Source organism: Alosa alosa, chromosome 1, assembly GCF_017589495.1.
Source record: "Alosa alosa isolate M-15738 ecotype Scorff River chromosome 1, AALO_Geno_1.1, whole genome shotgun sequence".
NCBI classification, from domain to species: domain Eukaryota; kingdom Metazoa; phylum Chordata; class Actinopteri; order Clupeiformes; family Clupeidae; genus Alosa; species Alosa alosa.
In genome coordinates, this window is record NC_063189.1 from 46,214,884 (window position 1) to 46,279,231 (window position 64,348).

The window sequence follows — 64,348 nt, forward strand, 5'->3', positions numbered from 1 at the left end:
TTACAATCCTTTATCACCGTTTTCAATGTCTAACAAATAGAAGTGGTATTGGAGGAAAAAGAGATAGGTGAGAAATGGCTGGTTGTAAGCTGGCTGTGTAGTGTGTTATGATTCCATTTGAATACTGTAGGTCAGGACTCAGTGTGGCATTGCTGTGACGGTAATGCTATCAGTTGTGTTCAGAAAGGACCTTACACCTGTAGTACCACAAAGAGAGAATATGTCTATCTGTGTGTGTGTCTCTCTCTCTCTCTCTCTCTCTCTCGCTCTCTCTGTGTGTATGTGCTTGGGGTGTTGGAACATACACCCACTGTTCAGCTAACATGGTAAAGCTAACATTACATCTGTTCAAAGATTTTACAAGGATTTAGTTATAGCATAACATATCATCCTCCATCCTGCACCAAATTATGGCATCAGCTAGTCAGCAGAGTCTGTGGGGGTGAATGAGACCACTTACCCCTTTTAGTCTTGGTCTCCTGATCTGTTTGAATGTTCTAGATTAAAATTTCAGACCACTTCTTTTGTGTGAGGATGTCTCTATGGGATCTGCTGCCTTAGGGGGTAGAGTGAAAGCCTTAATGTTTTGGGAAAGGGAGAAATGGAGCAAAGCCAAAACCAGGCACAATGCTGCACAGCTCCGCTGAGACGCTGGCGCTGCCGACACTTGACAGCAGCTGTTAAAAAAAAAAGATGCCGTCAATAATGCAAACTCAGAATCCACTAGTAAAAATCATTCTTAATTCACTTCACTATGCATAGTAGTGTGTCAGTATCAGTATGACTGAATAGCATTAAATATCTGAAAGCAAAGAAGAAAAAGTTCCCATCAGCACACAAAAGTTCCCTGAGATGAGGCGAACCCAGTGAGCGTCACCTGCAAGCTGGCGTGACTGACTCATAGCTCCAGTCACAGTCACTGGACTCCTGAAGCCATGAAACTCAAAAGGGTTCAATATTCACGTGGCTTTTGAATACCTTTGTGGGACTCATAATCAAAACACATCAGATGGGGACAGATGATTGATATGGGATGGGGGAGGGAGTCATTTGCCTACAATAGCGGACATTTTTCTGAGAGTAGGTGGTCCCCCTCCCACCTCTGACCTCTTGGAACCCTCTGTCATAGAGGAGGGCAACCAACCAATCTGCTCAGTATTGATCTTTTGTTAAGCCTAATTTGAATGCTTGGCCATGAAATCAGCATAGTCATATTACACAGTGGTAAAAACGTTTCTGTTAATGTTTGGCTTATACTGTGCCTGCTAGGTGTCTCAAAGTAAACAGAAGACATTGTTCAATTTTCAGGATATATCAGTCCTTTGTTTTCATTGATGGCCATTGGCCACTAACATTTGTTATTTTAATGGTCTTAACATTCGTTTTACCTGAGGATGAAAAAAAACAACATTGCTGAACTGAGTAAAATTTTCTAGATTTGCTCAGAGCTCAGTGTTTTTAGATATAGGTCTATTTTCTCATGTAACATATGACTCAGAGCAATACCTAGCCTGCATTGTTGAAGGAATATGTATGGTTATAGTATATAAACACTGATGCTCTTTTAAAATTATAATATTACATTGTCCGGCATACTGCAATATACAGAACAGCAAGGTTGCCTGGTTGCGAGTAAAATTTAATTTAAGAGAGACTATGTTCATGTGCCCAAAATAAAACATAACTTTCTCCTTTACTCCTCTTTTCCTGGTCCATATTTAATGCCTATGGCATGGGATAGGAGCAGCAGAGATTATGAAGTCTCTCTAGTGTAATATTCATGATAATGACATCAAAGTTGCGTTGTGAGAGCTGTGCAGACGTGATTGGTCTAAAGTGAGGCGCAAACATTTGAAGAATGAGCTATGCTGAAGTTTTTCATTATTAAGTGGCTCACCACTAAAATATTCATAGGTGTGGAATATGATGACACAGACGTTCAATGATATTCCACATCATGAAACAATTTTGGAATATATTGTACACTTTTCCATCTGTGTTTCTATTGTCCTGTCCCAACTTGCTGTCATATTTTCCAAAAGTAGTGCCATACCAGTGATATTCTATAGGTGCAATGACTAATTCTCTACATTCAGGTGAATTATTTTTTAAATGTTATTAAAGATAATAAATATTTATCATAAAGTGTTCAGTGCTCCTCAGAGCACGCTGCACATGGTGTGGGATGAAATTAAACCAGTATCTTTAACTGCACACAAAGGCAATCGCACCTCTGAGTTCTTTTGAGGTTCTGGTATCCTACTGTATCATTTGGAGATACACTAAGTGGCCACTTTAGGCATCACACCTCCTCCGCCCAGTTGCCTCTCCGCCACCACAGAGGGGGATGGGGCTGAGGGACACTCTGTGGACGTCCAAAATTACACAGCGCTAATTGAGACACCCTCGTCTCCTGTGCTACCATCAGGCCACGCATCACACGGCGCCCAGTAACAGGAGCTGGTCCTTGGGGAGGAGTCTTAAACTCGTCAGTCAAGATGATTTCCTCTTGCTCTGTTTGAGCCTCCTCCCTCCCCTTACTCCAGCTGCAGAGAGCCCAGGAGCATCATTTTCATGAATATTTCAGAAGGTTTTTCAGCAGTTAGAGCCCTTATGAAACTACCAAAATGGATGCCGCGAGGGGCACTGAGTCTTGTCGGAGCACTGAAAAAAAGGGTACATCAGAATACCTTCAATTAACTTGGTGTTTGGAGGTTTATCCGGACAAGGTGTACACATTAGATTTCTGCTGTGTGTGATTTCACTGGGCTTTGTTTGCTGTGTGTGTGTGTGTGTGTGTGTGAGCTCTATGTGAATGTGTCTGCTTGTCTGCCTGTATCATATACATATCAGATGAAGACAGAGCAGTGGCTTCGGCTTTGGTATGAGCAGAAAGTGGCTTTTTTTTTGACACTTTTTGTCCAGGTGTGTGCTCTTCTGGCAAGCGTGGGACGGCTCTCAAACCACTGTACAATGGCAGCTTTCCTGTTTGCTTTGAACATGATTCATCCCCCTCTTCTTTTCAAGTAGTGAGGTGTGTTTGGAGTAGCCAAAAGCAAAGCCAGACAGTTTTGCAGACTTTTATTGCAGTAAGGTGAAAGTACTGTAGGGCTGGTTTGCAGTAGACAGAAACAGTCTGTATGAACATAGGGACGTGGATGACCCCCTACATTGTTGCTGTCTGTGTAGTCAGCCCTTTTTATACAGACATTACATTAGACAACAGGCATCCACTGTGTGGATCAACGGGTACATGCCATGCCATTCTCCCAGCTACATGATAAGAAGAAATGTATTTCCAGTGCTTGCCATGTGTTGTTAGCAATAACATTCTGATTCTTATACTGTATAACGGTTGAACGTGAAAGTTCCTCTGTCAGCCATGCAGATGACATGATTAAAATTCTGAAGAAAATAAGGAATACAAAATCAGTCCACTGTGCATAGCCTGCTTAGGGCTTTTCACTGTACACAGACACACTCAAACAACGCTAAAGCAGCAGTAACCACACAGCATTAAAATTGATTATTGTACACTGAAACCCTTTGATTCCTATATTGTGAGAAACTTGCAACAGAATAGTAAAATGCACCCTATGGCTGTTCTAACCTTGTAAAGATCTGTGGTGTGGTGCCGAAATAAGAGCCAAAGGCTGTTGGTAGACCTGACGCTGGAGTTGAGGCAGTCAGCAGTCGCACACTTCGTTTGGCAGTCGGCAGCTGCTCGCTTGCGTTCAAAGGCAAGGGTTTTCCATTTGTAAATGGATGTGGTGGTATTACTCGGCGATTGAAGATGGTCATGGCCACAGTGCGTTTACTCATGTGCTATGTGCTTTTTAGTCTTTAAAGTGCAGATGCTTGCATTTCTGAGTCTTAGTAACAGTGTGAGAAAACTGGCTGAGAGAGAGAGAGAGAGAGAGTGTGTGTGTGTCTGTGTGTGTGAGTGTATTTGTGTGCATGTGTGTATGTCTATGTGTTTGTGCCTGTGTGTGTATGTGTGCATGTGGACTATGTATCTGTGTGTGGCTTATTTTTTGCTCACTAATGTGTGTAGATTCCCTTTTATAGACCATTCAAAGTGCAGTTATACGTCTGCAGGGAATGGCCATTGGCAGGCCCTCTAATGGGCTGTGCTCTCCATCTCCACCTGTTCCCTGGCTGTGGGAGGCAGCACCACGTGAAAGTGAGAAGCGGAGGATTGGAGTGGAGCACAGGGGATTGGGGGAGAAGCCAAGTGACAACACCTGATTTCCCTGCTATTTGCCTGAGACCCATTTCACACACAAAAAAGAAGAAGAAGAAGAAGAAGAAGAAAGAGGAAAAAGCATCTCGGAGCCAAATGAGGTGGAGGGATGACACAAGGCATCAGGGAGGAGAGCCCTGTGAAGACGTCTGACAGGCAAACTTGTTGTCATTTCCAGAGGATTCAGAATGTGTCAAATATCATTACTGGCCGACCAAAGAGGAGTGACAGAGTGGAAAATTCTCCCAGCTATTTCCTCCTGAATGGATATCTCTGTGAATAAGTAACCTATATTACATATAAACAGCGTTTGACAGGTAATTATTTTAGACAATAAAACAGGACAGTAGGAAAGTCGCCACGGTGCTGTAATTTTGCCATGACAAAGGCACGCACAGCTACCCAAGGTTAGCCTCCACCCCATTATGATGGACATTGTAATTTAAAACAAATTTCATCTCTATGCATTTAATCTTTATTTCAACGGGGAGACCTGCTTATCAGTGGAAATACATTTTCCATTTGCTGTGTGTTGATTGTGTGTATGCTCGTGCAGGCATCTGCTATAGTTGTTGTCATATGCTGTACACTGGGGCTCCTGCCCAGCACTATATGACCTTGCACCGTGGCATTTATGCGTGAATTAGCAGGCAAATCAAGCAGACTAGTGGGGTTTGTACATGTATTTGTCATGCAATTTATGGACATAGCCAGAGTCCTGTTCCCAGGATATTGAATAACGATTATTTGATCCATTTGAGCCCGGCTCTTCTCAGAGAACCCAGATGCTCAGATGTTATACTGTAACATTACATCACCACGCCATGTCATGTCATGTCACATCATGCCACGTCATGCCATGTCGTGTCATGTTGTGTCTGGTCTCATCTGACTTCGCTGAATTCATCATGTTTTAGTTTATAATATTTAGTCCTCTGACAAAATAATATTCCCTGTCCATTTGTTGTGGCCTGACAAGGTGGTTTGGTGTCCTGTGTGTGTGCGTGTGTGTGTACATGGAGTGTGTGTGCGTGTGTGTGTATGTGTGTGCAGGTACTCTCTGTGCAGCCTGTGTCCCAGCGGAGGTGGCGGGCTAACTGAGGTGTCTGCTCCCGGATCAGTGCGGCCGTGCTGCAGGTGGCTCCGGCTGGCCTCCCACTGCTCCCCTGGGCCACTAAACTGCCACACTCACTCACAGTGAGACGGGCTAACACTCGTGGTCACATCAGTACACACACACACACACACATGCGTGCACACACACACGCACACACACACACACACACACACACGTACATAACATACACACACACACATGCGTGCACACCCAAACACACAGTCTACTCGCTGTCTGTTCCAACTTTAGCTCATTGGCCGTATGCCAGTTACACAGCCTTTTATTTCACACAGGTTTGTTCAGTAAAGCATAAATACAATATGGGTATCCGCCATTTATGGTGACTAGACCCATGATGTGACTTCATCTCTTATTACCCAGCATGTAAAAATGAGTATTACTCTCTCTCAGGCCAAACTGTGAGTTGATCTCGTAAAGGGAACAATCCTCAGGGCACAGGTGCAGATCAGATTGCTCACAGCTATGATAGCTAACAGCTACATTCGTTTGCCTGTTTGTTTCCTGCCTCTTATTTTTAACAGCGAGATTTACTACTCAACAGACCCATAAAAAACACCCACATACTGTATACGGCCATTGTGTGAGGCCCTGACATGGTTCCAGCACTCGCATTCTTTTCTCACTCGATTATGCGTTGACTGGGAGAGGGGGGTTGATTGCGGTACACTCATGCCTAGAAAAACAGTTTAGTCTTTTGTGTTTGTGGCCTGCCCAATGCTGGAGCCAAGCCATCGTGGTCAAAGGATGTTTTAAAGAACACTCATGCCCTCTGGAGGGCTTCAGAAGGTACTGCAAGTTAATCTGGGGTGAGGACTCATTTGGAATTTCCCAGAGCAAGTGTTGGGTCATTGCAAGTCAGCTCTTTGACTTAATTGGGGTGAAACGTCCGGTTAGAATTATTTTCTTTAGAATCAATCAAATGGTCTTGCTTAATTATGAAAAAATACTGAGGTCATAAGTGGAAAATGAAAAAAAAAAGACAGTTGTCAAAGACCGAAACATAATATTAAAAAACAGATCAAATAGTGTGTAAATCCATATAACAGCAATAAAATCCGTTCTATTAATCAAACATGTCATAACTAATTAGATTAATTAGAGGGCTTGTATTTTGTGTTGTGCAGCTTTGCACCACTGTGGGGCTCTGTTAGCCTTAGCATGAGATCTGACTGGAAACCGACATGAGAAAGACAGGCCCTGGCCTTTGCCATATCATGTTCCAGGTGGGTATATTATAGCTTGTGTCCTTAGAGAAGCAACTGGGCTCTCACTGATAAAGAGATATTGCTTCTGGGAGGTTGAGGAAAGTCCTTAACCCCAGTATTCACCAGGGGCTGTCTGGCAGATTTATTTGTTTCTCCCCAACCTAGAACACACCATGGGCTACAACTTTTCACTGCACCTCACAGTTGCCAGTGCCATCCACAAATTGTCCGCTGGTCTAGCCTGGTTAAGGTATGGTCTAATATGCAGCTAAATCATAAATAGGACTACCCACACGTGTTATCTCACAAATGTGGTTATAGTCGACTCTCCACACAAGCTCATCTCTTTAAAGACGATTTATTAAAGACAAAGTATTCTCCTTTCATGCCGGTTTGTCAGTACCCATCACCTTGTGTGTAGTGTGTTACCTCAGAGCATGATCCCAGATGATCCCAGGCCCTGACACGGCTCACCTTTTGCCACATGCCGGTTGCAGCTGTGGAGATTCTAGCAGACAGGCTGGGTTATTCGATAGTGAGGCTGGCAGACATAGCCGCATGCCAGACCTCGTCTCGTCTGACCTAGCCCTGGACTGATGCTTCAGGCCTGGCTGGAAATCCACTGGGTGGTCTCGGCCTGTGTCTCCTCTGCACATCCCTCTCTCTCTCTCTTTCTCGTAGTTGACCATGCATTCATTTGTTGGCTAGTTTCTAAATGAACTGGAATTTTGACATGCTTGCCAGTAGCTGAGAGCAATTTAAAATACTCTTTGAATGACTAAGACAGTGCCCATTCCGGTGTTTTTCCACTGAATGCACCATCCTGGTAAATCCAGGACCGGTTAAAGTAACACCAAAGAGTTTTTCGTACCTTAAAATAATGTTTCCAAAATCGTTTCAGTGGTTCATCAACTCGTAACACGGTGAATGACACTTCGCGACCCTCTATCGGCTATAACTGCACTATGCAAGTTTGCCAGATCGGGTAGTGGATCTTTAGTTCGATGGAATGAGACATAAGAAACTACAAATTTGACTTGCTTCTGATATCTCAATACATCATACTTTCATAAAATCATGCAACATACTCTACCTTGTCTGTGGACAGCGTTATTTGCAAAGCCGGTGCTGGATAAACAAATAGCGTCCGTGCACAGAGGAAAAGTGCTTTGGTGTTGCTTTAAAGAAACACGCCAACATTTTAGAAAATTAGCTTATTCGCCTTCCCCAGAATTAGATAAGATGATAAATACCCTTCTCCAGTGTTTTCCCACTGAATGCACTGTCCTGGTAAATCCAGGACAGGTTAAAGGAACACACTAACATTTTGAGAAATTAGCTTATTCGCCATCTCCCCCAGCGTTAGATAAGATAATACATACCCTTCTCCTCTCTATGCGTGCAGTAACTCAGTCTGAAACACCCTCTGTTAGCCTAGCTTAGCATACTTCATTGTCAGACCCAACTAGCCTATAGCTCCCAAAAGTAATAAAAAAAATGAGACACAGCAATTTCCTATAAGCATATGCCATAAGCTAGATACTTAAAAGCACCTGAAAAGCTCCAGTTTTACTTCTGCAAATCCCAATGTGCCGAGCAGAGAGTGCTTGAAAATACCGGTGAAAATATGAACTCATCATGCCAGGCTCAATACTCTAACACCGACATGAATGACTATCACTTTAGGCTCAGAATGTAGATGTAATTGTGGATAGAAATAATTGGCCTACAAAATTGCAATTTTACTTTTTTGACAAGAGAAGTTTACCATAATTTCCCAACTATTATACATTGATTTTGCAAAATTTCTTCAGATTTTTTCGAACACTGTCCTGCGGCTTATACACAATGCGGCTAATACACAGGAAATTATAGATCTCTCCTTTACAAACCTCTCCTTCATAAGCTTCCCAAATCTATAATTGCTATATATAATATGTTGAATAAATTCCAGAATCAAATTTTCAAGCAACAATGTCAAATAATTGTTGATGGGTTTCGATTTCAATAACACGACTTCATGTATCCGCAGGGCTCAAAGAATCCTGAGAAGTTGCACTACTGGTGTAACTCACTCTGCCTGTCAGTGTCAGCAGGTCAAGTTACTACGTCTGCATGCAGATGTTTCCTCTCAAGTGCCTTGGAGATAGCCTGGCTCACACCAGACCGATTCTCAAGTCTCCACTGAGATTGTGAATGGGCCTGGTGAGCTTTCATTCACTTCTAATTTCCAAGGGGCATAACCAGCAGTGCAATTCAACTTAGATTGGTACAAAATCTTTTTGGATGTACAGCAAACACATATTTCTTGTAAATTAGTATTTTAAATGCAGTTGTGTACTCCATGTCGTTTAACACCGATGACATCAACACAGTCATTGCTTTTACTGAACAATGCTGCTAATGGTACACCATTTGTTATCACGTGTGATTGGTTCCTGGGTTTTTGGTGAGTTGTAAATTGCCTCCAGTGGTAAGGTCTCCAGACAAACCTGCAGAGCAAATAAAAGTTTTTTTTTTTCTTTTTGTTTTTAATTTCTTTCTCCATACCACAGAAGGAAAAAACTTGCAACATCTAGTGGCCTGCACCACTATGGGTCAACCTGAAGATCTGGTGCGGCAGTGAAACTCAGATGTCCTTCTCAGCAAATGTTTAAAAATGTGAGAACGGAAAAGTTTAGTCACCATCCATCAGATATATGTTCTCTGTCAAAAAATCAGATGTAAAATATGATTGGTGGTGAAGATGGCTCTCTGAACCAGAGAACAAACATCTCGGCTGGAAAATACACATGCTCAGTCGCTTTGCCTGTCTGTTTTGTCATCTGACACATGAGAGATATTTGGTGGCCCTTTGATCAAACCCTAATCATGACCGAATGAAGCGCCACTCCCAATACTATGGTATTCTTGTAGGGCTGTCATGTCAGGTTCTTTTGTACGCTAAGCAAAATAAATCAAGTTTTGCTAATTACATTTGCCTCCTTCAGAGTGACATTCTACACAAGATCTCAGCTTGTAACTTTGAAGCCTGAATAACGAAACACTTCATGCAGGTGACAACAGAATTATTTTGAGTGTTTCTTTTTTAACCTCAGACACAAACAACATTTTTGTGTTTTATTTTTCAGCTAATGTTCTTGCAGCATTGGATCTCCTGGTTATCTTCATTGCTGATGTTATCCTGCTGTTATTAATAGTGGTGATAATGTATGTGCTGTTATCCTGCTGTTATTATGACCGCCGCGCAGCGAAGCGGCGGTCATATAGGTTTAGTCAGATTTTTATTTTTTTTTTATTTTTTCTTTTTCGCATGCCCAAATTTCCGTCAATGATTCCCGGGACACTGAAAGACCGGGGTACACGAAACTTGGTGGACATGTAACCCCACATGGATAGCATGGAACCATCGTTTTTCGTTTTGATCTGTAGCCCCCCCGCTGAATTGGACCCCCGAAAGGAGGGTAGGGCAGACACAGTTTTCTGTGAATATCTCGAAAACCGTAGGGTTTAGGAGGACCATTTTTTTTGTATGTTGATCTCAAGGGGCCATGTCAACCTATTCCATAACCACTCATTTCATGTATAGCGCCACCTAGTTAAACACAAAAAAGTAAAAATGAGGTGGTGTAATTGAAGGTATCTGTGACCTAACATAGTCAAAACTGCACGAAATTGGAAGTGTAGGATCATTATGACACCCTCTGTATGCACGCCAAGTTTTGTGGAATTCCGTTCATGGGGGCCACACAATAAATTAATTTATGTTACTGTACACCAACTGGCCTGTAGGTGGCCGGAGACAGTTTTCTGTGAATATCTCGAGAACCGTAGGGCCTAGGAGTTCCACCTTTTTTTTGTATGTTGGTCTTAAGGGGGCATGTCAACTCATCCCATTACCACTTATTTCATGTATAGCGCCACCTAGTTAAAAATTAAAAAGCAAAAATTAGGTGTTTTCATCTCAATATCTCTGGCTGACAAGGTCAAAACTGCACGAAATTAAAAGTGTAGGATCATTATGACACCCTCTGAATGCATGCCAAGTTTTGTGTACTTTCGTTCATGGGGGCCTTACAATAAAATAATTTATGTGTACATTTAGTGACGCATACACCAACAAAAGGATTCCCTGACACTGAAAGACCGGGTACACAAAACTTGGTGAGCATGTACCCCCACATGGATAGCATGGAACCGTCATTTTTTCGTTTTCATCTGCAGCCCCCGCTGGACTGGACCCCCGAAAGGAGGGTAGGGCAGACACAGTTCTCTGTGAATCTTTTATGGTATGTTGGTCTCAAGGGCCCACATCAACCTGGCTCATAATCACTCATTTGTGATTTGCCCCGGTAAAAATGAAAATCAGTAGGATTGAAAGAAAGCCAAAATAAATATTCATCATCATCATCATGGCTGCATTTTCAGTATTGGCGAGAAGTAGTCGTTTGTCCACTAGATGGCGCATCGTTGCAGTGAGGCGTAATTTTGTTGGAAGTTAAAAGTGGGTTGGAAAAACAATGGGCGCTTCATACAAGGACTGTAATTTACCGCGTGAACATCTAATAAGGATAGGGCGATGTTCACATGAAGTGTAATTCCCATTTCTTCTTGAAGCGAAATAAATCTGAGGATGTTTATCGGACATGCTTGGTTTTACTGCAGGTAATGTTAATCTTGTAATATCAATAAGGACCTAGGTAATGTTACCGTTAGCGTTGGTTGAGTGATGGAGGCCCATTTGATTGATTGCATTTGTAGAAAACTATAAATGCGGTTATACCAAGCAAATTGATAGCAGCACTGTTTGTATCTTTCGACTGTTATTTATTGCACGTGCTACAAAATCATTCTGTGCAATGGAAGATTTACCAACGTTACACCGGTCTGATAGTTTTGCCTATACATGCGTGAGACTGAGACGCCTGTTTATTTTGTTTTAAGTGCGTGCAGGGTGTGAGAGGGGAATCGATGTGCTTTGATTCCAGCTTGGTAGTTGTAGTCTGTGAAATTAAAAAGCACGTGTGTGTGAAGTATCCAAACAATGACACCTTCATTTCATTATGGCTGCTTTTAGCAACATACCACCTACTAGCTACTGTGTAGTGGGTCCCATTTAGAAGTGGCTACTTCATTCGCGCTTTCCTTGACTCATGGAGCTGCGTGAATGTTATTAAAACTTTTCGCCACGATATGGCAGTTTAAGTCCGCTTGATACTGTAAGTCGTAAGCCATTGGTTTCCAAAGGAGATTTTATTTGTGTCGCCAGCATAGCCTATTGACAATTTATGTTGTAAATAGGCCTACCTTATAATCCTACCTGTAGCTTAGGGAAGCTAACAGCTTTCTATTAGGATCTAGTTTGTTAGTTACAGTTTTGTCATAACTCCCTAATGCATTTTTGCATTTAGAATAGCCAGAGCGTGTATATCTCAATCTGAAAATTAAACAATATCGGGTGCCTATGGACTAGGCTGGGTGAACCCAGCCTGATCGGCCCGCTATTTATTTTTTGATTTCTTAAAAGATTGAGCTTGGTCTGATGAAAGCCAGACTAGCCATGGACCTCAGTTAAACAATTCAAGGGAACATGAATCAGCCTATATTTGCACGAACAATAATGGACAAAAGCTCTTCAACTTTGGCCCGTTAAAATGTGTATGAACAGTCTAGCGACGCATTTCATCAAGGCCCATTTGGACATGTCAGTTATTTGCACCACTGGTTAGATGTAAAACAGCATTTCGTTTCAGACTAGGCTACTGTTACTTAATTTGTGCATTAACAATAACGTTTCAGACTACTGTTACTTAATTTGTGCATTGACAATAAAGTATTACATGAACTAAAGATGACACAAATCTTATGTAGAAGAAGAAACATTCACAAAAAATCCATTCATCCAAAAATGACCTTTGTTTTTGATAGCTGTTGAAAACGACATGGAACTGACAGAGATGTTTTTGTTTATAAATACATAAAAAATAAATAAATAACATTATGCTGATACCTTTTGCTTTTCCCAAATACAATGTAGCCTACAGGTGTAAGTGACCTTTCATCAATCCAGTTGCAATGGATGAACTGTGATGAACTGCCCTACTTAGAGATTTTAAAGGTTTTACAACAATGCTACATCTTCTTTGGCTATTCTACAATCTATTCACCTTTTCAGCACCAGTAGGCTACTTTCTGTGCAGCCGCACACACACACTCAGGCATGCCAAACAAGCATACACAAAAGTTTCAAGAGTGGGGGATGGAGTAAAATATGGAGACAAATTGAAGTGTGATTTATTTTCGCCGAACGGATGTACAGGACTGAGCGGCGGTCATATTTTGTACCGCTATGCGGTACATCTAGTTAATAGTGGTGATAATGTATGTGCTGTTATCCTGCTGTTATTAATAGTGGTGATAATGTATGTGCTGTTATCCTGCTGTTAGTGGTGATAATGTATGTGCTGTTATCCTGCTGTTATTAATAGTGGTGATAATGTATGTGCTGTTAACCTGCTGTTATTAATAGTGGTGATAATGTATGTGCTGTTATCCTGCTGTTATTAATAGTGGTGATAATGTATGGCCCATGTTCTGGTTCAAAAAAAATAAAATCATAAAAACTGCAGAGATTATAGTGGATAATTCTAAAAAAATTATGTGAATGGTTAGACAAACTTACTGGAGTAGAAGTTTTGTTCAGGGCAACATATTTCAGGGTTTCAGCAGTCAGTGCCACAATGACTCAATCAAGTGTCTTTGCCGTGGAGTGAAAGTGAGATAATCAAATCAGTGATTACAAAATGTTTCAAAAGCTTTCCCCTCTATTTTTTTTTTCACAAACCGCACCCTGATAATAATGGTCACCTATCAGAGATTACACAGCAGATATTTACCTCAGTGCAGTTAGCCACAAGAGGATAAATGTTTGTCTGCATCCCACGTCTCCCACTGGAATGCCGTTGCTTAGGAACGGTGAGGTACATGAAGTCACCTGCTGCGTCAGACACCTGGGCATATGTGGCACTGACAAATAATCATGGCGGGTCATAAAAGAAGACAGTGATAGGAAACAGTACAACTCAAGGCCTTGCGGTTTAAAACATGATACTGTTTGCTTGTTTGGAATCAGTGCAGTTAAAGCAGTATTCGCTGTCCAACAATAACAGGATGTTCTGATTGTGTTTGGCCTTTCTAGACATGTGGTAAGCCTGGTTCAACTTGTGCCTGGAGAACCGGAATGTCACCCAGACCACAATCTTTCTATGGTCATTAACTACTATGGTACTGAATTGTTTTATGGCTGTGTTTGCTGACTGACGGTGAAATGGACAGGAAAGAAGAATTGTTGTCATTGGTGACGATAATAGTTTTAGATGTCATTTCAGGTTAAAACAATATTCTGGAAGAAAACACTTCTCTTCATTCTCACACATTTGTTGCAATGCATATGCTGTATTATATTTTCATACCATACTATGACATCTGAAAGTATATACAAGACAGAGAATGTAGCTGAGGGTTTTCATGGTGCGCGGCATGCTTTGGTTTGTGCTGCTGATGAGGAGAGGCAGAGTGTGGAGTATGACTGAAAAGGATTAATGAAGCTTGGGAGGAATGTGCCCCCTCCGTAGTCTTTACAACACTAGGATCTTGTCAAGTTGTTTTTGCACTCTAATCCAATAATGTGTGTGTGTGTGTGTGTGTGTTTGGGGGTGGGGTGATGTTTTTTGTTAGTGTCTTCTGTCATCAATTTGTGTAGAGAATTTGTGGGAGCCACATTTTACAGCAATCTAGTCATTTGTGTTTGTATGTCTCTGTGCGTATGATTTTGTGTACTGTATATGTGTGTGTGTGTGTGTGTGTGTGCGTGCATGTTTGTGTGCGTGTTTGTGAGTGTGAGTGTGGTGTCTTCTCATTTGCCAGCACAATGACCAAAACTGACAATTAACGGTCTGTTTTCTTTTTTTTTTTTTCTGTCTCAGGGCCAATTATTGTGAGTGGGCCACAGATTCCTGTGAGTGGACAGTCCCATTTCCTTCATTTTCTTCAATAAGAATCAAGCTCGGGGCCTATCTTTCATGTGCCGTCCTTGATGGGGAGGCTGATGATTTGGCCTCACGTCAAGCGAATAGATTATACAACCCATTAGAGTCTGCTGCGTGCCGGCTGACGAGGGGAGAGCCTACCGTGAGTGGCTTAACGAGGGGGATAGCTCCGGCCCAGCCAAGCATGACCGTCACTCACTGCCGAGAAAAACATCTTTCCGATCACACCCGTCCCACCAAGCTCACTCCTGCCCCAAGGAGTCTCTCCTGACTGAGGGGAACCTTTGCTTCCCCCTCCTTTGGTTTGGTGCACCGAGTAATCTTTAGGAGTCTCTCCTGACTGAGGGGAACCTTTGCTTCCCCCTCCTTTGGTTTGGTGCAGAGTCATCTTTAGGGGTGTGAGCGGCCGGGAAGAATCCTAAAAAAAACCCACTGCCGTTGTTAATTCATGGATGCACATTATTTGCGCAATTTGAGCAATGAATAATAGAGGGGATCTTTATGCAAATTGAGTTTCCTTCAAAGGCCCCTAATGTGGTCTTAAAACTAAATGGCAAAGTCTTCAGGGTGCTTTTGAAATCAAACAAAGTCCTCACACTTTATCAACAAAGATTAGTTGATTCTACTGTAAAATACACAAATGCAAATAACTGAATTAATACAAGCTTTTAATTACTAAATGGAAGAAGTCTCTGATCTTTACTGAGCCCCGGGGTATAAGCTATATTTAACCCAGCAAGTAAACCTGATAATGACACTAATTAGTTAGTCTCATTTAACTAAGATTTTTATTCAGATCAGCTTTGAATCACAAGTAAGATTAACTTTGATGTCCCTCCAATCTTTGTAATTAAACAGAAGGAATGATCTCACATATTGAAACTAAACAGTAACTACAATACCATCCAGCCATTGCTATGGTCTCATTGATACAGATCATCATAATTTCTTCAAATATTTTAACAGAATGAAGTTCCAATGCAACATCAATGAATGTGCAGAAGCTGTCCAAATGAATCTCGTTCTGGGTTGAGATTCACATTAGTCTGCAGGCTCTCCACCAGTCTCTGGGTAGTCAGATGAAAGCCAAAGTCGGCTGATTTGAGAAAAGCGGTCAATAAAAACAAGGTCTTGGTGTATTTTTCCATGACACACTCCTGCATGTCAAACCAGCATACAAATGGAGTTTAATATCAACATGTTGGCTGTGGCAGTGCTGTTTTTTGTTTGCTAACTAACATAGATTAACACAAGTGCTTTCTCAAGGTTACCAGGACTATCACAGGTCAATGAATTGTTGGGAACATTTGAAATGATTACTGAACAAGTGTAATGACTTGATGTCTGTCACTTATCAGTACAGGCTGGTTGCACCTCTGGGTCACCGAGTAAAAATTGGACTGTACAACTGCAAGGATAATTGGGTAATTTTAACGAAATAACATGAACAAATCTAACAACATAGTGGAATGCGAAAGAAAAAACTGGAGGACAATTTTCTTTAAAAAAAATGGATAGCAATGGAAACACTCACAGCTTGAACATTTTTGATTGATTCTCGAAGAGTATGCTTCTTTACCAAGGGTGACGAAAGAGGCGTGGGGTGAAACATTGGAATAGCTCTTGATAGAGTCAGTGGAACAAACCAGCCAGTTGCAATTTCCCATTTGACCACCAATTTCTGGCTATACCTCTGTTTACCCTCAAATCAAATGCAATACAAAGGACAATGCTGATCATCATATCCACAAAAATATTAACACTGCCAAAAGTTGTGCCAGAAGAGTTATAAAATGCAACAGTGCATTTTGATTGTGCATTGTAGTCTTTCAAACTGTATCTACTGTTGATTATGAAATGTAGATGATGTGAAACCACATAATTAACAAGAATTTAAGTGGTCATATGAATGTGTAGTGGAAACTTGTCAGAGAAAGATATAAGTAGGTAAATATTAGCTATTTTGATAAGAACAGGGCAGGAAAGATGGAAAGTATAGAAGAAGGCATGACACAAGTCTCCCTTTCTCAATGTGACCCTCCTGGGGAGACGTGTTGTCTGAGTGCCTATGGGTCAGGTGGTGTGAGGCAGTGTGCTGAATAAATGAGTAACTCATTAATTGGTTTAAAGTTTACACATTAGATCCACCTCACTTATTTAAGTACATCTAAAATCAACAGAACTCACACTTCTGTGCTTGTACTATCAAGAGACTTAGATAGTAAGGAAAGGAATTCATGAATCTACATGAGATAGGAATCTACATGAGATAACGCATGTAGGTAAACACTGCAATGGATCCTGATGGGAATTATTTTTTTTGCCCCAGACTAGATGGAGGCTTAGCTCCATTTACATTGAAAGTGTATTCTGTCTTTCTTGCTTTGATCTAGTCAATGCAGATGTAGGTGTGAAATGCTCCCCACTGGGCACCTTTTGCTTATACCATCTGTTCCACAAGCTCCTTTGTTCTATCTTTGGGTAGACAAAGACCCATGGGTTAAAACATTAGCTGAATTATATGTTTGTGTTATTAACTGTAAATGTATTCATGTTTGGTATCATTTTTATAGTCTCAGTACAAGGAGTACAATGATTTAAGTGTAAGAATGTTTAGAACATCCTATATAACATTTCTACCTGAGGAGCCTGCCTAATATGTTAATGGAAAAATAGGTGTGTGTAGGTGTGTCTGGGTGTGTCTGACTGAACGGCGGGAAGAAAAAGCCAATCACAGGACGTTGTACCTATGACATCCTCTTGAACCACACCCTTGCAAATTGAGCATAAAAGGCCAGTCTCCTCCGGTAGTAGTTAGAATGGTAGTCGATGCTCCTGAGCTGAAGGCTCAAGGCTGTATTCTCCCTTGACGCGCGTTATTGTAAAGTAAAGCCTGAATCTTGGATATCTGGAATTCTGCCGAAGTCTGCTGTGTTTTTGTCAAGTAATTATATCCACCCACAATTACTTTCAATCCTTACTGTAGCTTAGCTATATACTTATCAGGGCTCTGAACCGGTTCAAGGAGCGGAAACGGAAACGAAAACGAAATGGTCTTCAACTGTTCCGGAACAGAAACGTTATTCTGAAATCCACAAAACCGGTTAATAACGTTTTTTTTTCGTTCTCTATATATTTTATAAAATTTCACAAAAGCATATCCTATGTCAGGGAGACTATTTCCGGTTGTGCGAAAAACAAGCCCGCATCTACACTGTTAATGTGAGCTAACAAGCCGCTATGTAGCCAACTACTGTAGGCGAACAGCCTAATAATTTGATTTCTGCAGTTTGAAAAAAAAAAAAAAACGAATAAATGGACCTTTGGTCCAAATGTGTATATTTTGTCTTGCTGTTGTAATATAACCTATCCGTCTGCCACTTCCGATCTTTGGCCATCTCGTAGCGTAGGCTACTGAAACTGATTTGGAAATTGTTTGTAGCCTATGCGTAATAGCCTATTTTGCCTGTCCACGCCTTGTCGCTTTTAAAGTCGGATTTGAAATGTTTGGCGCAATTATAGCCTATTCTATGTAGAAGAGTTAAACGGGAAATTTGAGATAAGCCTTGTCAGCAACAGACAGGTTCGTTTATAAACAGGGTTGGAATTATAGCGCAAGCCTTTGAAGATCTCCATATGGATAAAACTTAGGCTACAACCAGGTAAGGAGTTTAGCACGTATCCAGAAATATTTTTGATAAGAAATTATTTATAGGCATAGGTTAGGCCTACAGTAAGTCTGTAGGCTATGGGATGGATAGCCCATCTGAATGTTTTTGGATGCCACCTGTGATTTATTATTTTTGGGCATAGGCTAGTCTTCTTAGACTTGATAGGCCCGCCAAACACTGCCGGAACTTTAAGAACGAACGATATTTTTATGCGTTCGAACCGGTTCAGGACCGATATGTTGGTGGCGGAACGCATGCAAGAACGAAAACGTTAAACATAGGCCTACCTGAACCGTTCGGAACGGAACGTTTGAAAAATAATTTCGTTTTCAAGCCCTGATACTTATAGCCTAGAAATCTAGACGCGCCCCTAGCGCGTCTAGATTACATTACATTTGCTGCCAGGGCTAGTCTTGCAACTCTCCGTTGGCTTGTGAGCTCCAGAAATCGAAACTTAATCAGGTCATTGAAATCGTGTATAGTCGTTTGGTGGGCTTAACATAATGATTGATGGCAGAGTTGCAACGGTTTGGCTTGAATTCCCTGCTACTTGAAAACAAATATCCTATTGCGTCCTATTGCGTGCAGAGGGAATTTGAAAGGCAACTGATTATCCCGCCCCTCGGACTGAGCACTGCGAACGGTGAGTGCCCAGACCCTACATTTTAATGTGGGTCTTGCTCGCCAGGCTAATACTTAGCTATTTATTAGCTAATACTTAGCTATTTGAGCAAGTTTACATTTCCATCAATAACAATACATCAAATTATTCATCTTTTAACTAAATAACTGGTCTAAGTTTCAAATTTCAATGTATTGTTTTTGTTTGTACCAGATAGGCAATTTGTGCTGCAGCAGGCATGGAACATACACAAAACATACAACAGAGCACAGACCAGACACACAATACTGACATAGAGTAGACCAGAGAACAGGGTAGCTAAACCAATACCAGCTGTACCAGTGTTAAGAATAAATAGTTGGTTAGTGAATTTAAAATAAATGAAATAAAAAAATATTGATAGAGCTATGGAGATGGACATACAGTATCAAGCTACCTCCTTCTGCTGTCAGCTACCTCCTGCTGTTCATGGCTTAAATGGGGAGAGGGATGGAGGAGTTTGTATATCTACTCTTAAGGGCAATTCATACTTTGCACGTGACGTCACAACCACTGGCTGGCGGGCAAGAACGTCGTTCTCCAGCAACGAAATCCAGTAAATTATGATGCATTCAGAGCACCTCGGAATGACAAGGACCGCCCCCATGGCTACTTTGTTTTTCCGAAAGCAAGTGTTCATGTGCTTTGCCATCGGAATGTGTGACAAACACGGATGCCACAACAAAGGTTAAAACATACACTCACTAATCCTAAACAAACAACTGTATTTGCTTAAAATATAGTGTAAGATGCTCGTGAAAGAAAGATTTGCAGCTTTCAAGTGATAAAAAGGGCAAAATCCCAAGTTCACATTAAAACTGTTGGACATGAAAGGCCACGTGGACTACAAACGAACTACAACGTGACGACAAACGTGATGACGAGCCCCTAACTGGGCAACTCTGTTAGCAAAATCTAGCCCCAGTTTCCGACCTCTGACTCACACATTAAGTGACGTGAATGACGCGGAATGATGATGTTTTCACTCGGAGAAAGGTTTTTCCGAAGCCCATGAACGCTAGGTTAGTCTAGGATCTGGCCAGGACGTCGCAAGTTTTACTATACAAAAGTTGGTGTTTTGAGGTGTAAATAACATAGTGCGGCAGGTTAAGTCCATATTCCAGGACAATCGTTCACTTTGTGATACAAGCACCAAAATTGGCATGAATAATCACTAGTACCTACTTTTTGAGGAAAGCACATTAGCCACCTGAAAATCCAACATGGCGGCCATTTTTCAAGATGGCCGCCAAATCAAATGTAAGAAAAACATTTTTTGCTGTAGAACTTTAATGGCTGGGCGTATTTACATGATCTAGACATCAATTTGTATGTATTTTAACATGGCAAAATAAATGGTGCAAAGAAAGAAATCTATTTCAAGGCTAGTTTCCAAGATGGCGGCCAGAAATAGTTGGACTGCACTCGAAAATCGTTTATCGAAGCTCACTCTCGAATATCGTTGATCCTCTTTCTCACTTGAATATCATTTATTCTCTCTCTCGAATATCGATCAAGGCCATACTTCTTTAAGTTGGGAAGACTGGTGTGAGAAGAGGCAGAAGAGTCCACAGTTTCAATTCTGGGAGCTCAGGTCTTTCAGAGAAGCAAACTTCGCAGTGCATACACTGCTCAAAGCAGTGATGCACTGCTCAAAAAAATAAAGGGAACACCAAAACAACACAATGTAACTCCAAGTCAATCACACCTCTGTGAAATCAGCCTGTCTAGTTAGGAAGCAACACTGATTGTGAATCCATTTCACCTGCTGTTGTGCAAATGGAACAGGCAACAGGTGGAAATGAGAGGCAATTACCAAGACACCCCCTATTAAAGGAGTGGTTCTGCAGGTGGTGTCCACAGACCATTTCTCTGTCCTCATCCCTTCTGGCTGATGTTTTGGTCACATTCACATTTTGTCAGTGTCCCACCCCATGAGGCGGTGTCTATCACCTGCTGAAGTCGCTCAGGTAGTGCTGCTCATCCAAGATGACACATCAATGCAAGCTGTGGCAAGAAGGTTTGCTGTGTCTCCCAGCACAGTGTCCAGAGCATGGAGGAGATACCAGGAGACAGGCCAGTACACCAGGAGACGTGGAGGGGGCCGTAGGAGGGTAACAACCCAGCAGCAGTTTGCTACCTCCTTCTTTGTGCAAGGAGGTACAGGCGGAGCACTGCCTGAGCCCTGCAAAATGAGCTTCAGCAGGCCTCTGATGTGCATGTTTCTGCTCAAACGGTCAGGAACAGACTCCATGAGGGGGGTATTAGGGCCCGATGTCCACTAGTGGGGCCTGTGCTTACAGCCCAACACTGTGCATTGCAATTGGCATTTGCCAGAGAACATCAAAATTGGCAAATTCGCCATTGGCGCCCTGTGCTCTTCACGGATGAGAGCAGGTTCACCCTGAGCACATGTGACCGACGTGACAGAGTCTGGAGACGTCATGGAGAACGTTACGCTGCCTGCAACATCATCCAGCACGACCGGTTTGGCGGTGGGTCAGTAATAGTTTGGGAAGGCAAGCCGCACAGCTCTCCTTGTGCAAGCCAGAGGTACCTTGAATGCCGTTAGGTACCGGGCTGAGATCCTCAGACCCATTGTGAAGTGTGCCCTGGGTTCCTTTTGATGCATGACAATGCCAGGCCTCATGTGGCTGAAGTGTGTCTGCAGTTCCTGCATGATGAAGGTATTGATGCTATGGACTGGCCTGCCCGTTCCCCAGACCTGAATCCTATCCTGATGTCCTGAGCACATCTGGGACATCATGTCTCGTTCCATACACCAATGCCACGTTGCACCACAGACTGTCCAGGAGCTGACTGATGCTTTAATCCAGGTCTGGGAGAGGATCCCTCAGGAGACAATTCGCCGTCTCATCAGGAGCATGCCCAGGCGTTGTAGGGAGGTCATCCAGGCACGAGGAGGCCACACACACTACTGAGCCTCATTTTGACTTGTCCTGAGGAATTTCCACTGAGGTTGGATCAGCCTGAATTCTGAGTTTCCACTTTTATTTTGAATAGGATTCCAAATCCAGACCCCCATGGGATGATGATTTAATTTTACGCTGATCATTTTTATGTTATTTTTTTCTCAACACATTCGACACTATGTGATTAATAAAGATTACACACACACTACTGAGCCTCATTTTGACTTGTCCTGAGGAATTTCCACTGAGGTTGGATCAGCCTGAATTCTGAGTTTCCACTTTTATTTTGAATAGGATTCCAAATCCAGACCCCATGGGATGATGATTTAATTTTTACTGATCATTTTTATGTTATTTTTTCTCAACACATTCGACACTATGTGATTAATAAAGATTACACACACACTACTGAGCCTCATTTTGACTTGTCCTGAGGAATTTCCACTGAGGTTGGATCAGCCTGAATTCTGAGTTTCCACTTTTATTTTGAATAGGATTCCAAATCCAGACCCCCATGGGATGATGATTTAATTTTACGCTGATCATTTTTATGTTATTTTTTTCTCAACACATTCGACACTATGTGATTAATAAAGATTACACGCACACTACTGAGCCTCATTTTGACTTGTCCTGAGGAATTTCCACTGAGGTTGGATCAGCCTGAATTCTGAGTTTCCACTTTTATTTTGAATAGGATTCCAAATCCAGACCCCCATGGGATGATGATTTAATTTTACGCTGATCATTTTTATGTTATTTTTTTCTCAACACATTCAACACTATGTGATTAATAAAGATTTTCAACTGGAACATTTCATTATTGATATCCAGGATGTATTGTTTTAGTGTTCCCTTTATTTTTTTGAGCAGTATATATATATATATATATATATATATATATATATGTGTGTGTGTGTGTGTGTGTGTGTAAGGGATAATGTATAGAAAAAGTATAGATAATGTATAGAAAATAAGTTCGCCGGTTCGCCCTGTCGGGACTTATTTTCCCAATAATGACCGGCGTTCTATACATTATCCCGCTTATTACACGGCTACTTGCCAAAACAAAATAATAAACTCCCCACGATATGACTTTAGCCTACATAGCCTAGCCTATTTGTTACCGTTCATCATGGCATTTGCTAACACACGCTGAACTTAAATCAAATATTCTTTAGAACATAGCTGATCAACCGTCTGCTTTCACTTTTGAATGAAGTTCCAGTCCTTGCGTAGTGATTTGAAAGATGTATCAGAAGCACAAAACCCGTTGCCATTGACAGCAGTAATTATATGTTTGCAGCGGTAATTACATGAAAATATTTTACCGTAGAACTTTGGGAAATCCAATTCAAGCCAATGGAGCATTCTACTTGCCTTGTGAAGAGTCGTGTAATAATATTATATATATTTAAACAAACACATGCATTTACTTAGTCCCCCTGCCCCCTCTGAAGTTCAGTTTAAACTAGTGATCATTTCCCGATCCAGCCCTGTCTCTCTTTCCTGCTAATTTCTTGTCAATCTGCACTATTATATTGAAATTATATATATTAAACTGAAGTAACCAAACCAACATATGTTTTATTAAAAAAACAATTTAATTATGCTAACATTAGTACCAAAATGTGCTATTTTTCCCATTAATTGCGTCTATCTTCACAATTTAACACATTCTTTGACATTTTATCGTAGAATTGGAAAGTCCAGACCCTTTTACCTATATTTATATATCAAGATCATCAAAATGTTAGCCTAGAAATCTAGACGCGCCCCTAGCGCTAGTCTAGCAACTCTCCGTTGGCTTGTGAGCTCCAGAAATCGAAACTTAATCAGGACATTGAAATTGTGTATAGAGTCGTTTGGTGGGCTTAACATAATGATTGATGGCAGAGTTGCAATGGTTTGGCTTGAATTCCCTGCTACTTGAAAAGACAACTGATTATCCCGCCCCTCGGACTGAGCACTGCGAACGGTGAGTGCCCAGACCCTACATTTTAATGTGGGTCTGGCTCGCTAGGCTATCAAAATGTGATTATCCAATCCCAATCCAAGTCAAAAACCAAGTTAGCCTGGCGAGCCAGACCCACATTAAAATGTAGGGTCTGGGCACTCACCGTTTGCAGTGCTCAGTCCGAGGGGCGGGATAATCAGTTGTATTTCAAATTCCCTCTGCACGCAATAGGACGCAATAGGATATTTGTTTTCAAGTAGCAGGGAATTCAAGCCAAACCGTTGCAACTCTGCCATCAATCATTATGTTAAGCCCACCAAACGACTCTATACACGATTTCAATGCCTGATTAAGTTTCGATTTCTGGAGCTCACAAGCCAACGGAGAGTTGCTAGACTAGCCCTGGCAGCAAATGTAAATTGCTGCCGCTAGTGGCGCGTCTAGATTTCTAGGCTAAAACCAAGTATAATTGCCTTTTAAATGGTGGCCATCTTGGAAAATGGCGGCCATATTGGATTTTTTGCATGGCTAATGTGCTTTTTGGATAAAGTGGGTCCCAAAGAATATTTGTGCCAAGTTTGATGCTTGTATCACAAAGTGAACGATGGTTTCACTAATCTGCCGCACTAACATGCCAGTTAGTTGTTGTGCCATTGGATGCACTAACCGCCGAGGAGATAAGCCGGGGTTATGTTTTTACCGGATCTGATTAGGAGAATTCAGAGAGAAGACAACTATGGATACAGGCTACATGAAATCGTTTCAGGAAATGGGACCTGGCAACCTTCACAGTATACACGTCTGTGCAGTGACCATTTCATCAAAGGTAATTTCAACATTTGTTTGAATACAATGGGTGTATGATCATGTAATTAATCGTGTCTTAAGTTACCCTGTAGTTTAGTCAATCAATCAACACCACCAGCTGGTTCCATTGAGTCAGCTGTTTGTGTTATGAGTCTAAGCTAGGCTAACAGCTGTCGTCTTTTGCTAACAACAACAAAAGTTGTGTGATAGGTTGTTTTGAGGTTTGTGATATCTATGGTTTTCAATGAGAACGAGATTACCCAACAGTAGAGCTAGATTATTTGCGGAGGAATTATTACTGCTCTATTACTGCTGCTATTAAAAAAAAAAAAAAAAAAAAAAACTTGTCTGCTTCACACAATTTAGCTAGTTAATCCTAGTCCTTTATGCAGGTAGCTTGCTAACAGACTTGATAGTTACTAGAAAGACCTGGAACTAACGTTACAGGACTCAGTGTTGAAAATACCCAAAACCTTGTGTGGCAATAACGTGTTTTATCTATTATATTATCTTATTTTATTATTTCAGGTGCCAAATCTGATGACCCGCTGTCCCCTGATTGGGTTCCGTCTGTCTTCTCTCACACCCCTGCCACCAAAAGGAGGAAAAGGGAGAAATGGAAGACATGGAAAGCTTGTCCCATCATTTTTATTTTGGCCACAGAGAGAAGAGCTTCGGCTGTCGATGCCCATGATATTTAGACAGACTTACCCTAGATGTGCCTGCATAATTGATTGTTTTGAAATTTTTATAGAAAAACCCAGACTTAGAAGCAAGAGCACAAACATATTCGACCTATAAACATCATCACACCATGAAATACCTAATAGGCATATCCCCACAAGGTCATATTCATATCTAAGAGATGGGGAGGCCGAACAAGTTTTAGTGTGTTGTGCCCTTACAAATGTGGCACCCTCAATCATTCCTTCTGGTTAAATACTACAATAATACAATGTAAATATGCAATGATTTATTTATACAAACATACACTGTAAATAATAATAATGAATATATGACATTTTATATATTACAATAATACATGTATTACATTTTCACTTTAAATACCTTTGTGTATTGTATTTATTTGTATTCATCTGTTTTATTTATCTATGTATGTGCATTTTATTTATTTATTTAATAAATCTGTAATTGTCTGTCTAACAGTGCAATTCAAAATTTAGCACTTTTCATTTGTTTTCTTTGTGCACGCTTGCGTTTTGCCAATTCCTGTTTGCAGACACTGCACCTCCAATTCAAAACACTAAGATCAGTAGTCTGCAAACAACTTCTGTGCATGTACAGTCTCTTACAGATTCCTGATGTACACATGTGAGCACATTTCACCTAACCCGGCCTTACAGGTGCAGTGGCCAAATCAAATCAGTCCCTCCTTTTCTACAGCAACCCAAGTTGTCAGAGGTGATTCATTCAAGCTGTATGAATGATGTACTTAACAGAAAAATGTTTTAGTTAGATAAAGTATATCATTCACAAGCACAGTAACGTTAGCCTACAACAGATATTTTTTAAAGCTACACATTTCTTTCCTTTTTTTAATTAGGTTACCATATATGTTTACATGTGGCATCACGTGGGTAGACAAATCTGCAAGCTGTGCGTCCAGCTGGGTTTCACTTCTAAGTGACGGTCATGAAATCTCCTGTCATAGAGATAGTTGACATAATGGATAATTTCAGATTTATGATTCGCTGAAGTTATGTTTCATGTCAATCATGTCTTAACTAAACGTGCTTACACGTTCGCCAGTAGGTGGCGAGAACGCGTTATAATCTGTACGTGATTTGATATGATATGAGAAGAAGAGTACATGGTGAATGAATGACACGTTACTGTTGTACTGCGTCTATTTATTACTTACAGTTACTTTGCATGCATACTGTCGTACACTTATTACTACTACATTACAACCTAACAGATTGCTAACAGGATTATACGCATTTCGCTGCCCCAACTGCTCTTGTCTGTTGTCTGATGCTATGTAGAGTGGATAAGCAGGTAGGCTACAATTAGCTAGCTAACTAGTAACACTCACCTTTTATGAAGATATTCCTGTTTTTCACCTCCCATACGACAGCGTTGTTAACCCATCCACTCTTGATAAAAAGATAGCTATCTGTACTTTTGTAGGCTTTCATTTTTTGTGCGGTGTAAGGTGACGGATTCTCTATAACATATGTAAATATCTCCAAACTCCAAGTCTGGTAGAGACTTTGCCAGCTTCAAAGCAATGAAAACATCAGCGGGTGCTGTGTAACGTTATGGATCACACGTTCCGAGTATGTTAATCTTTTCTTGATATCTATTTGAACATTTGGTGACATATGGTCTAAATAGTTAATTGATTGTAGTATTGGAAATCTGTAATTCCCCTGGCTGGCCACTGTTCGTCGCCATTTTGTTAGCGTTTCTTGCCCGCCAGGGATCCATGGTAATCACGTGACTGCAAAGTATGAATAGGTGCACGTAAGCCAGATGGTAGCACCATTTACACCACATTGAGAGGATGAGTGTTGGCTAAGCAAATGGCCATGGCTTTGCAAACTTCGCCCCCACTATCTTAATGGCAACATTCACAATCTTTGTTAGTGTGTTTTTCTCTTTGATTGCTAGGTTTCCATACCAGCAGATGATGGAGTATGACAATAGACACTCAAAATGTCTTGTTTTTTGAAGTTCAACTCATCCAAGTCCAGACCGTCCAGACATGGAGAACAATGGCTCATACAGAGTGACTTGGCAATACCAATATCATGGTAGTGGTCTTTGGCTCAGAAAAATGCAAAAGATACTGTTGTGGTTTCCTTCTTGGGTGTTCAGATCAACGTGTGTGTGAAAACACTGAAGGAGGCTGAGGTGAGGAACTCTTCATTAAGCAGAATAGAGTTTCTGAGAAATCCTGAGGTTGTGGTTGCACGGTATCTATGTATATATCTAGTCTAGACATTTTTCGAAGTGAAATTGCCAGGGTCTTCACCCACATGTCTGCCTCTATAAAAGGGACATGGTGGAATGAATGGAGGATGCATGCATCCCACATATAATTCTCCGAAATGCAGGGGACAAAAATGATCACTGGAGGAAATATGCTGTCAAAAAAGCTCTGCTCTAAGCTCTTGTCTGTATGAAACAAGGTCAGTCTGAGCCACTGTGAAATCTCACAGTGAATAGCTCTGTCTCTCTGTCAAAAGAGGACCAAATGAGCATTCAAGCCAACATTGCTGGTCAAGGTAACATCTCTGAGGCCTAGTCCACACGTACCAAACCGATCTTTTTTTCCTCCGTCTTCCCTGGAACCGTATCAAGAATATTTGTGTCCAAACGGATCCATCTCAACACGACTCAACACGTTACTTCATACCCCAGGCCTATAGGTGGCACTGTTTCTTTACAGAAATGGACCAAAGTTTGTGCTTTACAAAACAGACAGAATAGGCTACGACGAAATGGCTAGTGCAAGGAAACCAGAATTGTTTGTGTGGACTAATGGTGAAATGTAAACTGTAGTCAACTGTAAAACTAATAAACTTTATTTTACGGTTTGTGAAGGGTGCAGTCCCGTCCTTTATTTGGCTAACGCAGGTAGGCCTACTAATCACCTTTACTTTCTTTGGTTGTAGGATAGTCCGTGATTCACATTAGTTTTGGCTATCACCGCAATTAGGCTACTAAACGCAAGGCTTACCCAAGTTCTAGGCTATTCTGTCGCCACATTTATAATATTGCTATAAAACCTTCGTTAGTAACAGTCAATACGCTTGCCTGCATCAAATCGCCGCATTTGCATTCAGTGTGCTACCATCGGGTTTAACGTGAGTTCTAAGCGTCTTTGTATGCTTATATCTGATTTCACTCGACTGTGAATGCATGTATATATGTTGTAAGACATGTAAAATAAATGAATGACACTTTCGCGCTAATACAAATTAATGTAGCCTAAACTTACACAAGCACTTTCCTAATAACTTAAGTTCTCTGCTTCACTGACAGTAGCTAGAATGCATAAAAAAACCGGGAAAAACAGTGTTCAGTCCACCAAGTCATAAACTATCGCGCTGGCGCAGCACCAGTTTGTGATGTTTATCTTCACGGTGTAATCGTAGGTAATGTCATGTATGAAAAAAAACTAGTATTGTTAGGCAATACTATAAGTGCAAGTCCAGGGCAGCTGAGGTGTGGCGATGACATCATCGATACGCCAAGCAGGATGTGCGGTTTCGCTGTCTAAACGAATTCAAATAGGCTACGGTTTCAGATTTTTCCACTCTGGGACCAGGTTTCAGAAAAGTGCGGTTTCGGCAGTGCGTTTACAGGATTCGTTTGGGCCGCCAAGACGAAGCAAAACCTCTGCGTTTAACCTAAAAAGCGTCTCCGTGTGGACAGGCCCTGAGACTAGAGTCACACATTTTACCCTCAAGAAATGGTTAGGGTAAAAGATAATGAAATACAATGCCAATGTCATCATGTCAGTGTCATTTTATACCATTCTTTCATTCATGACTGTGAGGAAGATGCTGTGTGTTGAAACATTGGTTGTTTGCACCATTAAAGTCTGAAAAAGCTATTTGTGTGCTTTGGTCCTTCCCTGGGTTCAGTCATCTGAAGTGGCCCAGGGCCTGCTGCTAACATATGGGTCCGTCTGTTATGCAAGTTGTTTTTGTAACTGTTGTGTTTTTGGTGTTGGTGTAACCAGATATTACCAATCTACTGAGATGTGTGCATTTCCCTTAGAATGGCAATTTCTATGGGCCCGTAATATTTGTTTTTAGAATGTGTCAGCATCTTGGATGATATGATAACAAGTGGTCAGCTAAGACACGTCGCTGTTCACACTTATATCCATGGTATACAGCCAAAGACACTGCTGACCACTTGTGTTTAGATTCCACCACTGCCAACGTCACATTCATTAGAACTCCCGTTGTCCAGGGCGCACCAGAACGCATTATCGCTTACACTAAAATATATGTGGTCTGATGCATCTCACACCACAATTGGTTTGAGTAATCGGATCACAATGCATCTTGGCCATTGTTTACACTTGTGTTTAGAACAGACCACCTGTGATCGGATCACCTAAGACGCATTTTTTAAATGTAAATGAGGTCTATAAGTCTTCAGTTATCTCTGTGACCCCTAACCAAGACAAGAAAAAATGTGACAGAGAGAGAGAGAGAGACATAATTGAAACTTTACTTCTCTTATTGACACAGTGTGCTTTCAACCATTACTTTGCAGGATCATGGCATTGGTAATGCAATCCTAGTAGATAGTTAGATAGATTAACCTTTTTAATCCCCAAAGGAGAAACTGGTTTACTACCATGGACAATATACAGTAACAAGACAATGACAAGTAGTGCAATGTACGACATACAGTTAATCAGTATATATACACATATAGTTACTTGCTGCTAAAAAGGTGCGGTCTATGTGGAGACATGGAGAGGCTTGGTAGATATTGTAAGAACCATTTTGAGAGCTGTGAATGCAAATAAAGATGTTTATATTGATTTTTTAAAAAGGGTATGAATATTTTTTTCATAATTTTTTTTTTTTAAAAAGAGATGAAAACGCATTTTCAGTCAGAAGAAATGTGGTCAAAAGAAAATCAATGTTTGCCGGGGTATGAATAATTTTGTTCCTAACTGTACAATAATAACAATGACAAGCACAGTACAACACAACATAAAACCTACAAAAATAAATAAACAAATGTGTTGTAGACATGCATACATGTACTCCTTCACTGTTGGATACTCCCTGTAAACTATTTAATGTACTCACTGCAACTGTAATAGTATAGAAGTGAATAGAATAGTATAGAAGTGAATTTGTCAAGAATATGGATTCCAAGGACAAATTCAAGGCAAATACTCAGCAGGAAGTAGGATGTTATCTTAATAAATGGACTCAATGTTTGAAGTTTACTAATAGTTAACTCAAATATATATTCATCTGAGATTGCTCTACCGACACTTACTGTATTGACAGAGGTCAGTTGACTCTACAACTAATTAACTTCCATACAGACATTTTCAACAATAAATTACTGTCTCACATTGTACACAATATTTATATTTTTGACGTGTCTTCATTCGTTACACGGACATTTAGTAGGCTAATATATGTGTGCTACTCAGGGGCGGAGCTTGAGGGGGTGCGAGAGGTGCGGCCCGGCCCAGGGACCAAGAGGGGCCCGGTCTTAGGGCCCCTCCCCACCTCCGGTAAGGTGGGGCCGGGCCTCTCCCCGCGGCACAAGGCGGAGGAGCTAAGATCATGCAAACGGTTTCTTTTCAATCATTTTCATCAGAGTGGGACGTATTAGGCTTATAGGTTGCCCCAGTCAGGACGAGTTATGACTCATGGTTGCTGAAAAGTTTTGAAATTTACTTTGATGATTTAGTAGTAGATTTAGTAGTGTAAAATATTGAATAAAATGTTCTGCTGTATGACTGGCTTTATTTTAACTCTCATATTGAACTTTACGACGTGCAAATTTACAAAATTGGATCATACAGGCATCAATGAGAGAACACTTACACTTACATGATTTTGGTTTCGATTTTCTAATTGGAGTAAGTCTTTGTGACAACACGTCATGATACATTTGATAATGTTTGATCGTTGTTTTGGTATGAAGCATCTTTTCATTATAGCCCTAATGAATGCGCTCTAGAAAGTGAAAGTAGCCTAACCTAGGCCTATGCGCTCTGTGTCTGAGTCTGCACGTCCGCAATTGATTACGTTCCTCAAATGGAGAACACATCAATCCCATGGTATTTTTTGCCCTAAAATGCATGAAACATGCAAGTGCAAAATCCCGCCGGTACGTTACATCTCCGTTTTATATTTGCCTAGCCTACTAGCCTACAATAAATTAATTGAACGAACTCAACTGACAACAGGTATACTGATTCGGTCATTGAGACTACAGAATACAGTACAACAAACTTTCTGTCTTTCTGAAGTTTATTTTTGTATTCCGGGGTACAGTAGCCTAATTGCCTAATGTCTTGACAATATTTTTTCTTACCGGCTTGCTGTTTAAACTTAGCCTGGCTAGCGCCACCACTTCTCAATGAGACGTGGTCTGGGAACCAAACGTTCATTTTCTCGTATTTGAAAAAAATGCCCAGATCCGTTTATTGGGTGCCACGGGATGTCTATCAAATCGTCTGTGCATAGTTCATCATCGCCTTGCTTTCCCCCTGTTCTGTGATTGGTTCCCTATCTCAGGCGAAAATTTGCTCCATGGTCTCCAGGCTGCCTTAGCAGCGTGAATCAAATCGCGCGCAAGGCAGCATGGGAACACCCAGGCTAGTTTAAACTGACTGCGCCGCTCTGAACTTTCCTGCCAGGTTTATGACGTAAACCGCTACATCTCGGCTCTGGCATTGCCTAAACTCAGATTATCTGTCAACATTGGGCTTTGAAAGTAAGGGATATTTGCTCAGTAGGCCTAATAGTAGGCCTAGGCTACATTTTGTAACATTTATAGAGAAACCGAGGGGAAGTTAAATTCGAAATCGTTGGAAATTGAAAACACATACAAAAAAAAAAGATTCGGGGCTTTTAAAAAAAGATTCGGGGCTTGAGCCCCCGAAGCCACCCCCTCGCTCCGCCAATGCAACCACCCAGCAGTAACTTTAGCATTCAGTGAGATTTGCACCCCCCTAATTTTATTTTTGACTCTTCCCCTCACCGTTGCAACCTCTGAGCGCTCATTCTCCAAGTTAAAGACCATTAAAAACCACTTGAGGAGCACAGTGGGACAGGAGAGACTGAGTGGACTTGCCATGTTGTCCATAGAGAATGAGAGAGCAAAGAAAATGGACATAGGCCTACACAGAGCATCGTGGACGAGTTCGAGGAGCGCAAGGCTCGTATGCCCTTCAAATAGTGCTGCGTATTATTGTTGTTTTATTATTAGGGGTCATGTAGCCTAATGTTTTTGTTGTTCTCTTGGTTACACTTCATGTACGTTCGATGGACTTCAAAATTACATAGTTGCTCTCCGTGGCGTTGACGCTTGTAAGACCCGCTGTTGCGGGCATGTGTAGCCTATGTTGTAAAATTATGTTATGATGAGTTTAATAAAGGGCCTGGTCATGTGCCCCGCCCCCGGCCCGTCTCTGACTTGTTCCGCCACTGGTGCTACAGTCTAAAAAAATCTGTCACCAATTTGTGCAACATGGAGAAATTACATATGAAGTAGGATCTTATTCAAAATATGTGGCTTGGTCATCTAAGTTGTTTGTTGGTCATCCATCCACATTACATTAGTCATTGAAGTAGTTGCTGACATGCAAACGCGCTGCATACATTCCACGTTTTCACATGTTGGTGTTTTGAAGGGGCGTAGCACGTGTGGTTACGCAAAGCAGTCTCCGCCTCCCTTACCCCGGCTCCTTGCTTAATTCTCGAGGGTGATGCCCGGTTGCTAGCGCAATAAATTTCCAGGAGGGGAACTCGTCACATAATGTGTGGATCGCTGTCTTCGTCTAGCGCGCCCCAGGCTCTGTCCTCAGCTTCTGTACATCAACGGTATCTGTCACAGAGTTGTCCGTAAGTGAAAACTTCACTTGGGTTGTATTTCTGTGCTACTAACTATGTTATTGTGATGGCCTGGGATGTAAATTAGCAGGATAATTGGCGGATGGGTGTTCTATTTACTAATTACAATAAGAGCATATGTTGCTAGCTCAGGCACAGAAGAGTATTGTATTCTGAATTAAGATGTTCATGCATTTTGCATTTTCGCACGCAGTAATTGCTTTGCTACATCTTTTTGACTTTAGACTTAATATCTTTGTCAATATTTTTGAATCAAACATAAGCTGTTCTGTAAGAGACCTGCCATGACAACTAACTAGATGTGGATATCTGCATGTCACTGAGAGTTTTAATGGCTTTGATGTAGCCTTTATTTTAGCACCAGTTTCTGTCTAATCTGAATGTAATACAAAGTATCATTAAAATTACTTAAGGAATTCCATATTATTATTATTATTATTATTATTATTACACTTTGAAATTCAGATAAATCTAAAGGTTATTGCTTTAATCATGCTCCTTGCATTGATGCCTTACTTTGCATGTACCTTCTCCATGCAGTGCGTGCCCACCTTCCTGCACAGTTGACAGAATCATGGTGGCCTTCAAAGGGATCTGGACCAAAGACTTCTGGCGAGCAGTATCCGCAGAGTTCTTGGCCACGCTGATTTTTGTGCTCCTTAGCGTCGGCTCGACCATCAACTGGGCTGCGGAGAAAGAGAACCAGCCTCCGGCCGACCTGGTGCTGATCTCGCTCTGCTTCGGCCTCAGCATCGCCACCATGGTCCAGTGCTTCGGCCACATCAGCGGGGGGCACATCAACCCGGCCGTCACGGCGGCCATGGTGGCCACCAGGAAGCTGAGCCTGGCCAAGGCCGTGTTCTACGTGGCGGCACAGTGCTTGGGAGCTACAGCAGGGGCAGGAATCCTCTACCTGGTCACTCCCAGCACTGTTAGAGGCAGCCTGGGAGTAACCTCGGTGAGCAATGGGAGTTCTTCACACTTGGTTCTTGGTTCTGGACCTAATGCACTGTTTCTAAATAGAGTAATGGGGAATAAATAAAGCATACTCTTGCTCTGTTACCACAATTACAGCCATATAAACTGAAATGCTATTTGCATCCATTGTTGGCATGAAGGAGAGCAGTTATACTTCAGCCTGTGATGATGACAGGATTTTTTTAATTATTATTATTTTGTGCAGGTAAATCCCAACCTATCAGCGGGGCATGCTCTTGTTGTGGAACTCTTCATCACGTTTGAGCTGGTCTTCACTGTCTTTGCTACATGCGACTTAAAACGGAACGACTTGAAAGGTTCAGCTGGCCTAGCCATAGGACTTGCCGTATGCATTGGCCATCTTTTTGCAGTAAGTCATTCATTTAAAGTCCTTGTAGACAGTATGCCTGTTCAGTCCACAGTAAGGAGCTTGGTTCAAGATAAGAATGATGTGTGTACACAGTGTATATAACTGTATGCCAGTCAAGAAACTGTGAAAAAAGTATTAATGTACAATTAATTTTGTCACTGCATTTCGTCCAGTACACTTAGAGATGCATCATTGCATTGTCTCACCTAAATGAGTACTAACTTCAGTGGGCTAGATTTTTCCCTGGAGAATGTCATTAATATTTCTCTCTCATTTGCAGATTCCCTACACTGGTGCCAGCATGAACCCTGCACGCTCCTTTGGGCCTGTATTAGTAACTTGGAACTGGGAAAATCACTGGGTAAGAAAGAAACTTAGTAGTAGTACAGGTATTTGGAGGAGTTATCCACCCTGAGTGATCCATCTCTGCCGATGCTTTGGCTACATAGCTGAGGGATTGAAATAACTCCAACCCAGCATGTTTTGTTGTTGTCAGTGTTTTGAAAGAACTAGTATGGTGCATAATTATTTCATCAATCCAACATAGTATCAGTGAACCCTGTAACTCTATAAGGTCACTGCCATGCAATCAAGGACATCTCTACTGCTCAACAAGGGCAAGGGCAGATTAAGGACTGGTGTAGTAAACATTGGTGAATCATAACAGACTGATTCTGCAACTGCTCATGATTACATGAACCCAAGGAGCTAAAACAGTTGGTATCATCAAACCATCAGTGCCATCTTAAAAATAGCCGCTTGCACCGGTTAGGCGTAGGAGCTGCCATGACTGACCAAACCCTGTGTGCCTTGATCCGGGCACTGTTCCAGAGAGGATTGACATGGAGAAGAAGAGTGTGCCCAATACAGTGTGTGACTGACTAGGCCAGTGGCATAATTAGAGACGGGGTTGGAGGGGCTAAAATAGGTGTCATATTCTTCCATCAGTATCCCATCCAGGACAGATGTCTGAGCCGCCCACATTAACAGGTTTCTCTCACAGAGTACATCTTGGGACGGGGAGCATGGCTAAGATCTTGTTTTAATATGTCACTATTCAACTACTCAAGTTGTAACCAATAATGGTGAATGTTTAAAAGTTAATCAAGTCAGTTATCACACACATGTTTATTATAGCACCTTATTTTGACCTTAATATGTGAATGTGAGAGTTACCTTTTCGGCTATTGGAATCCCGAGGGAAGTGTTCAGTCCGTGACGTGGCTACTAGCAGTTATCAAGAAAATCACATGTTGTTTTTGAGTTGCCATGGGTTGTATTTGTGAGCGTACTTACTGCAGAAATGACAACCCTGCGCCATTATTCCTTGTGTTCAGGTGTACTGGGTGGGTCCACTCCTTGGTGGGATTCTGGCTGCGGCTCTATACGAGTATCTGTTCTGCCCAGACCCTGCGATGAAGAAACGTCTCAGTGAAATGTTTATCAAAGACCCCTCTGGGAAATACAAGGAAGTGGAGTGTCCTCGTGGCCAGTATAACGGTGAGCCTGACGACCTGGTCATCAAACCCGGCTCGTTCCTCAGCACCGTGGACAAGAAGGAGAAGGAGGCGACGTTGCGAGAGTCCCCCGGGGAGGTGCTGTCCTCCGTATGACTACCACGTGCACTGGAGATGGAGACCAACCTGTAGGGCAGCAGGGCTGCCAGTTACCTGTGGCCAGGCCCTAGTTACCATCTACACATGAAAAAACAAACAAACAAACAAACAAACTTTTGTGATCTCAGGGAGCTTGTTTCTCTCTGGGTTCTCACCCTGTGTTTTAATGCAGAAGACACCTTTTGTTACCCCTGCAGAATTTAAGAATTCTGCCCGCTCTATTGATTTATTACTTGGCATATTTGTGCTGCAAATTGGACACTTTCGTTTTCTAAATTAACTCTTTCTGCATGATACAACAATGAACCATAAATTGACAGTGACAAACCATGAAAGGATTCTCATGCCAAAAAAGGAAATTTTACAACAAAACATGTAAAACCATCACATTCCATTAAGCCGCATATGTCATCAAACTTGGTGGAAAGTTTCGACCTATTGCCTTGTTAATCTTGGATTAGTGTCTGGTTTCATACATCACATGTCATGACATCATGTTCATTAAGCAAATTACAAACCCCATGGTATGATGGACAGTGATAAGGTATGCGGCCGGTCAGAAGTAGGTTGGAAGTTTCTTGACCATCTGAGCCAGTGTGTTTACACATTGACTTGCTCCATTTGCAGTGCACAAATTTGGGACTGTCTTGTTATCCAACTGTATCATTATCTTCCTCAGCAACTCCCATAGCAACTCCCATTGCCTTACATTGTAGAATACATGGTGGTGGTGGTGGTGGTGGTTATTATAGGTCTTAAGATGAATATGTATAGAAAAGATAGATAGTGTGAATGAAGTTAAACCCTCTATACTGTATTTTTCAGTGTGTGATGCAAAGTATGTTGCTATAAATGTATGTGTATTTTTTTATTATTATTTATGTGATGACATAAGCTGTGACAAACTCAACCTCATTGATCTTTGAACTTAACAAATTGCTTATTTTTTCAATGCATGGATTGCAGCACTCAGTCAATAAATATACTCTAGTGATATGGTTGTTTCAAACAGCGTACACACAATCACATTCACACTCTCTGTTTCTATCCGTTGTGAGATGATAAAGCAAGCATTCATGAATAAGCACAAATTAAACTAAATCTATATTCAAGCATACCATAGACAGGGACATGACAGACAATGCACAAATACATCACACTATGTCTCCATGTAGATGACCACACCAATGTCCTTTTATTAATAAAGGTACAGACATAGCAACAATATCCATGAACCCAGCAACACATGACACCACAGTCAGCTAACTAATCATTCCTTATGGGCTGGCCTGATGCGGTGGCATTTAAAAGTCCTGTAATCAGCTTCTCCCAGAGTTGTCCCAAAGCAAGTAGCCCCCGGAGCCAAGAATGTGGAGCGGCATGGCATTCATCTTCCAGAAACAGCACTGGCATCAGCTGTACTGCCCAGGCCAAAAACACACCCTGTTCCACATTTGGAAAAGGTGAGACATCATACACACACACACACACACACCTCTTGTAGGTAATAGCAGTCATGAGTATTATTCAAGCTTTTTCTGAATTCAGGAATATTTATACATGCAGTGGAATATACAGTGCTTTAGCTATTTTATGTCCAGAGACATTTCCAACACATTGTCCAACTCCATGCAGGCTGACCCTCATAAAGAGGTAAGAAACACTGTGGTGCCCTCTTCTGACAGTGAAACTGAACTAACACATGCAGTCTCATATGCTATAGGGTGCATTTTCACCAAAGTATGAATGAGAACATCAGTACAACTGAGGATATCACTCTGTTACTATGGCACATCACATCTAAACAGGTTAGGCTCTTTTTCAGCCACCTGTTGTCCATCAATCCTGAGATGAAGGTGTGAATTTTCACTGAGTCCATGACCTGGCAGCGGACTACACAGGGCTCCCCAATGCAACCTGAGATCACCACCACTGGAGAATGTCATCATTACAAGAGGTGACCAGAAGAGGGCAGCAACACACTTGGGTATTGGATATTGTCAGATCAAAGGGGAGGCTCAGATTACATTCAACTGACAATAGTTGAAATAGTCACCCTGGTTACATGCAGACCAATGTCATAAAATCGCCAGATTATTATCTAAATAAGGAATATTCCACTTTGCATGCCAAGTCAACTAGGTATGATGAATCTTTAGTGAGGAATGTAAACTTCAACTGTAACAGAGTTTTAGTTACATGACAGATCTAATCAGATGGAAATCAAACACTCCAGGTTATTTTTTTCTGATTTCATAAAATGGCTTTTTGATTCCATTACACAATTGACATGCCATTTTTTAATTTGAGTATAATCAGACTGAAACCAGATTGTTTATTTTCATGTGACCACGTTGAGCGATAAAGAGGTAGAGACAAACTGGGTGGAGTTTTCTACTCACAGAAAAATGTAACATCATTAGACACAGAAACAGAGACATACAGTCAGGATTATGAGACCTTCTGGTGCGTGAGTGTTTGGTCAATTAGGGAAGAATACTGCACAATATATATCTGCCATTTGGAAAATAGAACATGGATGGCTCATACCATAGAATGCCATCTCTCATGAAGATACAGCAGTATAAATACAAATGCAGTAAATGCAATGTTACAAAATAGTCCAACAGATGATGATCCTATTACCAGCTGTCTAAAGGTAATTTTTCTATTCAAAAACATTAAAATCTCCGTAGATGTAAACATGGACATATTTATTATACATGAATACATGAATATGCATTATGTACTGTACAAGACGTGGCTCAGTCTTGTTAATGTACTATATCGTGTTATGTTTTCAGCAGGTCTGTTCAGTGGTGTGACAGATAATACTCCAAATACCATAACACTGTCATCAGGTGCAGATTAAACATTAAGGAGCCCAGCAATAGAGAGAAGCCCAACAGTCTTTGATTCATGGCAGCCAGTCTTACAGATCACACTTTTTTATAGAAAAATCCGGTTTTGTAATGGCATCATGTTATCCTCTGTTATAGTAACATCTGAAGGCAAACTTGGAGAAAAGGTTGAAGCCTGAATTCTTTTTGAGACCTAGTCATACAGTGTCTTAGAAATTACTGATTCGTCAGATCTGATTCATACCAAAATATTTTATTGTCCCTATAACATCATTGCTTAGATAATTGGACAAAGACCCCTCTAGTCACTGTGAATATGTAAGTAGCCCTGTCTATGAATCTCTGCAAGAACAAGAAACCACAAGGTACTGCCTTAACCCTAACCCACACTGTTAGAACCGATCAGCAATTCAACAATGTCTAGACAAGCCTGTGGGAGTGTCCTTCAATGAGGCATTGAGATGAACTAAGCCCACATTTGAAATTCTATTCCTTATCAGTGGGGTGGTAAATGTGAGTATAGCAATACCACAGCCTAACCAGTACTTACTCCAAACAAACAAATGAACAACAAATGAACTGATCAGACAGCACATCACCGCTGGAAGGGGAACTGCTCTCTGGAGAAGCAGCATCATTCTGTTTTAGAATGAGAGGGACTAAAGCGACTGCGATGCTGATGAAGTTTTATTTGCACTGTGGAATACTTCTTCTCATCATTGTTTGGAATACTCTGTATCACACTGGGGGTGCAGAACTATAATATCAACCATTGATATGGTTCACTAATGAAATCAACTCAAAGCACAATACCACAATGCATTTCTAGAAATGTCTTTACTCACGCAATTTTGAAGGGGCCACCTGCATGTGCTAGTTTCAGTTTGATTATACCCTCCCATGAAGTCTCCATTTCAGATATACACAGGAGAGGTGTTGAATTCCTTGTGCTAGGTAACACTAGGGATCTCCAACAGCGGCCAATCAACACATCCTATTTACCATAAAAAACAAAATCACTAACAAAGCAACCTATGAGGGTATAAAACAAGCAGGCAGCTTAATTCCTTCATCAGTGTTGCATTGAATTAGGCCCACAACACCTCCAGAAGGCTCAACAGTGGTGCCTGGCATCCTAGGCCCACACCGCTCCATATTCATGGTGGGTTCTCTACCAACAAATATCAACAAATTCTTTGGTCATTCCTCCATCCATTGCTGTGGCCGTTTATGATCTAGTCAGCAACATAACCAAACAAACTACTAGCCCTTGATGCAGGCACCCACAAATATCAACAAATTCTTCAGTCCTCTTTGTAGCTGTGGACGTTTATGATCTGATCCAATATGGAATGCCTTCGGTAAATCAGTTGATTTCAGTGTGATGCTGGCAGATTTCTTTCTTGCCGATTGTTGACATCAAAAAGCCAAGACTAACTTATAATACATCCTGTTCAAAAAGTTGCATCATATAGACATTGCTGGTCTTATCTTCACACTGGGGCTGCTCCCTGTGGTGGACCTACCATCTTCTCTTGCCTGAACTCCACTGTAAACTTACAAAAGGCAGAGACTACAGTTGTTCTGGGCATCATCATCACACTTGGCAACTATGTGAGGAGGATACATATTGGGGGATAATCCATGTCATACCTCTTTGTTGATGCTGAATTTATCACAAAGTTTCAGTAGTGATGGACCACTATCCAGGACGAAAGCTTACCTTGCTCACATTAAAGGACACTCGTCTGTAGGCCTTGGTCCATACCATCAGAGAGGCATGTAAACTCACGTCAACTTCAACCCTATGTGTGGTCTATGGAGAATCCCGAGAATCTTCTGACAAGATCATGTCTCCAATAAAGATGTCTCCTCTTGAAAGCAAATACATGTGGCTTGGTTGGTCTACATGCTGGAATGGGAAGGTCATATCTCCAGACCCGTGCTTTATGGACATCTAGAACAGCAGTGGAACCGTCTGTCAGACGGGTCAGCTCTCATTTCAAACGTTTGTAAATGAGACATGAACAGTATTGACACTCTGAAAAAATCACCCCCGTGTGTGTTTGTCACTGACAAGATGGACATGAATGGTGAAAATGTTGATTTTCCTATGATGCATCAAGGTGAATGCCACACAGGTGTCTCACAGCACAGAGTACATCAACTTTTAACAAGATCTGACAATAACACCACAAAATTATATTGAATATTTTGATTGTTTGGTACTACTTTTGTTTTTTGTTTTTTATTAAAAAAAACATATTAACCACCAGAGACAATGATTCTGATGACTTTCCATGCAATTATAATAAGAGGGGTGTATGCAAAGAGAGGTCACTATAGGCAACTCTGGGAGAAACCGCTAATCTTTAAAAGAAAAAACCTTACCAAGCATGTGTTGTTTCAAAAGTGATGTGTTCTTCTGAGATTAGCGAACAGCAGTTACTCCTTAAGTTACCTGGATAAGCCAATAACCTCACTTTGTAGTATGACCCTCAACCACAGTTACACATGATGTGGTAGCCAAAGGATGCAGGAAATCTGTTGACATGTGAAAAGCATAATTAGTGGCTTTATTTAATGTCAAAATACTGTTAACTGTGTTATATCCAATGAAAGACAGAACATATTTTCCTAATAAAAGAATGTTTTTGCATTGTGCATGTTTGTATTTTATCTACATGCCCAATAATGGCATCAAAAGAATATTCCAGAGAAGTTGATAACATTAAAGGAATAGCTTTGTAGATGCTCCCACAAACTTAAAGCTGTGTTGATTGTTGTTTGTTTTGATTTATTGTCTGAGTTTAGTTTCCGAGCACATGTATTGATGCATTAAAGTCTTTGGTCATCTACAGCACCTACTCACTGTTTAGATTGAGAACACCTTGAATTCTCCCTTAAACAAATGAGTTACAATTCCACAAAACCATAGAATAAGAGCTGTTCTTGGGATTTCATTTATTTATTTTGGAACTACTGTATACGGAGTAGGATTTTCTTAACTATGACATACTGCATATTTTATGAATGTCTCAGATCCTACTATTTAACATATACTACTTTTTTTTTCTTTTTCTACCATGGAATGCATTGGATAAGCATGCAATATTCATTAGTTCTCACATTTTATACATGGCATTTGCAGGTTCCCTAAACCACTCAAACTTGGGTTGAAAAGCATCTTCCGGCAAAATGAGTGTTGAAGGGCAAAAGATAAAACACACACCTTTAAGATCATTAGCAATTAATATTTAGGGATTCAAGAAAATAACACAGTTAAACACTTGGTTAATAATTCATACTATAAACAAGAAAGTCTCCTACTTCCTTAATAATTTAGACGTAAGCTAATGTTGATTTATTCAGGAAGGTCTCTGCCACCAGCGGTGCCTGGAGTGCCCAAATTTGAATTAAAGTAGGACAGTAGCAGGCAAGTCTGTAATAACATTTGTATAATTTTATTATTGCTCTGGGCTCAGTTCATTTCCTCCTCCAGTAGCTGCGTGAAATTGTTTGATTCTGCAAACCGCCCGAGTCTGCAGCTCTGGGGTTAGCGGGTGGTAGAGGAACAGGAAGGAATGCGACATTCTCCATCTTCTTTCTTTCTCTCTCTCTCTCTCTTGCTCTCTCTCAGGCACATACACGCAGACACAAACAACCACACACACACCTCAGTCAGAGGCACAGAACGACAAATAAAGCTTTATTATTCTGGGGCCTCATAATGCTGTTAGAGTTGCTCACTTAATAACTCACCGTCAGGAATGACAGTTGTATGTCTGGAGAATGACATTGAAACCGTGCTCTCATCCCGCCACTAGTGATAAATATTGTAATGTCCCAGAATGTTCCATTGGCAGGATGGCATTTCATCACTATCACATCGCAAGGTTTGCAAGAGGGTAGACTTATTGCTCTCAAGGAAATGGTCTTGATCGGATAATTTTCATTTCCTCACAAAGGACTGGTGCTGTGAATCATTTTGCAGAATAGTTTTAATAATCGTGATAGTACTGGCGGTGCTATGGTCGCCATGGTTTCATAAGGAACCTTTCAAACACATAATCAAATGACAGTAGTCCTCAGTCAATCTAATGTTATTGTTACACTGTTTCAATATTATTTACAAAACGTTGTCATGTCATGTACACAAGTTACAAGTTTGTCATGTCAAGTACACAAGTTTGAGTGCTTGCATTTTCTCCTCTCCATCTTTGAAAAAAAAAAACAGTTTCATTTCACAAACCAGAGAGCACCATTCCTTTGTTTCCTTGCTTTTTGTCATTGAGATGCTCCTTCTCATTTTCCTTTAAAGGAGATTCATTTGTAAGCGCTAGTGTGCTTCCCAACAACCTGATCAACAGTGCATAAATAAGTTTGGGCATTATTATCCAACGCATGGCGCACCTGAGTCTGGGGATCGCAGACAGGATGGGGGCGGAGAGGCCCTGATTGGCCTCCTCAGGGCCCTACCAGCACACTCCCTCACTTCCCCACTCCTTCCTCCTCCTCCCCTCACACACACACACACACAGGACTGAAGGATGCTTAGACTGAAGCAATGCGTATTAGGTCCAACTCCCATTTTGATGCGGTCCATTTGTATCTCTTAACTGTTGCTCTGCCGTTGTGAAGCTCGGTGGCACAGTGCGCAGTCCACTGCAGGAAGGCTAATGAGATAGTGCGTATTTACATCTGTGGCCACGGGACTTATCCAGAGAGGAGCTTTTTTTCCCATTTGGGGCTGGCCTGCGCGTGTTATTAGGGAAACCTTTATTATTGTTGCCCTCTAGAGGGGAGCATATAATAGGATTACATTTTATTGGAGCCTCCCAGCATTACCCTACACCCCCAACACACACACACACACACACACACACACACACACACACACACACACACACACTCCTCCATTTTACTCCCTCTCTCAGTTTTGATTGCAATGTCACTACCTCTTCCACAACAAGGGAATGTGTCGGAATGAAGCTACCTCCACCTGGTCCACTTTTTCTATGGATAATAATTGTAGTTTACTCTGGTTGTGACCAATGGTTCTCATGTTGAACTTGGGCCCATTTTAAGCACTATTAATTCGAATGATTAATAAAAATTCATCAGTTTTGTCTCTTTTGTCATGTCTTTTGTCTGTTCATGTCTCAGAAGTTATGATGAATAATCACGAAACCTAGCCAAGTCCTAATAAAACAACTGAATGAATAAAAACACTCTGTCGTTCAGTCTGCTGATGGAGCCACTGCAGATCTCTATCTGGACTTCATTGCTCTTCTCTGATGAGCGACCGCACCTTCTACAACCACCGAATCATTCACCTTCAGCATCATCATGGCTTTGCTGCCCTTGTGTCTTCATAACTCAAAACGGTAAAGTTGACTATAGAGGGAGAGATGTCTACAGGTTATGCTTTATGCTACGTTCAAGTACTGCATGATGTCATCCGAGCCTGCAGCCAAGCCATTTCTGTTTTGGGCATTCCACATCTGCAAGTCATTTGAGTAATTTCTTCACCAAAACTCTACTCTGTCAGAGTCCTCTTGTTGTTATTGCCACAGCAGCCAAGTCTGATTCCAAGGAAAACACGCCCTTCAGTTCACAATCTGAAAACAATAAGATTTCTTCTTCTTCTACACATTCTATTGTCCTAAAACCTCTACCTTAAACTTTTAAAAAAAAAACAGTGATGGGCGCATTGTTTTAACCTGTGTAGAAGACAAATGATGCAGGGAAAACAGAAGCCCTGGGTTATGCTTACACTGTGCTACAATGACTTTGCCTGATGGGAGAGATACTGTATAGAGTGCAGGGCAGAGGGAAACAGAGCAAAAAGGGTCTGGGTGTTTGGGCTTTGGCTGCTTAACCCTTGGGGGCAAATAACTTCATCCAAACTCTTTAATCCTCTGTTTGTTTTCCTCTGGGACGGTGGTCAAAAAGCACAATGTTAGCCTCCCCACTCACTCTCTACCCCTCAACCCTCCAACAACCCCTCAGCCTCACCGATTTCCTGGACTGCACTTTGGTTTCTTCAGCAGCAATCGCTGATATGGCCAAAGAGTCACAGTGCAATGTGTGGGAAAACTACATATTAATTATTTCGTTTCCATTCAGTCAACACACAGCAAGCAGATTAGGAGACACTACTTCTATTTGTCATCTCCTTTGAAGTCGAATCTCCTCCTCCAGTTCTAGAGCTCTTTTTAAAACGTTTAGCTTCTATGGCATCTCACAAAGGAATATGACATTAATTACCGGGAGCAAAAGATAAAGGCTTTGCCACTCATCATAATAAAACTACAATAAAAAATATTGTAATGGATGTGCCAATACATACTCACATATTTTAATTTTCTTCACTAATTCTACTCATAAGAATATCACATGTGATCAAAGGTAAGCATAAAGGATTACTACTTAGATGGTGTTTTCCATCTCATAAGTAATAATACTGTGTTCTGTCCTATTCTTCAACTGCGTGTTTGTAAGATAGGTGCCGATGAATCATGATTTCCCTGAACATTTCAGAAATGTGACTTTGAATCAATATAGGCCAGTGGTTCTCAAACTGTGTTACGGTTCCACTGGTGGTACGCGGACTCCTTAGTGGTACTCCAGGAGTCTCCAAAAAATGTTTAGAAAGATGACAATCACTTCAAATTATATCAAAAGAACAATCACTGAAGTTAAATTTCAACTATTTTTTGTCTTTCATGAAAAAAGTAGGCCTATATTCATTTTTATGATCAGACAATAGGCCTACTAGGCTAGTTTAAAAGTATGGAGCATTAGCAAATGGGTGACAAGGAAGCAAACACGATGGGATCAAAAAACATTCATGCAATCATGGCTCCAAACTGGATGTAGTAGAAAGAGAAGTGTGGTGAATATGTTGAGCAGAAACTGAAGGTGGTGACAATGAGCCCAGCAAAAGTGACTAGTGAAGCTTCCATGGCACCTGCCAGCAACAAAGTAAGTACAATGTACAATGTAATGTTAAACTGGCCTACACTATTGTATTTTAATGCAAGTAATAATGGTGGTACTTGGAGAGCCAATTGTTTTCTGAGGTGGTACTCATTGTGAAACGTTTAAGAATCACTGACTTAGGCTATACATTTTTATAAGGCTAAACAGTAAATTCTGTCAAACTATTCTTTCCAACATGCTTTCATTTAACTACATTTTAAAGGCCTTTTGGCAACTTCTTATTGGCCAGTTGCAATATACGACAGACAGGGGGCGAAAGAGGAAATTATGGCGAGTGGTAGGCTAAGTTAAATGCTCAGTAAGTGACCGGTATGTTTCAAAACTGAAAGAAAAAAAAAAGAAAAAAACAACAGAAATGAATCAACCTTGCATAACAATGCATTCCCTTAACCTGAAATTGAACATACAGTATTATACTGTAATAAAGTATAATCCTGCCTCAGTAAGCATATAAACAGTCTATTTCAATATATCACACTCAAATAGTAAAATAACACATCATGTACATCTAAACCAAATGAAACCGGTTTATTTAACATGCATAGCATTTCCTTACTGCAAAATGCACGGGTTGTATTGCGCTGTGCCCTTTGCTATCAGTATCCCACAGTTTGAAACTAAAAGCTTGGGAGGGAAGCGCCTCAATTTTCTTGAAATTATGCATGGTTGAACATTTGAAATGAGCTCTCGTATCTGCCCCGGGCGCTGATTCAGACTTGATTGGGGCAAACCAGGCTGCAAGTGCTTATTTATATAACAACGTCATTCTGGAGGTTGGCCATAGGGAGGAGAGGGAAAGTGCGAAAGAAAAATGTGTCATTTTTTTCCTTAAAGCATACATCCATTGATTAAAGAAGTTGATTGAAATCAACAAGTTCCAGGATCTCATGATGTGTGTCAAAGTCCACCAACACTTTGGACTTAAAAAGTGCCGTTAAAAAATCAAAAGATCGAACCAACAATCTATATAATTATCATCATCTGCTGCCTTTCCTTTTTGGCAAAGAAACACTCCATCCATTTGCAAAAATTGCCCGCAGGAACATTACATCAAAACTAATCATAACGATTAAAATCAGCTTTTCTGTGGAAGAGTGCATTGGATAAGTTGGAAGGAGTGAGTCTGTTTGTGCCGAAAAAAATATCTGGATCTTTACACGATTTTAAGATTCAAAATATAAATGTAGATGGTAGGCCGACGTGCTGCTTCGATGTTCTGTTCTTTCACCGGGAGTTTTATTTTGCAGATTGGTTTAGACTGGGCTAGAGACATGAGCTAATTGTATCCTGATCTTTGCCTTGAGGGGTTTCGAAGCCCTGGAGCAAGTATTCTCTGTATTTTGTTCTGTCTACCTTAGCCAAGCTATTGCATTTCTCTCTGGTGTAGCAAGGGAGGCAGATCGCAAGCGAAATCGGAAGGAATAGGTTCTCAAAAAGCAACTTTATGTTCATCAATGTTTCAGGTAAGCGCGGATTTATTTGCTTTGCTATTATTTCTGACGCTTGGTTTGACTAGGACATTCAGGGCGCAGTCGCTTTTACGCATGTGCCAGTCGATGAGCGCCACAGTTCCAACAAAAATATTTAACCACTTCCTGGATATTGTTCAGTGTTTTGTTCTATATCTGTATTTCAAGCTTGTGTCGCGACTGAAACGCATGATGTCTGGATTCGTTAGCTTTCTTTACTCGACCTTCACGGAGACAACTGTAAGCTAGCCATCGTCACGCTTCTGGCGTGTTGCTAAAGCTCTGTGGAACTCATTAACAGAGGTTCCGCGTCTGTTTGTCATACGTTTTAATACATCACATCTACACATTTCGAGTGAGGTTCTTTTTAGTTCCTGGCTGTTCTAAACCAGTTCCATTTACTGAGTGCCCCAGATCCGCTAATGAAAGACGCCATTGTGGAGTAATTTGCCGGAGGGGTTTTCTTATTTTGTAAGACAGGAGGTACCTATTCTACACACGTCAGTGCCAATTTCATGAATCATCTCTTTGTAGCCTACTCACCATCATTTTGTAACGAGAGCCCACTCTTTGAAAATTACAAATGAAATGTTGCTTTCCTTTTCTCACTGTTTGGCGTTTAAAACTAGTCACACATCAGCCATCCTCGATACAGACGCGGCACCGCAAACGATCGGTCTACCAAAAGTCTGACATGGCATGCAGCCTATTTGGACATCATTCGTTTGGAAGTTGGGCAATCGTACAGAATGACTTGTGTTTATTTACTTCTAAATTTGCAGTTACATCCTGTGTGACTTACGCTGTCTTCTGTCTGCCCTATAATGCGTCTGAGTCACTCGCGATTGGGAAACTCTTCAGCCCGTAGTGTAACAGATAGGCTACTTAACCTACCAATGCCACACCTGGCTCCTCGTCGCGTCCCAATCGGCTCCAACCATATGCCACACTCTTCGCGGTACGAACTGATATGTAGACCCTCGAGGCTTAAGTATACGTATTGGACATTTCCAACAATAATTTAAAACACATGTTTATGAAGTGGTTTTACTGTTACTATAGTTTAGTGAACCATCTGTAGCTGACTGATAAAGAGAATGATTTGATGATAAAAAAGCATGTGTTAACTTTTTGAGGTATGACATGTCTTCTGTGGCTTGTAGGGCAGTTCGGGACACTGCATTGAAGATGCCTTAATTGAAAGATGCCTCAAATGAATTCTCACATTCCAGGGAATATGATCGGCTACACAATAGTGCTAACCCGACAGATGAGTGGACTATTACAGTGTACCTCTACTCCATTTCAACAGGCTGTCATCTTGAAAATATGTAGCCGTTTCATCCATAGTATTCTTTACAGTTTGGAGTCTAGTTATAAGCTTAAATGAATCCTAGTTTGCGTTAGAGGTTTACTGTCAGTATAGATATTGAAATATGCATAATTCATACTTTTTGTTAAGGTGAGGGAAGAGAATCATACAGTAGAGGCCTATGCTTCAAGTGTTCGTTCTGAAAGTTAAGTTATGCCTGATCAAATGCTGGGTCATGTATGGATTCAGTGATAAGCAGGTAGTTTAAAGCAGACTTCAATTCAAATTTAGTTCAAAACCATCTACAATCAAAGGAATGAGTCAAGCCCAAACCAGGTCCAGATGTGTCTTCTGGCACGGGGAAGTAGTTAGCACATTCACAATCAAATGAATATTAGTCATTTGTGTGGGTGGCATGTTTTGCCTGGCTTAAGTAAACAGACCTGGCTTATATTTTGTTTTGGAACAGATGATGGTCAGCAACCAGTGAGAGTTAAGGTTGTACTGTACATTGTAGCATATTGCATGGAAAACCGCAACAGGTTAGTGTAATTTCAACTGGTGTTTGGATCATACACACATTGCTACTCAATACTGAGGCTCTTTTTAAAAACCTGTAATATGTGGAGACTTTCATGTAATCATAAAGCCAACCTTGTTTAATGATTGTGGGATGTATGTCCAAACACATCTAAGTTTGTTTGCATTTGAAGGTTAAGATGAGAGTGTGTGTGTGTGTGTGTGTGTGTGTGTCTGTGTTGAGGTGCGGGTGTCATACAATACTTCAAATCGGGTCCTTCATTTAAAAAATAAAAAAAAAACATTAAGGTTGGGATTTGATGTCTGTGTCTGTTTTGTGTTGTACTGGTGTGTGCCTCAGGGCACTTCTCTCAAACACTGCCCACACACACAGACACACACACCTTAATGATAACGGTCATGACGCCCGCTGCCTTGGCACATTAGCCCCCCGCCTGCAGATGACAAGCCTTTTAGGGTGGCCCGCTTCATAGTGCAGCTTGTTCACTTTCTATTTTTCCCCTTCCTCTTCTTCTCCTTCCTCACTGTTGCTGGCTGGATTCAGTCAGACATTCAAACACACAGACACACACACATTCACTTGCTCGCCTGCTCACTCACTCACTCACAAGCGCACACCATCTCTGCAAATTAGTCAGGGAACAAATTACCTGCATTCGGAGTGTGATCCCACGCACTCTTCCATCTGCCTCACACAGGTCCCCCCTTTTGAAGAGCCGCTCGGCGCCCCACGGGCCCCCTGGCTCCTGCCACTGATCCTGGAGTTGAATTTTTAAAACTATGCATGGCTTCTGCCTCGGCTCTTATCAGCTCAGGCACAAACGGCATGCAAATCAGGCTGGGATTGCTCACCACCACCACAGCCGCCGCCACCACGAAGACCAGCAGCACTCAAAGGCAGGCTTAATTGCTAATTGAGTATCTAGGTGTGAAACCGACACCTCCAATTTAGAAGTGAAACATGGATGTTTTAAAAAAGCCGGGTTCCTTTTGTGACACACTTGGTAATAATTTATTCACAACCTTCTTCTGAGCTCATGGGTGCATTTTCTCTCAGATGTTTGAGGGAAAGGAAGGCAGTAGGAGTTTGACTGGTCTACGTTTGAGGGTTATTCCTGAGGATGCTGGGTTTAAAGTTGCTTTCAGCAGTACATTCTCCAAGAACATGTTACGCCTATGTGCATCTCATAAAGAAGCTGAATCAGTTTATCCTTGGTTTTTCAGAAATATGCACATTTTAGTGAAGGGTATTTATTTCATATACACAAAATATTTAGTATTTTCTGAAGCCAGTGTTTTTTAGAACAGAGCTAGCCTATGAGGTCATGGCAATCAGACCTGTCTCCTAACATATTTGTGCAAAATCAGTAATAATAGAAATAATTGTTTGATTTGAATAGAACCCAATCACATTTAAACTATTATTGACAATTCTAGCTTCGAAATGCATTCTGTGGATCAGATAACCCCATTTAAGCTTAAGAATAATTATGTGCAGGCATAGTTCACAGAGGCTGTGGCTATTTTCTAAAAACAAATGCCTGTATGCATAGTCTGCCCAAGCTTATGGAAACCAAAAGGAAAATGGGGGAGTTTGCTGTATAGAGAAGGTCACTACTGCCCTGAGGGTATTTGGATAATGTAGAGATTTCTGGATTAGCAACAGGAGGTGGGTTTTATTCACAAAGTTACTATCAGACTGCGTTGTAGCCTACAGTTTAATCCACTATGTACTGTGGCTTAAATACTTGTAATGTTATTCCCTCCGCACAGCTACAGTTTTGCCGCATTGCCTTAAACGCTGACAATATGTGGCAAATACCCCGGGCAATCATTTGAAATATGATCCATTCATTGTGCTGGGAAATGTGCACGCCTTCTGATGTGCTCTCCTCGAAAGTGTGGATCTTCACCTGAAGCTGTTCCTGTGCGTTAGACAGAGAAAAGCGCTTGAGAGCTGGAGGTGAAACAACGAACTCACGATGAAGAACCACAAATGTATATATTAGACGCGTGCGTAATAAGAACAGATGAATGAATTTTAAACAAAGAAGGGTCACATTATGGGACAGGACTTTTACGATACCTTTCCGTAATATTCATTTCGAATTTTACCTCGGGCAGTTTCTGAAGCCTTATCACTAGACGAAAGGGTGGTTCATAGTGGATAACATTTCGCTGTAAGGAACCCGTTTTAGTTCATCTTATCTGTCCCATTTAGTAGGCTACTGTCGCTGTTATTCCGAAGGATGGTAAGGCAATACACGAGGAAACCGGTCTGTCTTTGAGTCGACTGCAACTCTTATGGATTTGATGGTTATCATGGACTTAACGAATCATAAAACGAAGACCCGACCACCCTCTTTACCTTTCTTGGATGGTACTGGACAGGCTGTAGCCAAAAGACTTCGTCCGACAGAATACAGAGATTCCGCGATTGTGATATCCATGAGTGACGGTGCCCTCCCACGTGAACAATCTGCCCCTTTGACAGTGCAGGTAATTGATATTCTTAGGTAGCTTATACAAAGAAAACACGAGCCTTTTAATCATGATGTGTGAAAGAAGAGTATGATGAGCGTTGTGGTCGGAAGTTATTTTTTCCAACTTTGCCTCCAGTAGACTGAAGGACTCATAAAGTGATGATGTGACGAATCCGGAACAGCTGCTTACTATTTGTAGTACTGAGATATCTGTTCTCGCGGTAGTCTAGTAAGAAAAGTATACATTTTGTCAGTGTCCTACTATTTGGGATTACTAGAACTTCCAGTTTACTCGTTAATGCATCGCCGATCTTGATCTAATATATAGCCTACATTTCCCCAGATGTCGTAAAAAAGGAAACTCTGACCACGTACATTACGGTTACAGTCCAACTTGTCTTATGGTTTGTAAAAAATGTAAAGTAAAAATCACCCTCCTTTTCCTAAGTCTTCTCGAGTTCTAATCCTCTACTAGACTACTTAAAACCTATTTGGTCCATACCATGGCTAGCTTTTTCCATAAAGTCATCCTTGTGTGCATAGCACATAGAATGTCCATCTCATGAGGCAATTTCAAGAGAGAACAGAGGATAAAACAGTATACTCTGAATTGACCTGGAATCAGTGCAGGTTGGTTAGAAAGTTGTGCCCTGTGCATTGTGATATATTATCTTGTATTTTACCTCCTGTCACACGAGCGAATGTATGAAACATGTATAGTCAAACATCCCCATGACTTTTCTGCCAAATTACGTTTTGTTACCCAGTGATTTGTTTGGTCTTAATGCATATCTTACACATTTAGTTAGAAAGCCAAGTATTTTTTTCTTCTAATTGACACACTAAAGGTGTCCTTGTTTCAGAGCTGGTAATAATTGGACATATGGTCAGCCTGATGCTGCTGGTGGTTAAGTCACCATCTACACTAAATGTTACACTGAATTTGCTTCTTTCCTCCTCTCTCTGTTACTGTCAGATCTTTTTTTATCTCATGGGAAATGTATACATTTCAATGAATGGTGGCCACCAGTGCAAACAAAGCATATCAGAACAATGCTTTATTTTATTGTATTTTTTGAATAAAATGGAACTACATACCAACAAAATCAGGCTAGTTTGACATCATTATATATGTAGTCCAGTAACATGAATACAGCGTAATAATTTCTGTGACCTGCTGACCTTAAAGTTGTTGTTTTTGACAGGATAACCGGTCCAATATGTCCAGACCCATGATAACCAGATCACCGGCCTCTCCACTGAGTAACCAGGGCATCCCCACTCCTGCCCAGCTCACTAAGTCCAACGCACCAGTGCACATTGACGTTGGTGGCCACATGTATACCAGCAGTCTGGCCACGTTAACAAAATACCCCGAGTCCAGGTGAGCATTGCCTCCAGACCGTCTTCACATCACGCATCTTGTCACAGCAACCAGCATGGTTGGTGAAAATTCATTTTAGTTATTGCTCACAAAAGTGATAAATACAGGGATCTTTTACGCTGTATTTTACAGACAAGCACCACAACTGACAATAGCCTTTGTTTCACAGTCCATGTCTGCAGTGTGTAACACCCCAAGCAGTGTTGGCTGGACACTGTTTTGAAGGACATGGCATGATTCAGAAAGTGAAATAGATCTAATGCAGCCCCTTGTCTGTCTTGGTCATCTTTATTAGATCCGTGACCGCTGACTGTCATCCTCCATGACAGAACTGATGAATGTCAAAGTGTGTCTCTGTGAGTGGGGTGAAGTGCATGATGGATACACCCCCCCCCCCTTATTAACCCCAACCTGTCCTGGCATACACTCCTCCTGTTCACTAAACTTATTTGCCAACTTATTTGTGTTTAGCACAAATTGACAGTCACTGCCAGATAGTAGCACTATGTCTGACAGATTATGTTCCACAGATAGGCTCATTAGAAATGTAAAATTGCGTGTTTTTTCCCTCATTGCTTCCGATATGCACTTTTTGTGTGTACGTGACCAAGTGCGTGTTGGCAATACTCCACTCATTGCCTGACTTTCCTCAGTCATATCCCCACTACTTATCCCACAGCTGAATAAATCATGTCTTTTGAAATGTATTTATGTTAAACAAATTTCATCATCGTTGCATCACTGCCCTGCTAACTTTCTAAACAGCAAATATTCCCAGGCTTTATTTTTAAATACCTTCTGTTACTGCGACTGTTTTTGGTAGTTGAACTGCTGAACACAGAGCCCAGACAAAGGCAGTTCTGTCACACTGACAGATGCCCCAGAAGCAGTACAGGTCCAAAGGGTATGGGGGCCATCTGGAGATGAAGGGCCACGCTGTCCCCTTAGGCAGGGCCCCTGGAGCACTCTACCCTGGGGCCCAACCTCCACCAGATGGCCCCAACCTCTGTGTCTGACCAGGGGTTTAATCCACAATTTCTGTAATAATTTATTTATTATTCAGTTCTGTTTTTATTGTTATTGTCTGTGTGGGTGTACAAGCGAGGGAGTTCAGCCAGGCTTGCTGTCGCTTTTGGTGCCACATGTTTGCCTCATATTGCATCTTCCTCTCATTATTTCTCTCTCTCTCCCCCTCTCTCTTTCTCCCTCTCTCTTTTGCTCACTCTTTCTCTCACTGTCTCTGCGAACAGAATTGGCCGTCTCTTTGATGGCACAGAGCCCATTGTCCTGGACAGCCTCAAGCAGCACTACTTCATTGACAGGGATGGTCACATGTTCCGCTACATCCTCAACTTCCTCAGGACCTCAAAGCTCCTCATCCCAGATGACTTCAAAGTGAGTGTCTGACTCAATTCAAAATGTCGTGCGCAAGTTTTATGGAAAGGATGAGTTTTTTTTTTTTTTACTTTCTCATTTGGTCCAGAATTTGGTCATCTCCAATTAGGTTTGTTGTAGCGGGCAGAGCAGCGGAAATGTTTACTTTCTCATGAAGAGCTCATCACTTTTGTGACATTTCCTTGAGTTCACAGGAGTCACATATGTCAAATAGCATTAGTCATCTAACTTCAGCAAACCCAACCAAGGATTCAGGAAAAATAAACACATACAGACACACATTCTGAACATATATTCATGGTGAATACACCACATTTTAAAGTTGTTCCACATGAAGCAGCTTCTGGGTTTAGGATTATAGGCATTCAGGTCTGGCAAATTTGAAGCATTTTAGGTCACATGAGTTCACTGTGTTCTTGGCAACATTGATTGTTAAATGTGCAACTAAATGCCATTTTCCTCAGGATTGGGAGTTTATTCCAGTGGTGTAGGTGCCAGAGCTAAAAAAACCGCAGGGTTTATCCCCACAAGAACACACAGCAAATACTAGACTTGTATGCTGGGGGATAGACATCCAAGGTCCTTGAAAGAGTCATCGCCACTGGCCCATTAAGCAAGACCCCCAAACTGCCCTAGGGGTTTTCACCCTCATCGGTTGTACCCTATTTAGAAACCTGCCTGTCTGGGGATCACTGCACAGTGAAATGGGGCTTTAGTTGACATGCCCTATTTTTTGACATGAGAAAATATCCAATGTAAGATAAAAGTAATAATCTAATAGTATAGATCAGTGTGCCAACTGTTTTGTGGAAAATGTTTTATTTTTAGCCTTGTCTGAGTGTGAGCATTAGATTCCTGTTTGCTAGCTCCTACATGCCATTTCGCTGTTAATTACAAACTTGCCCCGAGAGCAAACAAATAATCACATTATCTGATGGACTGTCCGCTGGGTGACTCAGTCTGCGCTTAAAGTATGTCAGATAAAACTAGCAAAGACAAAAGACTTGCTGGAGTTCAGTGTGAGGCCATGATCGCTCTTTCAGACAGTCTGAAACAATCATGGCCAGGTGCTTTCTATTCCATCAATTTGTTAAAGAAATGGCATTCTTGCTTTGGAATTTAGCATCAAATTGAATTAAAGCTCCTTAAAAGTGGGGAGAGATGATTTTAGACCGGTGAAATGACATGACGTTATATACTCTCTTTCTCTATCCCTCTGTCCCTCTCTCTCTCTCCCTCTCTTTCTCTCTGTGTCTCTATCTCTACTGCCGTATAGGACTACAGTCTGCTGTATGAGGAGGCCCGGTATTTCCAGCTGCAGCCCCTGCTGGCTGAGCTGGAGCGCTGGCGCCAGGACAAGGAGCTGAGCCGGGTGTCGCGTCCCTGCGAGTGCCTGGTGGTGCGAGTGGCGCCGGACCTCGGTGAGAGGATCACGCTGAGCGGGGACAAGGCTCTCATCGAGGACATCTTCCCCGAAATCGGAGACGTCATGTGCAACTCCGTCAATGCCGGCTGGAACCACGATTCCACTCATGTCATCCGCTTCCCCCTCAATGGCTATTGTCACCTCAACTCTGTTCAGGTGAGCAGAAGGGGGCATTTAGTGTGTGTGTGTGTGTTTGTCATGGGGGGGGTGGGGGGGTGGGGCATTACTATTATAATATATTTGATCCAGTGCAACTCACATATACCCATAGAATATATTGAAGGAAAGGAGAATATATTTAAGTTATACATTGACACTTACTTCCTGTAGGGCTTGGGGTTTCAATTCAAGAGCTTCAAGATGATATTGCACTTGAGAACCAGAGAATATTGCACCTCATGCCTGTAGGATCCCTGGTTTATAAATGATATCAGAAGAGACAATATAATAATAATATCACCTGAGACAATATGCTCATGAATTTTTATTTTAATGAACATGTTTGCGTGATGCAACACGCCATAAAGCAAATTGCAACATGTTTCTCTATGAGGATCAGCATGAGTTTTTGTAATGTTATTGTTATTATGTTATTAAGCTGTTTTTTGAGTAGCATTCCCATTGTTTTCGGTACAAGAGAACAAAGGGGAATATGTCAAATATACCTTAAGGTGTTGGAGATGAGAGTAGGGGAAAGTCTTGAACCGTATGAGTGAGATGCCTGGCGCACCCCAAGCTATTTATTTCAGCTGAGCTTTTGGACTTTTTTTGGACCTGAGTGTGCAGACTTCTTTCTGCTTTGACACATCCTCAATTACCCAGCAACACATAATAAGCTTGGGGCATTTTCTTTCCTGACCGCTGTGATTTTTAAATGAATCTCACACTTTGTCAATATCTGTTTGAAATTCACCACAGAGTCAAAAAATGTGCTATTCTTTCCCAAGAAACTTTCAATCAAGTTTGTACAGGAATGATATATTTTAACACAAAAACAGACAGACACGCTCACACATGCACTCACACAAACACGGAGATGCTTCTTGGTGTTATGAGAGTGCACTCCCTGGCAGGTAGTCCGCAGGCAGGGCCCATAATCCTGTTTGGTTATTAAAGCGAGCCCGCAGTGGGTGCTGTATCTGCGCCTAATGGAGGCTGTGTGTGTGTGTGTGTGTGTGTGTGTGTGTGTGTGCTGGGGGAGAGTAGAGGAGATGGGATGGGGGTGGGGTGGGGTGGGGGCCGCCAGCAGAGTGAGACCTTTGTAGTTTTGGCGGGGGCTCCGGCCCGGGGCGCTGGGGGGACTTGCTGGGGATCTGTGCTGCCAAGTGGCACAGAGAGAAGCCTCAGCGCTCCCTGGGGGCGCTTTGATGGAATGCGATGATCCCACTGCCCCCCGGACACGTCTGTGGATGTCTGCGAGGCTGCAGAATGAGGGACAAACTCGTATGCATGTACAAACACACACACAGACTTGAGTGTGTGCACTTGCACTTGCACATACACACACACACACACACACACACACACACACACACACTTCTCTGTTTTCTCTTTACCTCTCTTCACTCTCTCAAAAAGGCATTTACATTTATCACAGCCAAACACAGTTTGGGTGTGTTTGTTGTGACAGTGAGAGATGGAGGAGAGTTGGGTGGGAAGGTAAATTTTCTTACACTACATTTCATCAGTTTGTCTGCTGGATACTGAAACCATGTTGAAAATTAGGTCTGTGTAAAGGAGAAATTTGTCTCTTCCAAGAAGTCATAAGTTCTTCAGGGAATGTTTTTGGTTTTAATGCACAAATGTCAATTAGAGAAATATCTCGAAGGGAGATATTACAGCAGTAACTCGAAGAGAGACACTGTATATGCAGCTCTACTACAAGGCTCATAGAGTCACAGATTTTGGACTCTATGGTTTCCATTCACCAGTCCAATATCAGGTAGTTTTTACCTGTGGTCTATAACGGTAGGTTTCCACACAGCGAAACACCTCGCAAATTTCGCCCAACGAAATTCCGCCTCAGGGGTGTGGACAGCAAAACAGTAGGCTAATGGCTGAAAGCAGTGCCAAGCGATGTAATTAGGCTATCAGCTAGCTCAAAAGTTTAACTACTTAAAGGAGCACGCCACAGTTTTATGAAATTGGGTTATTCACTGTCTCCCCTTGAGTTAGATAAGTGAGCTTTTTTTTTTGTCTCCGTGCATGCATTGTCTTAATCCCCGATAACTTAGCTTAGCATAGTGAAAGGAAACTCTCGTCGCCGCATAGCATGTCGTGAATAAAAGTGAGCCAACAAAAAGAAAATCCCTAATTACTTCTTGTGGCCTGTGTTTTCATGAGTACAAATGGCGAAGAAAAAGGTATAGCGCAACACATAAGTACCTTGTCTCACTCGCCACAGCACAGACAATCTCTGCGCCCACGTAGCAGTGCTTCACCTGTGCTTCGCCCCTGCATAGTCCCAAGTGAATACCTGCCTAGGAAATCTCCTTATAAATGCATGCACGCCACAGAGACAAAAATTCTCTTGCTCAGTTATCTAACTCTAGTGGAGACAGTGAATTACCTAATTTTATAAAACGATGGTGCGTTCCTTTTAATGAAGATATACATGGGGTCTTTATGCCTCGACTAGGTTGATGTTGCCTATAAACAACAATTCATGTTCATAGAAACAACAAGGTCGCTAAGACATAATATATTTCATACCTGTTTTGTAGCATGTAGCCTAGCTGCCTGGCTAGGCTTACAATGAAATGCAATGTCCGGAAATGCAGTTGGCCTGTCGACTACCTGAAAAGTTTGAGTGTTTAAACTAACATCTACAGTGGTCTATTTGCCCTGACTAAGTTTGTGTGACATATGAACCAGAACTTGTGATTGTTTCTTGCGTTGTTCTCATTTAAATAAAGTTAAACTTTCACCAACTCTGTTTGCGTGCCTCGGCGAATTCGCTCTCATTTCACCAGGCCGAAATTTGCGTCAATGGAAACGCACCATACTGGATTAATGGTCATAATCCGAGATCATAATGTTTAGTCAAGGGCTAGCATTCCACCAATCAGATTGGTCATTGAGTCCAACTGCCCACTGGCTTCCACAAGTCAAATTTCTGTCTCTCTCTTTCATTTGCTTGCTCTATCTTTTCCACTGAAATGATTCCACAAGTCAAATCTGACAAAATGAACGCCGACGGCTCCTTCCAACTGACGACAGCACGGAACACACTGGCTTTATTGGCACACATCTTACCTGAGTTGTGTGTGTGTGTGTGTAGGTCTTGGAACGGCTGCAGCAGCGAGGGTTCGATATCTCAGGTGCATGCGGTGGTGGCGTGGACTCATCCCAGTTCAGCGAGTACGTGCTGAAGAGGGAGCTGCGGCGGGCCCAGCGAGGCCTTCAGAGCAACAGGATAAAACAGGAGCAGCTGGACTAAAGACCTCCAAGCATCAGGGGGCGCCGGACATTTCAACTACCACTGAAGCACAGACACTTCCTGTGTGATAGGTTTTTTTTCTTTACTTCTTTTTTTTTTACGTATATAAGGAAAAAAAAGAGAAAAAAGTGCAACTGAATTTTTTGCCACAAGAAGATACAGAACATTTGATGACTTTTTAAATCATCAATTTCCTTGTAACTTTCCCTTGAAGACGAAATAAAATTCCCCAGATGAAGTTTGTTTTAAAACTTTGATGCTACAGTATGAAAAAAAGAAATCTATGTATATAAAGGCCAAACTGTTCAAATACGATAAAAAAATGAAGTTTGTTATTACCACTGATATTTTATTATTACATGCAACATTCCACAGAGTGAAGTCAGAAGAGTTTTGCAAGAATTCTCTCTCCGTATGTGATCTTTATGTTTTCCATGTTGTTTTTTAGGCAGTTTGTCCATTGTTTTTTTCTTCTGGACAAGTAACATGCTAAAATTAACAGTTGAAGTATGTAAAGATAGCTCAAAGAACTTTTATGGACAAATCTCACAGTATGCCAGGATGTCATGGCACATTCTCCACTCATTAAAATAAAAATGAATAAATAAATTATGGTAACCTGATTATCTCTTTGTCTGAGAGTACACATTTCGCTAAGAAATATCAATATCTAACTTCTTTCTATGTTATTGCATACAAATATGATACTGTGTTTATTTATAGGCCGAATATAGACGTGGCTCTGACATATTCATGGTTGAGATTTCTGGCCACTCTAGTTACATCATAAGGCCAGAAACAGCATCCCTAGGAGGGTGCCATTGCAGTGTTGGATTTAATATATATATTTATATTCATCTAATCCATCAATGTGTTTGAACCAGACATGCACACTTTCAGTAAAATGAAAACAAGTTTGTGGAGATCTGAAAACCATTATTCATTTGCCATTTTAAATTGCAATTTGAGTTACAGATAACAACATTTGCCTCAATGTTATGTTTCAGAGTGTGGCCCAGTTGATTGTGCTGAAGAACATTGTTTTATGTATTCTATATCCTGGCACCATAATTTCATTAATACATAAATATATAGATAGACATTGTATAGTTAGCTGTTTTGGATGAGAGTGTCCTCACTGACGGAATGTAATCCTGATGTTATGTTTTGAAGAATGAATGTGAAGTCTGAAGATAATCCAACTGACTTGACTGAAATGGAGTGTTGAATTTTCTAGGGTGCATAGTGCATACTGAAAAGCTGGTGTCTATATTGTGAGGAGGATGTCTTGTCAAGCTTAACTGGTTGTTGTCAATGCGGAAATCTAGCTATGGTGTTATTCCTGAGAAAAAAAGGTCAAGAGTTTAGCACAGGTGAAATCTGTATTCAATTGAGGAAGGACATTAATTGGTGAATGCCTTCACCCCTGTATTGACCCCCATGTCTTTCATCATTTTCCTTGATTAAACTAAAGTGTCATATAGTCTCCCTAATGTTTTGTGCTATGTCTCCCATCTCCAAGATTGAAAAACATTCAGACACAGAGCTTCAAATGTCCTGGTCCGATTGTGAGCTTTGACTCACTTGGAGAAGTGTCTTCATATGGTCTTGAACAGAGGAGTCAAATATAAAAGAGAGCAGAATAGTGAAGATTCTTGTGTTGTGTATGTGTTTCAAAGCAATCAGAGAAGCAGATCATTTTGGATATCTCTGTATGAATATATGTGTAAGTGCATGTCTGTGGGTTTGGTTGTGTGTGTGTGTGTGTGTGTGTGTTTGTGTATGGGAGACAGAAAGTGAGTGTTTAGGGATGTCTGTGTCTACCCATCTGCCTGCCTGTGGTTGGGTCTCATGAACTGTCTCTTTCCATTCAGCTTGTGTGCGGCCGACGTTTCACTGTCCTCCGTTCCAAAAGAGGGGGAGCGGTTTCAGCATCCCTCTCTGGCTCAGCATGTGACCTCAAATGATGCTCTCCCTCAGAATGTTAGTGGTTGGAAGAACACAAATTGCACCAGCTCTCTCTCTCTTTCTTGTTCTTTCTCTCTGTCTCTCTCTTCCATTTGCTTGCTCTATCTTTTCCACTCTACCTCTCTTTCTTGCTGTCTCTCTTGCTCTCTCTCTCTCCATCTCTCTCTAATTTGTTTGCTCTATCTCTCTTTCTCTCTCCCGCTCCTCACTGTCTCTCCTGCACTCTCTCACTCACTCACATACACACACACACACACACACACACATGCATAGACAGAGAGAAAGAGAGAGAGAGAGAGAGAGAGAGACTTCCGCCCCACCCTCCAGTCTCTGACGAGCTCTAGTTTTACTGTGTCCTTGCCCCAGGCGCTCAGGCTTCAGAGTAGCCCCTCACTGCCGGGAAAGGCTGCAGGGCCAGAGCTGCGGTGCGTTTGCTCAGCTCATCCTAAACTCCATTAGCTGCACTTTTATTTCTGGAGCTGGTCTTTAGAGAGAGGCCATTGTGCCACAGTCCAGTGCTCAGGCTAAGTGGAGGAGAGGCAGGCCCAGGAGACAGGGAGGAAGAGGAGGAGGAAGGTCTTTTAAAAGCCCAGCAGACTGAATGGAAACAGTGTCCTCACTGTGCACTCTACTTGGTTTCTTATGCATGCTGCTGGTCACCCATCCTCCCTCTATCACCTACTTGATCACCCCTTTACTGACTCACTCACTCACTCACTTATTCATTCATTTATTCACACACTCACTCACTCTTTCATTCTTACTATTCTGCCTCGAATTCAATTTCTCCATTAGCCTCTCTCTCTCTCTCTCTCTCACTCCTTCATTCACTCACTCATCCACTTGCTTCTTCATTCATTTTTCCCTCACTCACTCTCTCTCTTACACTAATTCTCTTACTCCGTCAGTCACTCTCTCACTCCTTCCCTCAGTCACTACCAGCGCTCAAACTTTCAGGCTGTAACTAACCACATCATCAAATATTAAGCGCATTATGCAAGCAGGCTACTCTCTCGCAGGGAAACGTCTTACCTGAGAGGGTATGGAGTTGAAGGGGGGAGATTGATCGCAGGGAGCAGGCATCTCTTTACTTAGTGGCACTGAACGGAGCCGACTGCTGCACGCAAGCCCTGTCAGCTGGGTTTTGCCATATCCCTTCAGGACTCCAATCCAAAGTGAAATCCCACACAGAGGGCTGTCGTCTGTCTTTTAATGCTCTTGGCAGAATCCCCGCTCCCCTCAACTTCCCACGTTCTCTCCCTCTTTTTGTCTCCATTTCACCACGCCACTGACTCCATTGCCTTACAGACGTGTGTGTGTGTGTGTGTGTGAGCACAGTCTAGGCCTTTAAGAGAGGAAGGAGGATGCAGATGTACATTAGGACATGATAGGTAGGTGCAGCCCAGAGTCGAAATGATGCCTCGCTTTCTCACAGACTGGAAGAACTGCTCCGTCAAAAATGTCTCAGCCCCAAATGTACAATAGTAGAAGTGCAACCCTCCTGTGTAAAATATATGTAGTCTTAAAAATCAAAACATTTAGTAGTTTTTAAATAGCCATAAAGAGCATCTACAGGCGAAATAAGAATGAAATATCGTAAAAAATATCCCTTATCCCCTGAGAGTGCTTGAAACCTTAATAAGAGCTGAGTAAATATCTGGCACGTATCGGGACACATGAAATATTGAGAAGGAACAACTTCAGCACCCTGGCTCTGTGTTAAAGGGGAAAGAGGCGCTTTCCTGCACCCCTCTGAGTGACTCTTGCCTCACCTGTGGGCCAGGCGCGCTAATGAGGCTCCGTCAAGGCCCCGCACCTCATTTCCTGCTCTCACACCGAGTTGAAAAGGAATCAGAGATGGCCCTCACTGAGGCAACACACTGTCAGAGGAGGACCAGGGATTAATGCTGAGGAGAAACTCACATATCCACTTGCATATCTGATTAAATATATATATATATATATATATACAGAGAGAGAGAGAGAGAGAGAGAGAGAGAGAGAGGAAAGCAGATTTAGTAGATCAGGAAAAGCCAGGGAGACAAGAAAGTGAGAAAATGAGAGAGAGAGAGATGAAGGAGAGAGAGAGATGAAGAAAGAGAGAAATTGGGATAATTTGAGCGGGTTCTTCGTCTGAGGAGTCTCATGCTCCAGTGATTTCTGCGGCTAATCAAAGGGCAGAACTGACCCTGTAGAGTCCTCTCCACACTGCACATTCTTAATTACGCCAAGCTGGATTGTTTGATCTCATCGGCCATCATCTAATATTCACCCTAGACAAGTAAAACCCTATTAGTTCTCTCTGTGTCTCTCTCTCTCTCTCTCTCTCTCTGCTATTCTTTATTTTAAAACCTTCACATCAATGTCTTTAAATAATTCACTCACTCCCCCAATGCAGTTGACCATTTTCATGATTATGTTGCCCTGTTTGCTCTTAGAGCCTGTTTTGATCCTGTCACTGATGTGCACAACAACAATAACAACACATACACACACACACACACACCAATATACATACACATACATAGCACAAACCCAGACTCTCTCTCTCTCTTTCTCTCTCTCTCTCTCACACACACACACACACACACACACACTTGTCTGCACCCACTCCTGAATGCCTGGGGGTCTGCTAGCCTGAGACTCACACTGAGGGAACAGACTGAAGCCTCATAAATACCTTTATTCTGTTATAATGACCACATTTCCATCTATTATTTCTAGAAAGTCAGAGCGGAGGGCGTCAGCTTCATTTGCCTGATGAATGCTCTGGCAGATCAACCCGAGCCCTTTGGCTCTCTGCATTGTCCTGCTGAATATAACCACGTCTAGGCCCAAATCC

The 64,348-nt window shown here is 41.6% G+C and overlaps 2 protein-coding genes and 2 long non-coding RNA genes across 9 annotated transcripts; 2 read left to right on the forward strand and 2 right to left on the reverse strand.

Annotated features, from left to right (window-relative positions):
- Positions 1 to 33,137: 33,137 nt before the first annotated feature.
- On the forward strand, positions 33,138 to 37,191 carry LOC125297609 (aquaporin-4-like). Of its 2 annotated transcripts, none has more exons than XM_048248068.1 (5): positions 33,138 to 33,251; positions 33,801 to 34,218; positions 34,444 to 34,689; positions 34,889 to 34,969; positions 35,946 to 37,191. In XM_048248068.1, the coding sequence occupies exons 1-5, from the start codon at positions 33,166 to 33,168 to the stop codon at positions 36,219 to 36,221; spliced, it is 1,107 nt and encodes a 368-aa protein (XP_048104025.1). In that variant the 5' UTR covers positions 33,138 to 33,165; the 3' UTR covers positions 36,222 to 37,191. The 2 variants fall into 2 exon arrangements, with proteins under 2 accessions (XP_048104025.1, XP_048104031.1); XM_048248074.1 differs by having other exon boundaries at positions 34,444 to 34,608.
- Positions 37,192 to 37,412: 221 nt separating this feature from the next.
- On the reverse strand, positions 37,413 to 51,854 carry LOC125305263. Of its 3 annotated transcripts, XR_007195369.1 has the most exons (4): positions 48,103 to 48,460; positions 41,477 to 41,629; positions 40,809 to 41,042; positions 37,413 to 37,667 (listed from the first exon to the last, which is right to left on the reverse strand). It is a non-coding gene; the product is annotated as an uncharacterized LOC125305263 (long non-coding RNA). The 3 variants fall into 3 exon arrangements; XR_007195370.1 differs by lacking the exons at positions 37,413 to 37,667; positions 48,103 to 48,460 and adding an exon at positions 51,780 to 51,854 and having other exon boundaries at positions 39,778 to 41,042; XR_007195368.1 differs by lacking the exon at positions 37,413 to 37,667 and having other exon boundaries at positions 39,778 to 41,042.
- On the forward strand, positions 47,312 to 60,162 carry LOC125305245 (BTB/POZ domain-containing protein KCTD1). 2 transcript variants are annotated; one of them, XM_048259935.1, is made up of 5 exons: positions 47,312 to 47,553; positions 53,100 to 53,278; positions 54,529 to 54,673; positions 55,950 to 56,255; positions 59,380 to 60,162. In XM_048259935.1, exons 1-5 carry the CDS (start codon positions 47,545 to 47,547, stop codon positions 59,536 to 59,538), a joined length of 798 nt encoding a protein of 265 aa, XP_048115892.1. In that variant the 5' UTR covers positions 47,312 to 47,544; the 3' UTR covers positions 59,539 to 60,162. The 2 variants fall into 2 exon arrangements, with proteins under 2 accessions (XP_048115892.1, XP_048115883.1); XM_048259926.1 differs by lacking the exon at positions 47,312 to 47,553 and adding an exon at positions 51,254 to 51,910.
- Positions 56,159 to 59,386, reverse strand: LOC125305257. 2 transcript variants are annotated; one of them, XR_007195365.1, is made up of 3 exons: positions 59,355 to 59,386; positions 56,421 to 56,512; positions 56,159 to 56,247 (listed from the first exon to the last, which is right to left on the reverse strand). It is a non-coding gene; the product is annotated as an uncharacterized LOC125305257 (long non-coding RNA). The 2 variants fall into 2 exon arrangements; XR_007195364.1 differs by lacking the exon at positions 59,355 to 59,386 and adding an exon at positions 57,124 to 57,202.
- Positions 60,163 to 64,348: the final 4,186 nt, after the last annotated feature.

What these genes read in the sequence shown, in the direction of transcription:
- LOC125297609 (XM_048248068.1), top strand. Translation starts at nt 33,166, where the DNA reads ATGTGTGGATCGCTGTCTTCGTCTAGCGCGCCCCAGGCTCTGTCCTCA. An exon ending in TATCTGTCACAGAGTTGTCC is followed by an intron (nt 33,252 to 33,800) that starts GTAAGTGAAAAC and finishes TTCTCCATGCAG; the next exon opens with TGCGTGCCCACCTTCCTGCA. An exon ending in GCAGCCTGGGAGTAACCTCG is followed by an intron (nt 34,219 to 34,443) that starts GTGAGCAATGGG and finishes TATTTTGTGCAG; the next exon opens with GTAAATCCCAACCTATCAGC.
- LOC125305245 (XM_048259926.1), top strand. Translation starts at nt 51,716, where the DNA reads ATGGATTTGATGGTTATCATGGACTTAACGAATCATAAAACGAAGACC. An exon ending in ACAAAATACCCCGAGTCCAG is followed by an intron (nt 53,279 to 54,528) that starts GTGAGCATTGCC and finishes CTCTGCGAACAG; the next exon opens with AATTGGCCGTCTCTTTGATG. An exon ending in GTCACCTCAACTCTGTTCAG is followed by an intron (nt 56,256 to 59,379) that starts GTGAGCAGAAGG and finishes GTGTGTGTGTAG; the next exon opens with GTCTTGGAACGGCTGCAGCA.